The 72,089-nt window shown below is 29.1% G+C and overlaps 6 protein-coding genes across 13 annotated transcripts in view; 1 reads left to right on the forward strand and 5 right to left on the reverse strand.

The window, feature by feature from the left end:
• Positions 1-3,588: 3,588 nt before the first annotated feature.
• Positions 3,589-7,903, reverse strand: LOC135928395 (protein SREK1IP1-like). Its single transcript, XM_065464849.1, has 5 exons — positions 7,824-7,903; positions 7,720-7,785; positions 7,542-7,676; positions 7,348-7,495; positions 3,589-3,899 (listed from the first exon to the last, which is right to left on the reverse strand). The coding sequence occupies exons 1-5, from the start codon at positions 7,846-7,848 to the stop codon at positions 3,692-3,694; spliced, it is 582 nt and encodes a 193-aa protein (XP_065320921.1). The 5' UTR covers positions 7,849-7,903; the 3' UTR covers positions 3,589-3,691.
• A 689-nt stretch (positions 7,904-8,592) lies between these two features.
• On the forward strand, positions 8,593-15,424 carry LOC135927909 (eukaryotic translation initiation factor 4 gamma 3-like). Of its 6 annotated transcripts, none has more exons than XM_065464166.1 (4): positions 8,674-8,815; positions 12,825-12,934; positions 12,976-13,117; positions 13,858-15,424. In XM_065464166.1, exon 4 carries the CDS (start codon positions 13,897-13,899, stop codon positions 15,208-15,210), a length of 1,314 nt encoding a protein of 437 aa, XP_065320238.1. In that variant the 5' UTR covers positions 8,674-8,815; positions 12,825-12,934; positions 12,976-13,117; positions 13,858-13,896; the 3' UTR covers positions 15,211-15,424. The 6 variants fall into 6 exon arrangements, 5 of the variants coding, with proteins under 5 accessions (XP_065320237.1, XP_065320238.1, XP_065320239.1 ...); XM_065464168.1 differs by lacking the exon at positions 8,674-8,815 and adding an exon at positions 12,688-12,704; XM_065464167.1 differs by lacking the exon at positions 12,976-13,117.
• An 11,212-nt stretch (positions 15,425-26,636) lies between these two features.
• On the reverse strand, positions 26,637-27,911 carry LOC135928861 (uncharacterized). Its single transcript, XM_065465325.1, has one exon. The coding sequence runs from the start codon at positions 27,909-27,911 to the stop codon at positions 26,637-26,639; it is 1,275 nt and encodes a 424-aa protein (XP_065321397.1).
• Positions 27,912-30,035: 2,124 nt separating this feature from the next.
• On the reverse strand, positions 30,036-33,560 carry LOC135928430 (uncharacterized). Its single transcript, XM_065464889.1, has 7 exons — positions 33,542-33,560; positions 33,395-33,448; positions 32,924-32,989; positions 32,810-32,866; positions 32,613-32,680; positions 32,082-32,210; positions 30,036-30,937 (listed from the first exon to the last, which is right to left on the reverse strand). The coding sequence occupies exons 2-7, from the start codon at positions 33,443-33,445 to the stop codon at positions 30,052-30,054; spliced, it is 1,257 nt and encodes a 418-aa protein (XP_065320961.1). The 5' UTR covers positions 33,446-33,448; positions 33,542-33,560; the 3' UTR covers positions 30,036-30,051.
• Positions 33,561-34,565: 1,005 nt separating this feature from the next.
• On the reverse strand, positions 34,566-53,872 carry LOC135928862 (lysosomal alpha-mannosidase-like). Its single transcript, XM_065465326.1, has 20 exons — positions 53,782-53,872; positions 51,365-51,467; positions 50,824-50,997; positions 47,543-47,659; positions 47,009-47,188; positions 46,666-46,829; positions 46,343-46,531; positions 45,425-45,781; positions 45,060-45,233; positions 44,887-45,000; positions 42,856-42,972; positions 41,647-41,834; positions 39,743-39,875; positions 39,443-39,652; positions 38,859-39,064; positions 38,171-38,387; positions 36,634-36,802; positions 36,308-36,462; positions 35,991-36,152; positions 34,566-34,800 (listed from the first exon to the last, which is right to left on the reverse strand). Exons 1-20 carry the CDS (start codon positions 53,863-53,865, stop codon positions 34,723-34,725), a joined length of 3,291 nt encoding a protein of 1,096 aa, XP_065321398.1. The 5' UTR covers positions 53,866-53,872; the 3' UTR covers positions 34,566-34,722.
• Positions 53,873-56,972: 3,100 nt separating this feature from the next.
• The window catches only part of LOC135928050 (A disintegrin and metalloproteinase with thrombospondin motifs 3-like), an 18,797-nt gene continuing 3,680 nt past the window's right edge, over positions 56,973-72,089 (reverse strand). For all 3 annotated transcript variants that reach the window (XM_065464376.1, XM_065464377.1, XM_065464378.1), the window contains exons 3-17: positions 70,338-70,930; positions 68,627-68,918; positions 68,007-68,215; positions 65,634-65,717; positions 63,298-63,475; positions 62,403-62,637; positions 61,465-61,627; positions 60,429-60,533; positions 59,628-60,360; positions 59,399-59,562; positions 59,178-59,293; positions 58,649-58,712; positions 57,928-58,048; positions 57,540-57,682; positions 56,973-57,111 (exon numbers count right to left, since the gene is read on the reverse strand). In XM_065464376.1, coding sequence (XP_065320448.1) covers positions 57,076-57,111; positions 57,540-57,682; positions 57,928-58,048; positions 58,649-58,712; positions 59,178-59,293; positions 59,399-59,562; positions 59,628-60,360; positions 60,429-60,533; positions 61,465-61,627; positions 62,403-62,637; positions 63,298-63,475; positions 65,634-65,717; positions 68,007-68,215; positions 68,627-68,918; positions 70,338-70,930 — 3,236 coding nt within the window. In that variant the 3' untranslated portion in view covers positions 56,973-57,075. The remainder of the gene's footprint in view (positions 57,112-57,539; positions 57,683-57,927; positions 58,049-58,648; positions 58,713-59,177; positions 59,294-59,398; positions 59,563-59,627; positions 60,361-60,428; positions 60,534-61,464; positions 61,628-62,402; positions 62,638-63,297; positions 63,476-65,633; positions 65,718-68,006; positions 68,216-68,626; positions 68,919-70,337; positions 70,931-72,089) is intronic.

Raw genomic sequence — 72,089 nt, forward strand, 5'->3', positions numbered from 1 at the left:
AACCTTTTAATAAATTCTCGATAGCTCGTTGAAATATAGCTGGAGAAAACGATATACCAAAAGGTAGTCTTGTATATTTAAATAATCCTCTATGCGTATTGATTACAAGATATTTTTGAGACCCACACACAGCGTCTACATGACAGGATTTTCACTGGATGCAAACCCCCTTCAAAAACCTTTGCCTACCCCCCTAAAAAAAAACGCCGCCTTCGGCGACGGTGTCTCTTTCTCATTATTTTCACCTATTTATTTATTGATACTCTTTTCAAAGAATTTATAAAGGATAACGTAAATTAATCTATTTCTACTAACAACTATCTATTTTTTGTGAATATAAAGAATTTATTTTTTAGATAATAAATTCAATTAAAACCTCCATTATTTACAATGAATTAATTATTATGGCATTATGAGCTTGCTAAAATATCTAAACCTTTTAAATTACATTTAAAAGGATAGTTTATTTGGAAAACAATGTGTATGATTGTTTGCAATATATAGATTTGGTCGATGAATTGTATTATAATAATACTATAATAAAAGTATAATTTTTACAGCAATAAATTTTGTCCTATTTCATCTCAAAATTTAATAGATAACCACCCAAAAAATTTATCCTACCCCCATTAAAGCAGCTTACCCCCTACCCCCTCAAAAAAATAGGATGCAAACTGTTTCTACCCCCCCCCCCCGCTCATGTAGACGCTGCCCACACATTAATTTGAAATAGGCATCTGAGTCCAATATTGAAAATACCTATCCTTTTCCCAAACTGGTTAATAAATCTTGGATTCTTGGTATTGGGTATGAATCAATATTCATATTTTGATTTATAGTTCTTATAAAATCCCCGCAAATTAGTAATGTTTTATCTTTCTTTTGAACACTTACTATGGGTGATGCATAAAGTGAATGATTAATTTTTTCTATTACTCATATTTTTAGCAATCTGTTTAAATCTTTTTCAACTTTATCTTTTAATGTGTATGCATACGGGACTTGATTTAGAGAAAATTGGTTTCTCGTTTTTCATATATATTTGTCTTAAAATCTTACAAGCCGCCCAATTCTTTGGTAAATAAATGAGGAAATTCATTTTGTATATTAATGTTATTCAGGTATTTCAGTCATTTTGGGGAATTTAGTTATCCAGTTTCTTCATATGAGATTTTTGGTATATCCTTTTGTAATTATGAGAGGTAGTTCTAATGTTTGTCCTTTATATTGTACTTTTACTACAGTCTGACCTTATGTGGTATATGTTCCTGTATAGCTTTTAAGTTTAAGCATGTAATTTGTTGATTTAAGTTTATTTTCCCAATCTATTTCATTAATTATGCTTAATCTAATATTCTGATATCGCTGTTGTTTATTTTAACATCCACCCAAAATTCTGGAGTGTACTCGTTTGTTTTATTATTAATACAATTCCCTATTTCTTTTCTACAGACTCGAGCAATGTGCCCAATTTTGTTACATTTATAACAAGTGGCATTCTTGGAAAAACAATTTTCCCTTCTAGGGTTTTCCGCCGCAGGAGTGGCAAGGATTTGGTTTTTTGTAGCTCGTATTATAATTATTTTATGATATGGTGTTTATCATTATTATTTTATTTATATTATCATTATGTTCCTCTTCTAAACTGATCGATTTTAGTTTCATTATTTTGTATTAATTTTGAATTTTTTATAGCTGTTACTATTACAGTAGCTATATGAATAACTTTATTTATGTCTATATCATCTTCAGATAATAATCTTTGTAAAATTTTAGGATTTTTTATTCCGAATATAAATTTATCTCTTAATGCAGTATTTAAATATTCCCCAAATTCAGAAGTCGTTGCTAATTTTTGAAGATTTTGTATAAAGCCTATTAATTTTTCCTCATTTTTTTTGATTGTATTGATAAAAATTATATCTCTCTACTATTATATTAGGTTTAGGATGAAGATGTTTGATTAAAATGTTATGTATTTTTAATACCTCTTTATTTTCTGGACTATCTGGTGCCCATAAATTTACCAATATTTTATAAGTGTCACATCCTATTTTTGTTAATAACAGCGATTTTTCTTGTGATGATGTTACTTGGTTGTGTGTTTTTAAATTCTTTAAATAAGTCGTACCAATCTTTGTAACACAAGTTTGAATCCTTTAAACTTTTTATCGAATTTTTTATTTTCCAAAATCTCATTTTTTTCGTTATTCAAATTCATAATGATAATATAAATAATGAAAATAAACATTTTACAAAAAATACAAACCAAAAATTCAATACTTATCATTACTTATGTCTTTTAGACTATGCAAATGAGAGGAAAACGCTTGATATTTGTAGATTTTTCATACTTTGAGAGTTTAAGAGTAGGAGTTGTTCACTTTTTATTTTTCGCTCACAATTTTCCTAATTATTAACTTTTTCTTATATTATTTTACATTCTTTTTTAATTTTTTTACTTTTATTTTATAAGTATTTATAGTTAATGGTTATGAATAAAACTTTAAAATGTTTTATTAATTTTGTTTTTAATAATGCTAATTTGTTTCTTCCTTTATTTTAGATTCTCTCTGCTACTACTACTACTACAAATATATCACCCAGAAAAACGATAAATTTTTTAAATTATATCAAAAGGCTAAAAAAAAAATATCAATTGATTGACATTTTCATAATAAAATATATATTTTAATTTACATTATTTTATTTTGCAAGTTCGTAAAAGGCGATAATTATGTATCCAAATTTTGACTATGATTAATTGCTTTCTACCAATGCAGTATTTAGTCTGGTTTTGTTTAAACGGCTCAAATTCGAGCCGATTTTTTAAAAACGGCTAACTCAATCTTTTATCCAAAAGAAAGTAACGTAAGACTGAAGATATTGCTCGTAGAATGGCACAAAGACTATTAGCGAAATCTAAAGGCTTTGGCAATGAATTACCCGTTTTTAAAATTGGGCTCAAATCAAGCTATTTAAACAACAATATTTTAGTCATACCACTTGTTAGTGGAGTTAAACGGGCCATTTTAAGCCGATTTTTTAAAAACGGCTAACTCAATATTTTAGCCTGAAAAATATAGCATAAGCCTTGAGAATTCGCCTATTAGATATTCAAACCTTCGTTCCTTCTACAAACAAAATCTTCAGGCTTGCGTTAAATCATTCTGGATGAAATAGCGAGTTAGCCGAGCCGTTTAACAACACTACCCCTTGTTTGCTAATCGTTATCACTTTTTTAAGTCTTGTATTTATAGTTCAATATGATTATTTAAAAAAATTAATAAAACTTGATACATGCAACTTGTTAGATCAATTAAAAGAGAAATTTGGATATATTTTTAGGAACGTCCCGAGATCGTTTCGAGAAGATTTCGGAATACAGGTTCCGGTTCGGTTCCCTAAATTTACTCGAAGTTCTGTTCCCAGAACGTTCCATTCCATATCTCTCCTTATAATCCGTATTAAAAATTAACATAGTAACAGCTGATATCAGATGGAAATTTCATACAACCTTTTATTTATTTTTTTTAATAAATATTTATATATATTTATCGATTCATAATTATATACAAGGAATAAAGATTATAACTACAAACAATTTGTTTACACCATATCTTTATTTACAAATCACGTATAAAAATATAACCGACCGATATTTTGATATAATAAAAATTACGAAAGAACTTTAATGCTTCCTATGTTTTTTCCTCTTTGTTCTTGAACGCCTTTCGTCGCTACTGATGCCAGATCTATTTCGATATTTTGACGGAAACTTTTCGGTAGTCAAATTTCTCGACTTTTTACGCTTATGTTTACGAGTATGACTGTGACTTGGCTCCCTTTCGTTTTCGCTCGATGATGAGCTATGTTGTGTCTTTTTATATTTGGAGTTCCTAGAAGTGAGATATATATAAAAAATAAAATGAAATCAACTGAAACATTTTCAAAAATCAATCATATGTATTATAGTATATTATATTATGATTTTATTCAAACTACACTCTAACTAACATAACCATTAGTTAAAATTAGAATTTGATATTAAAAATTCATTTTTAATTAATGACATTTAAGTGTCATATTTGTGATAGGTTTCCAATTAAAAAAACAAGATTCGTGATTATGACTTTCCCTTTTTCCTCAAAATGCGCGGAATAATCCTTCAGGGATTCAACCCGAACCTAAACCGTCAAACCGGTACTAACCGCTATTATTTATCGATCCCAAACCGAACCTGAAAAGTAAAAAAATTTGTCGCCCAAACATGAACCGAACCTCTAAAATGCCCGTGAACAGGGGTTAAAGCCCCTCGATATTTTAACCCCTTTAACCCTTTAGGTTCCCTCATAAAATTAATATGTTGCAACACGATATTTAGTAATTTTTTTATTGATTCTAGTATAATATAATATAAAACACACAAAAAAAGTTTTTTAAATTCAAAATGGCGGCTCTCCCTGGTGGTTTCAAATTCATATCATTGACACCTTATGGAAACTTTCGAAACAGTCTCTATTTTTATTTAGACATAGTGGTACGTTGCATGATTTGCACGACCACCTTGTTCTTCTGGGATTTAACTTTGTACTACAGAAGGTACACCTTAGTGAGGTTCCTGCCTGAGGTTGATGAGCTGAGTTTTTTAGTCTAATTTCTGGAAGGATATAAGCTTTATTATTTTTTCTTTGCATTGATATATAATTATTATCATTATGAATATTATAATCCCTATTAACATTTTTACAGTATGCCAATTCGCTAGCAATTATTTGTCTTCGGAATTCTTTCGATGAGAGTTTATTATCTGTAAGAATATTGTATATTATGAATGAATTGATAATCGCCGCATCTATCAGCCAAAAAAATATTGGTAGTCACCATTTTCGCCACTTTCGCGAAATTTCATATAAAGACTTGAAATGGTCAACAGACCCCATATATTTATTATACATCTTTATCATTATTGGACATTTTACGTCAAATACTTCCCCTTTTTTAATTTTTTCTATTCACAGTATCCACTGATCTCGGATCAATATAATTGGGCATTATAAATACGTCACGATTATCTCGCCATTTAATTATACTTATATTATTTTTGTCACTTCTCCAGTCAAACTCACTTCTTTTTAATTTTGTTTCCATATTCTTTATGGGCAAGTATCTCCTATTTTTGTTTAGTGTTCCGGTAGCATATATACCTTTCTTTTTTAAATCGATCAATTTCAATTTGATAAGGTGTATCCGATTCATAATCATCACTATCAATTTGGTAACGTGTATCCGATTCATAATCATCTTCGGAATCAGTGGATGAGTTGTCTAACGAAGAACCTTCAGATGGAATGTCCAGATAATCATCCATATATATAACAAGCTAAAATTATTGCGAAATGAGTTGGCAAAATTTATCAATTATTTAAAAAAATAAATATTAAAAATATTGTTGTTAAGTGGCAGTGGTTAGTTTAATATACCACATTAAAGAGATCAAAATAATATATAAATATTATTTATTTGAGCAAAAATAAATATTAGAAAGATAGATAAAATAGTGAGGAATATATACATTTAAAAATATTTGATAAATATACTTACTTATAATTAAAATTGGAATTTTAAGAAAAATCACCGTAAAAAACGTATTTTGAAATAAAGGCGCGAAAAAAAAAATTAAAAAATAACTCCTCCACAAACATATGAAAAAGAATATCTTTTAATATATATTCGTGGTGGTTTCATTTTATATGATTAACTCCTTTAGAAGATATAAAGGTTAAAAGGTGGTTTTATATTTGCACTACCGCGACCGAAAGGGTTAAAGATTATTAATAATCAATTTTGACTAAAGGGGAGTATCAGTAATTATTGTTTTAGATACAATTTTCCATATCATTTGATGCTGTTAGCTTCTTAGGTTAACCTAAAGAAATGCTCTCAGCCCTTAAATTTGTTCGTCCTTCTTATAAATATGATTTGACAAAAATTAATTCTTATACGGCTCAACATTACTTTTTTAGAGAAAAGTGATGAAAATCCTTATTCCCCCCCAAATAATTCTAATGCGCTTAAACGAGAAAAGGTCGGAACCGGTCCAAACCGAAGATGAACCTCCCACGAAGGCCTCTGATGAAATATTAAGTTAATTTCGAATAACTCTACTCGTAAAGTAATGAAAAGTAATTTATTTCATTATGTGTGAAAAAGAACAATGTAACATTCGATTCGTATTTGAATAGGCCTACAACCCACCGGCTAGTGAGTTGGGTCAAGTAATTAGAATCAATTTTATGTTTTCTTTTCTACCTACAGGTTCGAGGTAGAAAAATTGTGTCTCTTGTTGTTCACTAACTCTGCAAAATATATTTAAAAAAAAGATTGTCTTGCTATCTATTTATTTCAAAAGCTAATGGATTAAAACATCAATCATTATTTATTCCAAAAAAGAGATATGTTACATTAAACTCTAAAAAGTGTAATTCATTTTTTTTAAATGAAATTTCGTAGAGTCAGCTTTTAGAAAAAGCATAGAAAATGCATAACTCCAGAGTAAAAGATCCTTAATAATTTATTTTTTGTCATCCATATGGACTTATATTGGATGCTCATAGTATTAAATTAGAGGCTAAATTCAAGTTATAACTAGCTTTAATTTGGGTAATCTTTAACTTAAAATATTGGTGCCAAATTGTATAGAATCGGTTTTGTAGTAATATCGGAAAATATTGGGTAGGTAAAAAATTTGTGTATATCAATACAAGCCTATTTATTAGTGAACAAAATCTCAAAAAATATTTTCTTCATATTTAAGGAAACAGTTTGGGTAAAGAACAAGATATTTTATAACATCTTTTGTCTGAAAAAACACTTTCTAGATCTATGCCAATCCACTTCAGTATTTCCAATGTAGCAAAAAATTTAAAAATAATATTTGGCCCAATTTCTCTTAAATAAACATTTTTTAATGTTTTTGCCTCTCTTTCAGCTTATATTAATCACTCCATTTACCCACTTTAACTTTAAAATTTTTATTAATTATAAAAACATATAATATATGTACTCCAATTTAAATTCAATGCCATCACACATAATATTTAAAATTAGCTACTATGAGGATAAAATCTTAACAAAATATCATACAAATCTTTCTTATCTTAAAATGTAAGAAATATTACTGCTTTTGGTGGGAAAAGTCATATTTATTTTAAAATATCTTAAGCCTGTTGAACTTTGAAATATTTATATAATAGCTTTTATTAATGTTTATAAATATATTTTTATTATTTTAACTAATATAATAATGATAAAATAAATTATTATCAATTAAAATTTTATTTAAACCTTTTATCTTTTTTTAATTTCTTCTTTAATCTCTTTTTCATTGAATGTTTAAGTCTTTTTAATATATCATCATTATCAATAATTGGATTACTTAATGGAAAAGCTGTTGCTTTAATCATTTTTTTCATTTCTTCAATTTTAATTTCATCTTTATTAGATAAATATTTCTAATAAATTTAATATAATAAAATCACCATCTCTCAATTTCACCAAAGGCGATATAAAATTAGAGACACCATCATCTGAAGATGTGCTACTAACATCAAGGATCATTTCTCTTTTAGGATCAAGTATTATATAATTTCTACATTGAAAAGGAAGATGCCCAACTATATCATATAAAGAAATAATATAATACATAAAATAGGGTACCAAATCCACATTTTTTGCAAGCAGCTCTAATATTTATGTCATTAGGATTTGTTTTCCCAGCAATTTCTAGTTTTATTATAATTAATCAAATTATATAAGCAAACCTTTTAAATTGAATGAATTTTGCATAATTTCTTTATGTGCATACTAATTATAAAATATTAAAAGATAGATTGATATTTATCAATCATTTAAAATCAGCTGTTAACTCAAATATAAAATCATCACTGTCAGTATTGGTGGCTAACAATATTGTTATCAGTATCTATTATTAAATATATTGTTACATATTAGTTATGTCATAAAAAAGATTACTTGAAATTAATTGGTAAGACATTTGTTTAAAATAGCTGCAAAAAAAACACTGCTGCTGATGAAGATAACAAGGTGAAATGCAAAATATATTCTTAATTGCCTTTTTCATTCATTCGATAAATTCAATCTTCAATTTTTATCTAATGTTTTAGATTATTAATTCTCAAATGCTAACAATATCATAAACATAAAAATTATTTATAAACCATCAGATTGATATAAAGATTCGGAAATTAGTAAAGACTAACAAATATCTTATTTTCAAATAAGGATAGAGATCTAAAAAGGCAAGATTTTCATTGTGATTAAATTTGTAAAATTAGAATATTAATGCCTAAAAAATTTGAATTTGGATGAATGTTTGATTAAACTATCTCAAATTATAGCTTTTAAAAACATAATTGATAAATATGTGTCCCTGTCATCTAATAAATATCACTTTTCTTAACTCGGCCTTTCATTATTCTGCTGATACTTACCAAAACCATAAGACCCACAAGAATTCTGAAATAGATAATGAGATACACAAGAAAAAATTGAAATGTATCAGGAGATACATAAAATAGATGTTAAAATGAATACCAAGACTGAGATGATCATTAGAAGAGTTGTGGTTATACTCGATAAAATAGGTCTCATCGATAATAGATTTATCTTTTCAAATTTCATAAATATGATAGAGTTTATCAACACATGTGAAAAGGTGGAGGGTACTGTCATATCTATTTATAATAGGGCAGTTATGAACACTCATGCAGATATTTATGTTATTCTCATTAAGGTATATTATATAAATAACAAATTTGTTTTCATATGTTTTATAAATAAATTTGCATAATATGATTATATGCATATAATTTAAAAAAATATATTAATTTACTACAAATTAAATTTTATAAAATCTTGTCAGATGAGGGGTCATTTGCGATTTCATTATGATAATCCATTGTATTCTACCTATATTTTAAATCAATATTGTATAAAGGAGGGCTATTAAGTTGATTTCTTCTCTATAAATTTTACAAAATATTATTAAGTCCACTATTAACAGGCCTGGCTGTGTTTAAATTTAGTTTTTCTCACTTCTTTTTTAATATAAAATTACATTTTTTCTAAAAAAAATTTGAATTATTTAAGGAAATTATTCACTTAGGCTTTTCTCTTCAATTTAGTTATATATTTTAAACATTCTTTTAGGGGGAGGGGTATGGTGGAAGGTGAACAGTAAAAAAAGTGAATAAATTTATTATAACTTTGTAATAAATTTTGTCAGTTTATTTTATATATAGTTTACAAATCAATATAAATATATCAATTAAGCATACACAATTAAAAAAATATATTTGATTAACAATTAATCCTATGAACCAATTGTCTTTAATTTTAAGGTTAATTGACTTTTTTACAGAAGGTACATAGAGAATTTTTTTTATTGACTTAAAATATTTACAATAAGCACTTTGGGGGGGGGAATGTCACTATTCCTGCACCTTTGATATATCTATAACCACAATTGGCATATCAAAGATATTTGATTTATTTTAACCATGAATTTTATTGAATATTTTTAGGTTACCTCTTTCATTTTTAAATTTTATAGTTCTTTACTTTTTATTAAAAAAAATAAAAAGAAATATTTCTTAAAATAATGAGTTATAGCTCGTCCTGTGCACTGACAAAACTATCGGTGCTCAGCATGATTTCCAAAAATCTTACAGCCAATGTTGCGCCGATTTTTAGCCGGCGTCAACAAAAGCAACATAAATTTCCGTAGTTATAAATTTTTATAACATTTTTTTTTTAAAATTCCTTACTAAATTTTTAAAAAAAAAATAATAAAATAATAAAAAACCTAAACTACAGATATCTCGGCATATTTTGTAATTTTCATTTGAAAATTCATTATAAATCCAAAAATCTATTTCGTGATTTTATAATTTATGATGTATAAAAATTATTTTATTTTAAATTTTTGGGACATAATGATGATCCCCTTGAATTTAATGTCAATCCAATGGTAGAAAAAAATAACTCTTTCACTGGGTGTGTAATATAGTTTCTTTTTCTATATTGATCTGTCCACATATTGAATTTAATTGAGCAAATTTTGACCCTGAGTTAATTTGTTCTTATATATGCACTTTCATTGACAAGTAAACATCATTAAGAGCAGTACGGCTTAGTGTTTGTCCTGTTTGTGGTAAATCAGAACTAGAATTGCTTGATATTTCTAAAATAAGTATTTTGAAAAATTGATAACAAAAAAAATCATAATAATCTTTAATTTATATTTAGACATCAAATCAGGGACAATTTATCAAATAAGAAATGAATTTGTTAAAAAATTATTCTTGGTTGTATGTAAAGATACCCATAAACAGAGATGATTAGATGAATATGCAATTATACAATATTATTTAAATCATTCATGTCTATGTGTAATCATATTGTTGCCACGGCTATAAAATTCAACTATTTTAAACTTCTAGCTAATGCTATTTCAATAGAACAAAAAAGACATAGGGGACCAATTTTTATATAAATTTAATACCTTAAAAAAAATTTTCATTCCTATATTATCAATTGATTGAAAAGGTGATAATAACACAAGTAATAACACATAGTTTCTTGCTAGAAGCCATTTTTTAATGAAGTTTTAGAATTTGTCTAGAATTTTGGTTTGGATATAAAATATTTTTTGCGATTTTGATGAAGTATCTTCTTTAATATTAATGACCAGAAGTCAAGTGTTTTAACAAATTCCCTTGTGCCAATGTTGATTGAAAAGTTTTGAATTTTTATAGCTAGAATATTATTTTACATAATTTAATTTTATAAATTTATTAAAGATTTTGGCTTAATTATGAGAAAATAATATTTTTTTGAAAAAAAGATATATATACTGCGAAAATGGCTTATTTGAATCATCATTGTATCGTCTATAACAAATAACCTTTATCTAAGCAACAATCACAGTAAAAATTTGTCAGAATTTATGGAAATTGTTTTATTATCTCTTTTCAAGCTTAGAAAACCAAAAATTATTTTATACACAAATGATTTTTTAATTTTATTGTTTACCATTATAGTACAAAAATTATTTATAGATTTATTAAGTGTAGATTGCATATCCATTTAAAAAAATATATATGTAAAATTATGGTAAATTTTGGAATTTCACATTTTTGATTGATTGAATTCTAAAATGATGTCAATATAATAAATTATGATTTTAAAATATGTAGATTTAATAAGAATTCATTAAAATCTTGATTGACATTTTAAAAAAAAATTACGACAGTGATGTTGAGGAATTATTAGAAGAAAAAAAAATAGGCATAAAATATGAAAAAAACTTCTCGTCGACGTGATTTTCATAAACGTCGGCGTTTTCGACGTATCCAATAAAATAAGCGGCCGGTCAACAGCCGACCGTTGCACAGGTCTAGTTATAGCTCCTATTGAATCTAAATACTTTTATTTATTGTTAAATCAATTATTGATATAATAATATTTATTTATCTATCCGAAATAAAAAGGAAAATAATTAATTTTTTTTTAAAAAATTAAAATGCCATTTTATCCTTATCGCATCAGAAATTTTACAATATCGGCCCGATCTGATCCGATAAAAATAAAAATATCGAGGAATCCTTGATCTATCATTATATATATTTGATTGATGATATTTGATTTGACACTTCTTTTTGTTAAATTTATATTCAAATATTTTTTTCCCAGTTATTCCTTGAAAAAATATTTAGTTATGAGGAGGAACATGGAATTGAACATTCCAGGAAATAAAACTTTGGAAAAATTATAAAAATTATATTGGAAGGGGAGCTGTGTGTGATTCTGGGAACATTCCAATATCAGGCTGGTTACAAAGCCTTCCAAAAAAAAAATGAAAATTTTAAATTTAATTTTATTGCACATTTTAATAAATAAAATATTTATAATGACTCAATCATTATTATTCGGTTTTTGTAACTTTCCAATTTACTTCGCATAACAATATTATTACTCACTTTAATAAAGAATTATTATACTTAATAATTGATTAAGATTTTTTTTATAAAAAACTTGTTTTAAATCAAATTTATATAAAATAATAGTTTTTGAGTGTCACCGACTTTTTATTGAGAGACGTTTTTCAAAAGTCAAATATTGATTTAGATGTTAATTATTACACCTAGACATATATATATATATATATTTCTTTCTTTCTTTCTTTCTTTCTTTCTTTCTTTCTTTCTTTCTTTCTTTCTTTCTTTCTTTCTTTCTTTCTTTCTTTCTTTCTTTCTTTCTTTCTTTCTTTCTTTCTTTCTTTCTTTCTTTCTTTCTTTCTTTCTTTCTTTCTTTCTTTCTAAGAGAAGAGAAGAGAAGATATATATATGTATATTCTAACAAGGTAACGACACTTTTGTATAATGTAATAATACCACCTTGCAAATGTAAATGATAATCATTTAGAAAGCGTCTTAATTAATGCTTAGATACTAGTGTTGTTGAACTACCCAATTTTTGTTCAACTACGAGATAGCGAAGCCATGTTTTTATTCAAAAATATGCGAATCAATCTTCAAGTTGAGACAAAACTTGTAGGCTTAATTGGATTTTCTTAGGCTAAAAGTCTGACCACAAGCCACAATAGAGATGGTCAATGTTAGGTAATTTAACAGCACTATTAGATACATCGTGACTGATCTTGTATTCTTATAAGGATAAAAAAAAATTGCGTTATTGATATAATAGAATAAGATAATATTAAATATTATATTTTTATGTAGGAACGCATTTTTGGGACTTTTCTAAACATGGAATTGAATGAGGAACGGAACATAATTTTCATGGCTGGAACAGAACAGAAACGCAAAAATGCTTTTGTTCCGAATCCCCGGTAAAATTGCAGAATATTATTTACGATACATAATTATAAAGGGTTTTTCACATTTATAGTAAAAATGCAGGCATGGTCTGACCAATGACATACAATGATACCTAAACTGACGATGCATTCATAATGCAGCATTCGAAAGCGTCGTTGAATGCAAATCAGCTGGACCCGCCATTTTGGTGACCCGTATACTAATTCTCATGTTAAAAACTACTATTTAAATTGATAAATTGCTTCCTTATTATCTCGATGATATCTGGCAACTCTTTAATAAAGCTCGCGTCAAGACTTAGAAATAAATTGGCCTCTCGTTTAAAATTATGGTTAGCCAAAATGGCCTTCCCAGCTGTTTTTCATTGATGTATAATGTCTAGGTTTTGTTATATGTCTAAGTAGCGATGGCGAATATTAAAAATTAACATATACGAAACGGAATTGAAAAAAAAGCTGATTAAAACTCGACTTTCATTAATAAAATAAAAATTAGACTCACAATAATATCAACTCTGTTAAATTATTTAAGGTCTCAATTAGTTCAGTCCACTTTAGCAATTTGTATAAGGATTCATACCGCGTTCGTGGTCAATAATAAAATTAATGTTAGTCGCCTCTAATCAGTTTGTTCGAAAAATTTGAACCGGGTTTCTAAAGGTTCAACTAAACCAATTATATGATTATTATATTGTATCAAAGCAGCTCTTAAATGACTTTTTTTATTTCATTTTTGATTTGAATCAAAATATTCACTATTTAAATTATGTTTTTTTTGCCATTTCATGGTTACCAACTAACGAGGTCATGGTTCGACTAGTGTAAGTCTTGTTTAAATCCATACATTTATTAGAGTTATTTTTTATAACAAAATCAAGCAGAATTCAGAATATTAAACCAAATTATATCTATTTTAATTAAATATTTTCTTAAAGTTTCTAGCTTATCGCTGCAATGTTCCAAATTGCAAACCAATGTCTATACTTCTAGATATGTGTCAGAAAGAGTTTTACCCCAGCGATGGAGAATTGAAATCAATCAAAGACTTGGAATGGAATAAAAAAATCTCTGATGCCAAAGATGAGACTGAACGGCGATTCCTGGAGAAAGATTACCAAGAATATCTGCGTAAGACTCGGGACCGTTTTCTGAATATTATCAAGTTTATTAGCGAGCTTTACAAACATGCCCTCATCAGTGACAAAATATTAAATGATTGCCTCAACAAACTTTCCAAGGATAAAACAACCTTATCCTATGAAGCTCTGTGCAACCTTATACGGTTTTCGGGTAAAGATTACACTGAAAGAAAAGTGGAGGAGGGGAACATAATAGACGAAATATTTTTTCGCTTGCTAGGAAATGATTTGCTTCCTCCCCAAATCCGTTCTATGATCAATGACCTTGTAGAGCTAAAAAATAATAACTGGGTGCCTCCTAAAGATAAAGAAGTTCTCGAGCGGTTTGAATGTAAAACAAGTGACAAGATAGTAGCCCCTGAAAATGAGGAACCTAAACCTCGATCCATTAACAAGATTCTTACAGTCATTAACCCGCCAGAGGACATCAAAATTGTAAACCACATACCTAGCCTCCAAACGCAATACATATCCACTGAACAATTCAAGCTGACCCCAAAATCTGGATGTAAATCAAATAAGGCACGCAAACCTAGAAAGAAAAAGCCTAATTCTACTCCTGATGGCTCCCTGATTGTCTCCGACGTTAATGCCTCCATCACGGCTTTGCCTACCTCTATGGATGCCAACACCACCCCCCAATCAAACATCTTGCATAGCACCCCGCTGAAGCTGCCATCAAACAGTCTACCAATTGCAGAATCAATGCTGAACACAGCCGTTGGCAATGAAAACAGCCATTCTAAATTTCACACGGGGAATGTTTTCTCAGTATCCGCACCCCGAACTCAAGCTCCTTTATACATCTCCAACTGCATTCCGTTAACCGAAACACTGGAAGAGAAAATTAAGCGCCTCAAGGACATGTTTGCTATCATAGAAAAGGATATTACTGATTCACGATGCCAAGCTTCCCAAAGAGATAGGAGCGAGGTAATGTTCTTAAAGAAGTTGGTATCCAAGATGACAATTGAACATGGTATCGATATAGTAGACATTGTAATAGCAAGAGTCCACATCATGGCCCTAGCCATCCATTTCAATTGGGCAACCGCTCTGGCACATGACACATCTTTTATCACGTGTGACCGTCCGGGCACCAATAGCAAAGTAGTGGTCGATTGGCCTTTTTGCGATACCCGTTACTAGGACTGCATTCTTCTACTTTTTTTTGGCTGATGCCATTCCGATTCGATCCTTGACAATCACAACTAGAACTGATTCTAATCGTCGACATTAGGATCCGTACTATACAGATTTTTTACATTTATTTTTTTAATATTTTATATTGTATTCATTATCATAAGGAAACATAAAATGATCATGCTAAAACAAAATTTATATAAATGTCCTATAGATTAGTCATGCGAATTCACTATATCTACTTTTTGTCAAAAATGGCTTTTTTAATATAAATCAATTTTTTTAGAATTATACTATTCTATCTACACACAAAAAAAAATTCGTAATCTATATAAAATTTAAATTTTATATAATTATAACTCTTTCCCTTTAATATTAATTTGTAATTTAGGTTTTATCGCATTTTTAAAATAAATACCGTATAAATTTAAGAAATGAAACTTTCCCTAACCCTGACCCTTGATATTTTGCATTTTTATAAATTAATCTTGTAGCTATACATAAAATAAATTTGAGAAAAGATGTAAAGAATGAGGTTAACATTACCCTAACCCTAAATTTTTTTCTTATAATTATTCTATTCTATCTACACACACACAAGAAAAAATTAGAGTAGCCAATTATAAGGTTAAATATCCTATTGAAAACAATTCTTCTTTCCCTTTAATATTAATTTGTAATTTAGGTTTTATCGCATTTTTAAAATAAATACCGTATAAATTTAAGAAATGAAACTTTCCCTAACCCTGACCCTTGATATTTTGCATTTTTATAAATTAATCTTGTAGCTATACATAAAATAAATTTGAGAAAAGATATGAAGATTGAGTTAACGTAACCCTAACCCTAAATTTTTTTCTTATAATTATACTATTCTATCTACACACAAAAAAAAATTCGAAATCTATATAAAATATAAAGTTAAATTGTAGCCAATTATAAGGTTAAATATCCTATTGAAAACAAGAGAAACTTAATTTTTTTTTAAATTGCCTCTCCCGAAAAATTTTTTTAAAAAAAGTGGAGATGGAATAATCTAATTCTCGGGCGACGATTTAAGCGATAAAAATCTAAGTTAAGTTACTTCTCTTCTGGGATGTTGTTCAGGATGGCAGAAAGGTTTGGATGTCTATTAATGAAATCTCGAAGCTGGCTTAAATTTTTTTGGAAAAATTATTTGATTAGTCATTTTTTAAAATGCAGTCGTTTAACAACACTAATGATATTAATTTGAAACAGTATATATATATATGCAATAAAAATATATCTTAATTAGGGCTATGCCGATCCACAATTTCTTCACCTATCCAATCCGATATTGATATTGATATAAAACCGGCCCGATAACCGATACCGATCCAAATTGATTTTATTTACCACCTAATCCTTAAATCAATGTCTTAAAAAAAAGAAAAAAATAACTTCACAAATGATTATTTTGTTTTTTTTTATCCTTAAAAATTTATTTATAATATGAGTTATGTTATATGGCTGAATGAAGTGTTGTTAAACGTCTCGATTTTTCCGATTTTTAAAACCACTAAACCAAGATTTTAGCCAAAAAATATTATCTCCTGAAAATTTTGATAATAGATGCCCACGCCGGCTTTGGGCAGAAATCTTCAAGCTTGGATAATCTTACTTTTTGGGTGAAATCTTGAGTTAGCCGTTTTAAAAATTGAAGGAATCTAGCTATTTTAACAACACTAGCTTAAGGTGACTCGTTGGACATTTTTAAATTCATTTTCTTGTTTCAGTTCTATTCCCATTCTAAACTAGGAAGGAAGTGAGAACAAGAATAGGAATTAGAAGTGTTTGGAGTGGACTGGGAAGAATTGAACTAAAATAGTTTGGTAAGACAAAAGATGAGTTGGAAGTAGGAGGATCAAGATATTGAGGAAGGCATAAGATGACGTAAATTAAGAACGATGAACTTTACAAATATTGATGCTCAGGAGAACGTCAAAAATGCAAAAGAAAAATCAGAGGGGATACTGGGTAAATCTGAAAAGCGCCATTAAACGGAGAAGGAGAAAATATAACAAAAAATAAATATCAAGTTTTTAGTTAATCTTTTTTAAAAACTTACATACAAGTTTAGAAAATCCTATTTTTATTCATATGAAAATAAAAGATATTTATTTAAATATTAATCCCAATTTTTTTAAGGAAAAAGAGTTATTTTATAATAAGCTGTTTCCTTTATCAGATTTGAATTTTTTTTAACCAGTTGTTATTTCTCTATAGTATAGTTTAATAATTCGAAATATTATTTATATATTATAGATTAGCGTAAGAAAGGATGTTGCTTACTTCATCATCTGATTCTGAATTAACGTTACCATGACCCATATATAATTAAAACTTTACAGTGATATCCTATATTCTTATCCTCACCAAATATAAAGTGTATCTAAAAAGTATAATATCTATTTCAAAATCTTCAAGGTCTAATTTAATATATTATATTTATTTTCATTTTTTTTAGATGATAATGGCTATTTAAAATATACAGCCCGACCTGGGTATCTTTAAAATTTTTAGGCACGGCCCTGGTGTATTTAAAAAAAAATTAAAATATGGCCTGACCCCTGTACCTGTATCAAAATATATTTTCTTATGAAAAGGATCATTTGAAGATTGGATCCATATCATGAGAAGATGCAAACATATTCAAAACTCTGTGGGTAACAATTCTTCAAGGAGGGCTTTGTGGCTTCCATTGTTAATAAAAAAAAACATTTAAGGAAAGATACATTCCCACAATCTAATAATTATTTGCATTTTATATGATTACTAGCTGATGTCCCACAAGAATGATAAGAAATTATTAGTATTCTCCTTAATTTGAAGATGGATAAATCAGAAATAAGCCTATAGGAAGTGTGAATCAGAAATTTACCTTATTTTGATGAATTTTTATTTCAAAATTATTAATCTATAATATGTTAATGAAGTGTATAAATACTTATTGCATTTAATATGAACAAATATTTGAAACATGTTTGAATTTTAATTGTATTAATTTCCTTATTTTTTGTTAATTATTATTATTATTTATGTACAATATAAAATTTTATCTTGCTGGATTCGGGTTTTGTATATTGTTATCATGGAAACAGATTTTGGATTTATTAAAAAATGAGTCTTTTAAAATTTGTTTCCAAGAAATTGAAAACCAATTATTATTGGAATAGCACCACATGTTCCATCAACAAGATACCATTTAGATGTAAGATAATGGATGAGATAACGAATACCAAGGTAAAATAAAAAAGGATGCGTGCCCTCTGTTGGATCTTTTCGTCAGAATCTATGTTATGACATGTAGGCTGAATAAAGAACTTTTAATGTTTATGTTTCTAGGAATTTTGAATAATCAGGAAATTTGGGATAATAACAATTTATGAAATGTTTACGAAATTTGCTATTGAAAACATTTTTAAAGTATATTTTGATAGTAGCCATGTTAGGATGAGAATTTTGGATATCATACAAATGCTTCTCTCTTAACACCAAATCCCAATTGATACGTATACATAATAAGTTAAGACCCTAGGTTTTGACCCGTGTCAATTATTTTTGCTAATAATCTTCTAAATAGCCCATTGCAATGGGGTGGATACCACCAGAGTGTTTGTGAGATAATCAGGTTTGCCCTCATAATGAATCTATGATGGCAGATCTTTTTTTAAAAGAGTATTTAAGAAGGTATTAAAAGCATTTAAATGATTCTTTGAAATGAGTGTAGATTTTATAGAGGGCAAAAACCATTGCGTTTGGATGTGGAAAATAGAATTGATAAATATCATAACTCACAAATCTATTTTTTTATTCCATATTTTCCATAATATTTTTGGCCTTTTCTAGAAATCTTGGAAGAATGGATCAGGATAATGTCTCATTTGATTATTCTGATCAGAGTTGTTAAAGTATCCAGATATAAAAATGTGATATTTGTATCTAGATAGATTTTTTTTAAAGTATCTGATTTGTATCTATATATTATTTTAGGTATCTGTATCTGTTTTAGATACTTTAAGATACATTTTGATATACTTTTGCTTTTTTATATTATAAATAAAAATAATTGATTGCAAAATTTATTTTATTTCATTATGAGCATATAACTTAAATATATATATATTAAAAAATATTAAGACCACTATAATAAAAAATTATATATTTATATGTAAACACTAATTAAATCGAATTAATCAATAAATCAGACAAATTTTGATATTAATTTTGTTTTTATTATATTGATTTTAAAAATTTTTAGATTAATATTGATGAAGTAGAAGAAATAATAATCAATGAAGCATTCTTCCATGGCTAATTTATAATTCATCCAATCGTCACATAAAGGTAAAATTTATCTCCATAAGAAGAAAATTCTGATTCCCCGTTATTCTTGACGGGTTATCAGCTGGTATTCACTAATAAAGGAATGTACATTAATTGCTTATATTTCCTTTTATCTCACGATAGCATGGTAGACAGTTTAAAATCCTTTAATTATATTTATATTAAAAAATAATTGTAATTACTTTTTAAATTTCGATAATATTAAATCCGCAAGTTGGCGCATTATTATTTTAAATTTATTATTTTTGTTTCAAGATATTTTATATGTCAATATTATTTACTTTTAAAAGGTAAGCTAGATTTTCATATTATTATCAATCAATCAAAAATATCGAACAAATTACCATATCAATGATCACATTTTAATGGTTAAAGAGTTAGATAGATTAATTTTTTAAAATTAATTTTTGCCTACTCGCTATCAATATTTTTTTCTAAATAGCACTTTCTTTTTTAATTGACATTACCATTTATATAGATTAAATTACAATATTACCATACAATAATATCACTCTAATAAATAACATGTCACTCAAAAAATTTTTATCGGAAATATTAATTTGTAATAAAAGATAATATTATACCTATAACATAAAAACGTATAGAGATTACCCATTAGGGGGAAAAATATAATGTTCACACTGTAATTTATTTTACGTAAATTAATTGTTTTATTTAATTTTGTCATATTGGATATTTAGTAGGATATGTTTATAGTTGTTTAGCACAAAAGGATAAGACAACCCTTACTACCAATATATTGAAATTTTTTTGAGAATATTCTTTAAGATAAGGGATATTGCGGTAATATTATAAATGGCGTTATATTTTATTTGTAAATGATATGTTGTGGTTTTGCGACAATTTAAAATAATGTGTAAAAAAGAGATTCGGTGAATTTAATATCAATAATTTATAAAATTAAAGATTGGAGAGGGTCGGAGGGGGATATGTGCATTAGTTTTAATTTTGATTTCGAAAGGAGAAACACTTCGATTTACTATTCTGAGATGTAATAATTTGGTATTAACGTGGATTAGTATCTGATGAGAATTTGTTGGCGGGTTTAACCTTTCGTGTATAACTTTTTCTACAAATTTAGTGAAATAATATTTTTAAAGATACAAAAAGATAAGATATAAGGACAAGGGAGGGGATTATAATGAGGTGTCGATTTGTAGGTATAGACATACACCCCATGTTGGTGGATGATATTGAAATAATTGTTTGAGTTAAGTTTATGGTTAAATGAATATCGAAGATATTGGAATAATTGTTGTGTTATATCATAAGTTTATCGTTAAAGAAATATAATTTGATTGCTCATATTTACATCAATGAGATTTCGTTAACAGATGTTCAAACCTTTTGTGCCATCTGCGAGAAAAATCTTCATGCTTGCATAATATTTGTATGTATAAAATTTTGAGTTTACCGTTTTTAAAAACAGGCTCAAAACGAGCCTTTGACAACACTAATATCACCGTATTTTTTAAAGGTAAATATACATGTAAAAATAAATTATCCTCTAAACCTGTATCTATATGTTTCATTAATTTATTAAATTGCTTTTTCTCTACAATGATCGCGCAGATCTTCAATCTTTTCTCCCAAAGATTTTATCGCGTAATGAAAAAACAAGTCCCCCCTTGCCAAAAATTCTAGTTACGATATTTTCCCTTTGTCCTTTCGAATCCCTTTTTATCCTCTAAAGAATAAGTTTGGATTCTTTTTCATATGATAGGTATACATAATATATGTGAAGAATCATTAAAATTCTTCCTTAACGATGCTATTAGGACCTAACTCCTCATCGCTGCTGAATATGAGATTTTTAGCATTTATTTATATTTTTTTTTTGAATACGCCCTCCAAGTGAGATAAGAAAATGTTAATAGTTTCATAATCAGAGCTGCCATGTAAAAAAGATAGGACCAAAGAATATAGGATGATCCGGTGAATATTTCGATATGAGCACTTGACTCTTGAAAACTGTTGTAGTCACAAACAAGGGACTTAAATTTATAGGTTTGATAATACTAGGAAAATCTTGAGAAAAAATATATTTGAAATTATCTACCATTAAGCTAGAATAGTCTATTTTTTTTCATTATTGGTTATGAATATTTTTTTGGTAATTCATTAATAAGGTCAAATTTTGCAAATTAACCAGAATCATTTTTATGGAATTCGTTAAATCGTATATAACGAATTTGTTTGATATCCCTGGGAGTATAATAATTTTCTTTGTTGTCTATTAAATCTTGGTACACTTTTGGAGGCTGATGCACCACCTTATCCTTAATGAGTCACATTATACTTACTGGGGTACGATATAAACTCCTAGGTAGTTTCTGTTACATGTGGAATCAACCCTGGATATGTTCCTATATATTTAACTATAAATATACGTTGAATAAGATGAACTAATCTGTTTAAAGATACTTATCTAAGAGAGCATATTCTTCTTTTATACGTTTCACAATTTTTCAATTTTGTGTAATAACGAATACCAAATCCTCAAGATTTGATTGCAGTTTTGCTGCAATAAATATTGGATTATATGTTTTATTGTGGACTTGCTAAATAAGCCATGCTTAATAACCAAAGGTCTGCTGCTAGATTGTTATTTATACTATAGTAATTTATTGTTAAAACTGTGGATGTACCAATGCACCCACCATAATCGTCGCTCTACATCAATTTTTAATCTTTATCTTTCAGAATCATATTGTCTTTATTACTTATAGTAAATATTACTTTGTTTTCAATACCCGTTGGTATTGATTCTAAAATATTTATGGGTTTCGATAACATACATACAATATCTGTTTCTTGAAACTGATGGATGAAAAAATAGAAGTTGCTGTTAACAATTGATGATAAAGTAGTAATAGTTGGAGAATAATTGTTAACTGAAGATAGGAATATGAATGGTGAATTATTAATAATAGATGGCGTCAAAACGAATGATAAATAAGCTATACTAGATGAGGAATTGATTAGAGGCTGAAAAATATGTGGAGAATTTTGTCTCCTGATTATGAAATAGGTGATTAATGACTAATACTAGACAGGGATTTGATTGAAGGTGAGATAGATGGAGAATCAATGTCAACTGAAATTGGAGATTCGAATAGCAAATCATCATTAATAGATAAAATAGTTGGTAAATAGCTAATAATAGGAGTCGATTGGAGGTGGAAAATAGGAATTATTCTCAACTAATGGAAATATGAATGGTGCACCCTCAATTCTAGGTGACAAATGACTAATAATATACGAAGGACTCGATGGTAATGATTTTAAGTAACAAGAAATGATTTGGTATAAAATTTGACAATTTATCAGATCAATTTAAACTCTACCACATATAAATTAAGTCAATTGAACAAATTCTTCTTACGGCCAGCCCATATACTGGTGTGGTAATGGCTCTATACATCCATGATTAGAAGGCGGGCAGTATGATCGAAATGCTTTTCCTAAAGCTGCACTTGAGACGTCATTTATACCCAACCATGCATCATTTAAAAATTGATTGCAATTAGTAGTCGATAATCGTTGATCACCTATTGGCTTTTTCTAATGTATAATTTTTCATCTAAATCATAATACTTTCTATTAATATTTATTTCTATTGCTGTCAGGAATCTCATGTAGAGATGTTCTTCCTAATGACCAAAAATCGACAGAGAGCTAGCAAAAAAGAGTCGGCATCTTCTAATAACTTTTCTAGGCAAATAATCTTCTAAAGGATGTCCATGAAATGAATTTAATAATCTCTGAGAAATAAGGTGATCCTCCCAAACTAAAAAATTATTATTACATAATAAGGTAATATAATGATAATGTAATAATAATAAGGCATAAATCACTTTACTACTGAATTAACTGAAGTATTTTTTTGCAATCTTCGCAATGAGGGGTTTGGTTTCATATCTATCTTTTCCAACATTGTCTTTTAAATTTAATTAATGAAATTATATCAATTTACTCATTTACTATGACACTGTTAGATCAATAGAGATATATAATATTAAAATTTTTATTTATTTATTTAAATAGTCACTGGTATATTATTTGTTGCATTTTTGCGTTACAAAAAAAATGCATTATGCAATTCGGAAACAAAAATAATGTTTTATTATAATTATCAAGTTATTATTTTGATCCCCGTCTATGTAAATGAGAAAAAAAACGCGCTATAATTGTAGATTTTTTTTTCATACTTTAAGAGTTTTAACAAGTGGGATGTAGAACTTTTTATTTTTCGCTTGGGAGACTATGTAAATGTTGATTAAAGGAAAAGGATATATAATGGAGAAATTATGATGCGAAAAATGATTATTTTTTTGTTAACTTAAGTTTTAATTTTTTTGTTAACTTAAATTTTAATTTTTTTACTTTTATTTTTCTTATATTAACTTTAATATATCTTTTATTTTGATTATGTTTGTCACTTTTTATTAAATTATATTTTATTATTATTTAATAAAGGATTCAACTATAATTTTAGTATATATTTCTTTTTATATTTAAATTTTGATTCCCAATCCAAAACTTTTGATTGTTACATTATTGAATATCATAATGACACAAAATAATTACATCGTAATATTAATAATATGCTTTACCGGCAAAGAATGACTTTGTTTTAAATATTATAAATAGCCCTCCACCATGCGTGTTATTGTAATTAATTTTTATTAAAATAAACCTTTTAAATGTTTTTAGAGAATAAATTCTTATTTAATAACTTTTCTAAATTCATTTAAACGCCAATTTGCGTATTTAATATTATCTAAATTTTATAATGTGATTATAATAATAATTTTTTAGTATAATTATAATTAAAGGATTTAAACTATTTAATTATGAGATAAAAGGAAATACAAAAATTAATGTACATCCCTTTATTGTTGAATGTAATAATTTAATATTTCTAAGTTATTTATATCATCAGAAACTGAATCTCACTCCAATTCATAGAAAACGTATCAAAAATTTAATTTTTTTTCTTACTTATATATATTGTATAATTGAATCCTTAACAAACATTATACTAAGCACAATTAAACTATATTAATTATATAATATTTGTAAAATCATTAAATCATTTTATTTCTTTTAAGTTAAAGTCAATTCACATTCTTCAATCTTAATTTTGCAAACATATTTGAGCATAATTATAATTTTTTTTCTATATTTTATATGTATCTATCATTTTTTCAAATAAAATTTATTGTACATTTTCAATTTCGTGTTCAAATATTCGTTTTAATGGTGTTAAAAAAAAATTTCTTAACCACCCTTCCAAAATTTTTTGTCTGTCCCCAGTCCTCCCCACTTAATGGATGAACCTATCGGGCCTGATATATTTATATACTCAAATTATATGTTATTGCCAAAATAATATAAGGTTTACTAGTATTTTGCGATAATTTTTTTTACCCCCCAAAAAAGTTTCAATTTCATTCATATTTTCTCATTGGAATTCGTTGATGTTAATTTATAAGACGGTTTTTTCAAATGAGTAAAAAGCTGGTCTTTTAAATTGTCTTGTAATATTATGTCAAGATCTACAGACGATGGAGAATAGGGACAGCTTATTCAAAATTAACAATATTTTATATCATATATACATTTATATATTTGCTTGAAATGTTATATTTCCTTAAAAAATTCCCATGGAACGGCTTTAAGTTATCATTTTTTTTAAAGGTGAAGAACATAGCATTATGTGTGGAATTGGGTTAAATCAAATAACGATAAAAGGAGAGAAAAATAAAACAAGTACTTTTTAAATATTTTTTTTGAACATTATCATTATAAAATAGAAATTCCATTCTTCGTTAGAGGGATTATAATATTTAATTCCCAGTTAATTCACATTATGCAGGAATATGCAAAGAGGTGAAAGAGTGAGGCATTGCCTGCGTGATTCACTTTTCCTTGGTAATTTGGATTTTCTATCAATTTTTTTGGCTAAATTATATTCCACATAATTAGAAACTTAATTTTAATAAGGGGTGTTTTAAAGTGCGGCATCATATTTTTTATACAAGATTTAATACAATCAACTAGCAGCCAATAAGGCAAGATAACGGTATTTTTTTTCTTTTTTGGTACTAGAAATGATTTTCAAAGACTCATTCGAGATGTGTCGTAATCAATTTTTAGTTATATAATGAATACAAATAGAGAATTCAATTCTGTATCAGAAAATTTCTACGAACCCTTTCCACGTGTAAAATTGCAATGGGAATGATGTTATATATGAGTTTGAACGGCCTCCGAGGTTACCATCATCCTATCATCCTAGCGCTGGCCAAGAAATCGTTATCATCTGACCCACGAGTTCAGCTGGCCTTTTTTGGTTTATTGGACAAGTATCCTATCACCCGGCTGTCCAAGCCTGTCGTTGACTAAGGTGGCATTTCTCAGCTCAGAAATTTATCGTATCATATGTCTAAAGCCATACACCATCGAAGAAAAACCCGAAATTTTTTAGCTCCTTCCCAGGATTGAACCTGGGACCTTCGGTTCTACAAGCCTTCATCAGACACCACTGCACCACCCCGGCGATAAAATGATGTTATACATATTTTGTCAAATTCTTCCTATTGTAACGGGCACATTGTAGAAATTTTTTGTTTTGTTTAGAATGTGATATATGGCGGAAAATCCATCCTTTTTGATTCCCAAAATCTTATTAATTTGGCTGGCTGCCATAATGAATAAAGGTTGGAATTTGATTCTATAAAATCTTAAATCAATTAGATAAACCGTTTTCCTCTTAGAAAAAAAAAAGGTTACCGCTTATATTTTTCGCAAATTTTTAAATTTAAGAACAATTACGAAATATTTTATTATATTAATAAATGAGCCAAAATTCGAAAATCAAATACTTATATACATTTTAACCAACAACATTTTACTGAAGATACAATTTTTGTAACTTCTTCTAAAAGTACTATAATCTTCAAAATAAAACATTTTATTTTTTTTTGATCTCATTTAACACGACATATTAATTTACAAAAATCATATGACGAATTAATTCAAACTCTCTCTAACACCCATAAAACGGACGTCATAGCCGTCTCCTCGTCGCAATTAAGCCCATTCGATAATTTACAACCGTCGAATTCGTCCAAAACTTTCCAATTAGCCGTTAGATGTTGCAACCGATCGTGACCGTAAATTCGATGAGCATTCCACACCAAACTTGACCTATTACGATTGAACGGAACGTTGAGGAATAAAAGAGATCCCGGATTCATCACGCACCAGATCTGAGCCATGGCCTCCAAGTCTCCGTACGGATTTAAGGAATCGCCGTATCTCCCGAGTCCCGAGTGCTCAATCGACGAAAACGATATCGCGAAATCGAACCCGGGTTGTGGCCTCCCTTTTTCCTTAACTTCCCCATACTCACGCGTCGTAAATTCCGACGGATGACGCGCTCCGTATAATGGTACGCCTATCGACCGTTTATACCAGATGTCGTACAGCTCGCGTTGCGTCAACGTTTCGATCTCGTCGAACAGAGAAATGGTTATCCGGTAATCGAACATGTACATTTTGAATGCTCCGTTCAATAACGCTAACGTCGAGATCCAAGGATCACTGCTGCCAAAATCGAGTCCCACTTTATCTCGCACGGCGTGAGAATATTTGGTCAAAGCCATTTGCAAGATGTCTTCCTCGATTACTCCGTACGTCGACATTCGAATTCTCAGCGCACGCGCCGTTATTCTAATGTGTATTTCCTTTTCCGTAATAGGCATCGGCCTCGTTTTGCCCATGTAATTGTCCAAATAATAATATATCTTCTTCTCCAGGGGCATCCGGCCAAACATGGTGAAATGGTCGTACATCTCGGCGGGGGGTAGTTTAGGTGGCGGCCATTCCTTTTTGTCCGCGGTGGTCAATTTTTTCATCATCAAAGGGCAATCAACATCCTTTTCCACGAAAGGCCAAAATTTTGCGGGACGCCCCGGAATATTTATATCGCAAACTTCGCCGCACACCCCTGGGTCGGTATAATTGACGCGTTCGTACTTGATTTTGGACCCATTTAAACGAATTGGAGTGCCATGTTCCAATCGATTTAGATCGTCAACGCCGAATGATTCATTACCGTGGTCCGCGTCGTGCAAGATTTTGAAGTTTTTTCTCGGTAAATTTGCCGGATTAACCGGAATATACACCGAATGTGATTCAAACCATTTGACTATTCCTACGAACGAGGTAACTGACAGAAAGATCAAAACGACGATTTTACACAAATGTTTACGGGAACGCGACAATTTGTTGGTCGAAAAAATAGGCATAATACGAGTTCAGTGAAATGATTTTTTTTAAGGAATACAATCATAAAAGTCATATAAAATTGCTACACAATGAATGAACCGATTATTATTCATATTGCCTACACCCTGTAAAAAAAAAAAAAATAATTTATTTTATTTTTTTTATGATTTTAAACAAAGGCAACCTATAACATATTATTCAATACAATATGACCTTAGAGTTCCACTAGATAAATAAAAATTTAAATTTTCAACTACAAAGGTTGAAAAACAAATTTCATTTGGCAGGGCACGCCATTTTTTTTTTGCTAAACGGATGGGTAACCCCAAGAAATTAACTATATATTATAATTTAATTTTCTAAGTTCATTCTAAATTAAAAAACATATTTTGATAAACATCCCTTTTCACTCCATATCTTTGTTTAAATAATAATTTGAATTTGACTTCTCCCCACCCCCCTTCCTCTACATCCCTTAAGTAAAATATTAGATAAGCCATTGTGATATAAATTTTTGGGGGGTAAAGGGAAAAAGAAGCAAACACTTCATATCAAAATCTACTACATTTCATTTCAAAATCCTTTATAATTGAAAAATCATAATTTCATAACCAAATTTATTAAGGAAGAAAGAATGAAAAAGGTCATATGACGAGGAACTTACAAAGAGATTACAAATTATGGTATAGAAGTTTATTAAATGAATTTTTAAAATGAATTAAAGTTATTTATAATAAAATGGCATTTTTCGAGGCAAATAAAAAATATATACATCATATAAAAGAAAATAGAAAAAGAAATGTGTATGTCCTAAATCTTTTTCTTTTTTATAAAAAAAAAAGAAATTCACAAAGTTTCAAAATTTTTTAAAATTTATATTTATATAATTTTTATAGAAATTGTTTTTTGGACACGTTTTTGATTTTTATATTCAAAAATAAGCTTATTTATTTTCAACTATATTAAGGTTTGTGATAGATTTGCGAATTTAATTTTATGATATTTTGGATGCAGCAGCCATTATATGAAAGGGAAAAAAAAATATTTTTAAAAAATGGAAGATAATCAAGAAAATAGTAAAGAAAGAAAGAAAATTTGCCTAGGGAATATATATTTTATTCTTCAAAATTTAACGAATAGAATATAAAATTTAGCTCAACATTTTACCCTTATAAAAATTAAAATCTCTTTTTTTTTAAAAAAAATCTTTTATAAGTTTCTATTATACAAAAATGTTTAAAAGTTTTTTATGTTTCCTAAAAAGATTGTAAACTATTACAATGTCATAAGCTTCTTTACACTTTCTCTTCTCTTCTCTTCTCTTCTCTCTCTTCTCTTCTCTCTCTTCTCTCTCTTCTTCTTTCTCTCTTTCTCTCTTCTTTCTCTTTCTTCTTCTTCTCTTCTCTTTCTTCTCTTCTCTTCTTCTTCTTCTTCTTCTTCTTCTTCTCTTCTCTTCATTCTTTCTTCTTCTCTGAAGTAGTATATTAAATTAAATTTACAAAAAAAAAAAATTTATAACCCAATTTCTTTAAAAAAAATTAAGTGTTAGCAAAATAAAACAAATAATTGCTTATGATAAACAAACTCGGGTTTGTGGCAAAACATTTTCCGACAAAATCTTTAAAAAAAAAACAAAATGAAAGCTACAATGAATGCCCCACCCACCTCCTGTAATGTTACTTATTCAAATAACAAAGTAAAACATTAAAAAATTATTTTGATGGTATTTATACATTTATATTTTCGACATTTTGTTCTTCCTTACCAGTGAGTGTTGTTTAAAACGGCTCGTTTTGAGCCAATTTTTAAAAGAGGGCTATCTCAATACTTCACTCCAGAAAAATATTACGCAGGCCTGAAGATTTGGCTCATAGAAGGAACACAGGTCTAGATATATTTTATCGAAATATCAAGGCTTAGGCTATATTTTTCTGGCCACTGAGCCCTTTAGCAACACTATATCCTTAGCCATCGGATTTTCTAATTATAACGAAAGGTTTTCTATTTTCATGATATTTAGGTGAACATATTATTATTATTAAAAAAAATGCATTTACACTCCTTACCAGTAGGAAGATAATTTTAAAATTGAGTTTCTTTCTAATTTTATTTCGCGTTCATTTTCTGACAAAATGTGTATCGATATAAACGTGTTAAATATTAGGTAGGGTTTAACATGGAGATATTGACGAAAGAAAAACTGTAACAACCAAAAGAAACAATTGAATAAAGGTCTCCAACGTTCCCACAAGAATAGAATAGTCTCATGCCCGCATTGTGTAACCCATCGAACACCCGTTTCACTCGGTTTAACGCCTTTATAGATTCAGAGAATACACCCCACACGTGAAACTCCAACAGCATTTGCCTGATATTTCTCAATTTAAAGTTCGAGGAACCGTTAGTGGTGTGAGTCTTACTTCCGTCAAAACTTGAGCCCAGATCGGAATTTTCCGGAACTGGAATGTTCAGCAAGCTCGCCAGTATATCCCACTCACCTCCCTCGATATCTAACTTAAGTATATCGATGACGGTATCACCATGGCCGAGCATTCTCGTTATATCTGTGAAAGGCAAAGATTTCCACCAAATTGAATCGCCATTTTGATATATCATCCGCCGCGTCTCGTTGGTTTCTATGGGCTCTATCACGTACCTGTCCTTGTAAGAAGCGGTTTTGAAATTAAATTTTTTTTTCTCGCTATCAAATATCCCCCTTCCAAGATCAGTTCCCATCGACTTTGATGGGCGTATCCACGCCTTTTTGATCCTAAACCTGCCGGGTTTCCGTATAACTCCGTAATAATCATCTACGTCGATCATCTTTGAAAGGTGTCCATCTTGCCTCAAATCCGCCGTCAAACGCTTCGAGATCAGTTTAATCTTCTTCGCTACTGGAGGATCATTTTCCTGCCTTATCCCGACGTCGTGAAATACATTGGACGGAAAACGGACGAAACTCTTTAAGCCAATGGTAGGATCAAAGGAATGTATTTGGCAGCCGTGCAATATTAAGGCGTTTTCGAATGTCCAATCTTGCCCTATTCTGAAATGGAAGAAATATTTTTTATAAAATAAAACTAATTTAAATATTCATATATATATCTGTATGTCGTAACGATATCAAATTAAGGGGGTAATTCGGAGTCTCTCCATTTTAAATCATTTACCGGGAGCGATATTTTAAATTGCAAAATCTAAATCGAAAAATGTATTCCGGCGTTTAGAGTAGACCGGGGCTAGATGGAACGGATTTTGTGGCAAAGTTTATAAAACTTAGATTCAATGACCTAAATTCGGATACTGTTTTCTAAACTGTAGTCTAAGGATTTAACAACACTAGTTCCTTGTTTTTATTTAGCCCCGGTTCTCATAAACTTCTAATGTCAAAACTAAGATTAAATTTACAAGTATACAATTTCCAAATTTCTTTCAGGAAATTGAGAGATTCTAAATTATCGATCCCGATGGCATTATTAAAATCAGACTTATTGTTAAAGCATCTAGATACTAAAATGTTGTATCTGTATATAGAAACACTTCCACAAAAAGTATCGGCATCTCTATTAAAAATAATTTTTTTTATAGAGAAATCTGTATACCTATTTTAGATTATATTTTTGATTTTAAATTCAGTTGATTGAATATTACGTGAACCAGGCAAATTTTATTTTTTGCGCAATGAATGATGAATAACATGGTCAATAACTCTAGCGAAGATAAAGATAGAGAAAGAATATAAAAGAATATAAAACGCAGCCATCAGCAGAGAGTTCAAATACTTGCATTTCCTTAACCAAATCTCAAAATCCTAGTTTTGTTAAAAATATAATCTCCCAAAATAGAGCCAATAAATCTTTGATGATAAAATGTTTTGCCATGTCTTCCCCCAAAAAAATGCCCCAAATATTTTCTTGCTACATTGTAAATCGTATGACGGTTAAATAGATAACAATTGAATAATAACATTGCTTCAAAATGTATCGGAGCATAGAGATACATTTTTCGGGGGGGGGGGGATACTATATTGGGTATAGCTAGATATATTCTAGACAATCAAATCTGCTTAAATCAATTGGGTAGACGAGGGCAGGGCCATATGGCAAATGGAGTAAAAGGCTACTAGCAGTTTATAATATTTATTTTTTTTAGATACGAATCTCTCAAATTCAATGTAGGCGCATTGTTACCCGAAAGAATATACTAGACAAGGGGACTTTAATAGGTAGGACTCATCTTGACACGTTTTCCAGCCACCGTCTCCAAGGGCACCCATATAAACCATCCTTTGACAATCGTATTCAAAAGCGCGACTTTTCCTATATCATTTTTATAAAAAAAAAATTAATAATTTAGGGGAAAGAATGAAAGAAAAAAAAATTTATCATTAATTGTGTATAACAACATCTTGACCAAGAAAAGCATTATAGACTTGGTATGCAACAGATCAAATGATTCAAAATTTATGTTTTTCCCTGGATCGAAGAATGCCTATTTTCCACCAGAAATCTTAAGGCAAGCCGCGCTTGCTATTAATAGTAATTCAACAAAAATATGCTGAAAAATGGCAGGGATGGAAAACGTTAGACAAACGGACAAAGACCGGACCTGTTAGGCATCTGATTTATATAATTGGTATCCTTTTTTTAGGTCCGACCGGTTTTAGCGACGTTATTCGCCGTTATAAAAGTTATTATAATTATATACATATTTATGTTAACCTTTGAAGGTAAATGGCCAATTCTTGTTGTATCGCTGTTAATTTTTTATAATTCTTGTAAGATATTTCCTGGCAAATTTTGATGATCATATACATATATAAAAATATTTATTTGTGAAATATATATTTAAGAGATTAGTAGAATAATTATTATAAGAAGTAAAGTAGTAAAATCCAAAAAATAGAATAAAAACAAACTTGAGCCACGCTTTGAATCTCCCCGCAGATCAATCTCATTTCATGGTCATTGATTGGCTATAAAAATATTAAATGTGTCAAAATAAATTGAGTGACATTTTTAGTTTCTTCTACCTTAATATCAAGGGGCAATGTGGAACCGCACGTTCTTATCACGTTTGTCGTTTCGAAATTGACCTCCTATACAAAAAAAATTTGAAAAAATATGTATCAAGATGGAACGCAAAAAAATATAGCGTTTTGTAATCTTATAATAACGCTTAGGACGCTTTATTTTTTTTTAACAATAATTTTTCCATTTTATATTTAACGGGGTATATTATAACCCTAAATATCCTAAAATGAATAAGAATTTTGTGAGCCTTTCAAAAGCGTGCTAGCTCGTTTCTATTGTGTAAGTAAGACTTCAGTAAGAACCCTGACCACTTTACAAAAATAGTTCATTCCTACTGGATAAATGTTCAAAGAAAGTGTAATATTTCGGTTTATGAATAATCATAAAAATGTCTTTTATTAAAAATTCCTAGAAATCCCTGGAAACCTAGGTTATTTTTAACAATATAAGAAAGTAATGCATTTATATACTTGGTAAATTCGTGAATACCTACTACATCTCTCATATATATCCTTTTCCATAATCTTTTAATAATATAATATTTTTTTTACATATAGATGAACATTTTTTAAAAATAGTCCCAATATTATATAAAAAGAATATTAATAATCAGAGACCTGCAGACCTGGTCAACCCAAATCAAACCGACCGGGTCGGGCCGGGTCGGGAAAAATATTTGAAAAAAATCCGGGCCGGGCCGTCCAGATGGTAGTACTTCTTCGGGTCTGTGATAGTAATAATAATGATACTAAAAAAAATTTTTACTATTAAAGAATGATTGAAAAATCGGTTTAATATTTTCCGCTTTTAAAAAAATATTCCGCATTTGGAGGATCTCGCCGTTTGTCTTGACATCCGCGTGACGCGTACTTCGATGATCATTATAATCAAATTTGAATTTGAACTTGAAACGTTTTCGTGAATGTTGATTCAGATTCAGGTAAAACATGCTAAAAATACTCAAAAAGATGGCGAAACATATGATTTGTATTATCCGTTTATGGGTAATCATATGATTATTTTTTTTTTATATAAATATTTCATTTTAAATTTATATTTTAAAAATTATAATTTTGTAATTTTAATATAAAATATAAAAATATTATATTTTTATATTTATATTTAAAATATAGGGAACAAAACCACCAACATTGTTTAATAAAATTGTGAATCAGTGACTAAACTTTGTTTTATATTAAGGTTAAAAAGTTTAATGCTATATTTTTGAAAAAAAGGAGAAAATAATAAATAGAAAATAGAGAAAATAATAAATAGAAAATATAGAAAAAATAAATATAAAATAGGAATAAATAAATATAAAATAAGGAAAGAAATAAATATAAAATTTATTAAATCGAAAGAAGATGGTATATCTATAGGCGATCGCTTTACTCCATCTTTTATTGAATAAAAACATAAATTTTTAAAAACAAGTGTTGGACACACACAACGACCTTATAAAAAATTTGGGTCGTAAACGCGATAACTCTCACAGCTTAAATCATTTTATTACTCCTAAACAAAAATAATATAGATATATATATGATTTTATATATAGTATATAAAGTAATATTGTATTTTTTTTTGTGTGTGTATAAAATTCGAATATAAATAATTAGTAATTATAATTATAGCATTATAATTGATCTAATTTATAAAAAACGAAACATTTAATAAGAATGTTTTAATGTCCAAGGGGTAAAGGGTGATATAGGAGGTGGAAGAGTTTGTTCGTCGCTCAGGTTTGTCAACATCATCATGAAAACGACTCTTGTTCACGGTTGGCCATTCAAACTTTTTAACGTCGTTCAATTTTTCGTTGGCACCCAAGCGTCGTTTCTATCAATGATTCCACAGTAAATGTCGAGAATATACGCTTATTCGAATGTTTAAAAAGAAAAAAATGTATGTTTGAGCCTAGTTCCATATACTATCAAATGAACTTATAACAAATTATATTCGTATCAGAGATATGCAAAAGTAGATCCGGTCCGTATCCGCCCCGAATCCGGGTCCGGCCGGAACGGACCTTGGAAATTTTAATAAAAAAAATTGATTTTATTTATAGAAACTAGACGCCCACGTAACATATATATCTTTCATTTTAGAGCATAAATAATGAAAGTTTATTTCTCTTATTTAAAAAAAATTTGGGTCGGACCAAGCTTGAAAAATTATGCCCGATGCAGATCACTAATTTGAATAGCTTACAAAAACTATTTTATATTCCTATAATAAATTTTGCGAAAAAAATCATTTCAAAAACTTGTTAAAAATATCGGTTTCCCAAAAGTAACTGAAAAGGGTCTTTAACAAATTTAATAAGAAATTTTTATTTAAATTATTTATATAGTAGAAGTTAAAATTCTTCGACCCATATTAATTCTGTAGTTTTTTATAAACAATACTTCTTTAAAATTTATAAAATTTCTTTGTAAAAAGTTTAGTGTATTTTTTTTAAAAAACAGCTAACTCATTAGAGAAGAGAAGAGAAGAGAAGAGAAGAGACATTCAGAAAAATATTACCCAAGCCTGAAGATTAGGCTCATTAGAAGGAACAAAAGGTCTAGACATTATATCGTCGAAATCTTGAGACTTAGGCAACATTTTTCTGGCTTAAAATATTAAGTTGGCCGTTTTTGGAAATCGGCTCAAAACGAGGCTGTTTAGCAACACTAAGTATAAAAGTGCTTTAAAATAAAGGATTATTATTATTGTTCAAAATAATTTTTGAATTTGCTTTAAAGATAAAGCTAGCGTTGTTAAATTACCTAAACTTTGACGATCTCTACTGTGGCGTTAAATTTTTAGCCTAAAAATTTTAATTTAAGCCTCTAGTCTCAACTTGAAGATTGATTCGAATAATTTTGGATAAAAACAATAGCTACGCTCTTTTATAGTTGACTAAAGTTAGGTCGTTTAGCAACACTAGATAAAGCAAAAAGTTATAGAGTTTTACCTATTTAACCCCATTGACCATAGAACCCCGGTCATTCTATTTACTTAAATATTAAAAAAATTTCTTAAGTTTTAGCAAATTAATATATATATTTTTTTGTTGAAAACTTTGAGATCTATAGTAACCGGTTTTGATAATTGAGGATGTTCTCCTGGCGAATAGATGTGCTCTAACCTCAGAAGAATACGCTTCTCGCCCCATTGATAAAGGCTCAATAAATGAAGGTTTGCCGGTAATTCCTTGATTAGGAATGATCTCGGTGTCTTCAACTGTTATAAAATAAATTATTAAAATGATCCATAGAAAAATAAAGGTTTAAAAAAATTAACGAATTTTAAATGGGGAGAAAATACAATATACTAAAAATTTAGAAAATTTTATTATTAATTAATTTTTTTCCTTAAATTAAATTCAAAAAAAAAACTTTAGAATTATTATAGCTATTTCGTTTGTCGTTGTCGGGTGTGAGAAACATTATTTGAGGCGACAAATAAACTGTTTGAGCCAACTTCGTCATCAGTTTATTGCAGCGAACCCTCGTATCAAAGACCAACAAATGTTTTCCCCTAGCGATTAAACCTGTTTATAAACATTCATAGAATAACGCTAAAATACAAATTTTCAGGATGCGAAACTGGCATTATTATTTTTTTTTAAATATGTGCCATGGCTGATAACATTCAAATATTCCCGGGGTAAAAAGGGATACTCTTTAAAATTATGTAATGTGTAGATAAATGTGACAGCAACCTTGACCATCAGAACCGGTCTCGTTGAGCACTTCATCGACACCCAAGCCCGCGTCGCTGACCATTCTTCTGTGCACCATCAATTCGATACTCCCCTCCTTTAGGGAAGTGCCTCCTTGGGACCTATCATTGACTATTCCCAATTGTCTTTTGCGTTTCGTATCCTTCTTCTAGGTGGCAAAAATAATAAGTTATCTTCACTATATTCCTCATATCGAAAAAAAAGTTCTTCCCCTAATAAGGGCTAAAATGGAATATTATATCGCATATTTGTGAATGATAGTTCTTTCTTTCTTTCTTTCTTTCTTCTTCTTTCTTTCTTCTTCTTTCTTTCTTTCTTTCTTTCTTTCTTTCTTTCTTTCTTTCTTTCTTTCTTTCTTTCTTTCTTTCTTTCTTTCTTTCTTTCTTTCTTTCTTTCTTTCTTTCTTTCTTTCTTTCTTTCTTTCTTTCTTTCTTTCTTTCTTTCTTTCTTTCTTTCTTTCTTTCTTTCTTTCCTTCTTCCTTCCTTCCTTCCTTCCTTCCTTCCTTCCTTCCTTCCTTCCTTCCTTCCTTCCTTCCTTCCTTCCTTCCTTCCTTCCTTCCTTCCTTTCTTTCTTTCCTTCGTTCTTTCCTTCCTTCCTTCCTTCCTTCCTTCCTTCCTTCCTTCCTTCCTTCCTTCCTTCCTTCCTTCCTTCCTTCCTTCCTTCCTTCCTTCCTTCCTTCCTTCCTTCCTTCCTTCCTTCCTTCCTTCCTTCCTTCCTTCCTTCCTTCCTTCCTTCCTTCCTTCCTTCCTTCCTTCCTTCCTTCCTTCCTTCCTTCCTTCCTTCCTTCCTTCCTTCCTTCCTTCTTCGAAAATTTTAGATCTATTTAAAATATTATTTTAAAAAAAACTAAAATAAACTTATAAAATGGGGAAAATATTTTTTTTTTAACAATCTAATGAAAACCCCTAATTTACCTTAACAATCATACCATAATTATCTTAAGAAATATACTAGCAAAAGTTTGAAAAGAAAAGTTATCACAAATTTTTTGAACAAAAATGTTTGAAAGATATTGGAAATGTTCATTTATCACAATTATTTTATAATTTGTTTAATTTTGTTCAAATTTAGTTTATTAAAAAAGTTTTTTATTTTTTTAAGCAAATTAATTTTAAATTTAAATTTAATTTTTGTAAAGTTGTTTTTTAAAAATTTCGTTAATGAAGAATACAGGGAAAAGAACAAAAAGCTACACATGGTCTTTCCCTATCTAGAAAAGGCCTTCGATAGAATACCAAGAAAACTTATCTGGTGGGCGCTAAGCTAGACAAAAGGTTCCCCCCAAAAAATATATAAGATTAATACAGGATATATATGGGCCATACAACAATGGTCCGTAGCACAACAGGTACTTTAGCCGGCTTCACAATAGCTGAAGGAGTTCATCAAGGGTCGGCTCTCAGCCCACTTCTCTACATTACATTTACGTTTTTTTTTATTATATTGTAAATTCTTTTAATCTCGTTTTTTTTTTAAACAATCCCCTAATGATACTCATAAAAAAAAGCAAAAAACTTTTTCATCTTTGATAAAAATCTTTGAATTCACGGGATAGTACTGCTTAGGTATGAAGTTATAAGGATCCATCTTCCCCATATTGGCCTGATCAAAATTTAGCAAGTCATAATCGAAAGTGGTAATGTTTTCGATATTGGCTACGGAACGCGGCATCATAAATCTTGCGTTGGAATCCGTGTAAAACTTGTTGAATTTTGTAAACCGACCTAACCTTCTTCAATAAAAACAAAGTTTTGTAGAATAAATATAGTCGTATAATATCAAAAGAAAAAAGGAGGAAGTGAGGAAGGAAGGAAGGAAGGAAGGGAAGCTCATATTATCTTAATTATTTTTTTTTCTTCCTCCTATTCCTGTCTAGTTTTATTCTCGTAAATATATTTTTATTATAGTAGTTAAACAAAAATATTAGATCGAATTCTATCATTACAACCAATGATAAATGTATATAAAATATACAGTGGTGTGATTTATTTTTTATTTTTAACCGATTAATTTTAAGAGCAATTATTTCTCAAATCATTTAGCTGAAGTTTTAAACAAGTTAAAAAAAAAATTGTTAATAATTAACGTAAGATTAGGAATGTTATAATTTAAATGAGAAACTACAATTTTTTGCGCATCCTATTTATGTTCTAACGATGAGCCAAAGTAAAGTTTTAGAAATGAGTTTCCATTTACAATTTACTTATTAGAACTACTGCGTACCCTCCTGTAGACAGAGGACGCGATGTCGGAATCAATTCTCATAACAATATCTTTGGATATCTTATCGTGTATGGGGATGGAGCCCACGGTCCACGCCATATCCAAATAATTAGCATTTTTGTAGAGAGTTATATCTTGATAAAGCCAAGGGGAAAATATTTGTCTGGCTTGGTCAAATAGAGTTCCCTAGAATTTTAATTACAAAAATATCTTATTTTTTTTTTAAATAAAATTATTGCGATTCTTAGTTATATATATATATATATATAGGAAAAAAAAATGCTTATAATCCAGGCAATATAAGCGAAATAATATCTTTTAAAATATTGTCCCGAAATTTAATTGGATAAGGAATTATTTTGCACATGCGCTGGAATACATTTCAGACTAACCAAGATGATTTAAAGTTGTAAAATAGCAAAATAAATTTGATTTTAAAGATTTGATTTTGAAATGTATTTCCTTCTTATATAATTTGGACCATCTTATCGTTTAACTTTTGACTTATACTTTTAACTTACACATCTAAAATTACAAGGAATTGATGAGGTATATATGTGATACTTTAATTATTTTTAATTGAATTCCATTGCTAAATGAAGAAATATTGTTAGCTTCCAAAGCGTTAGATCTGAAGAGATAAGCATCTGAACTTTTGGCAGAGGATTGACCGTACCAATAAAATGATTGATTTAGTCGAACTTCTATGTCGGAAACTTTGTTGGTCAATAATGCCATTTGCTTGGTGTCAGGATCGAAGACTAACTTCAAAAAACTAATTTTCCCCGTTAATTATGAAAAAAAACTTTTTTTATATATAATATATTCGAGTTTTTAAAATTTTTGAATAAAAACTGTGAAAACCTTGTTTTCCATAAATAAATTATCCTTTTTAAACGTATCAGGAATGTCTTTATTTGGGCTATCTGTAATATGATTGGTAGATGAAGGGGTTAGATAATTCGAGATGATTTGATTGGTTATTTCGTTGTCCCGTCTAAATAATTTATAAATTAAAAAAAATTTGAATCAAATATAAATAAATTTTGGAAAGTTGGCGCAGCGCATCACTATAAGGAAACGATACAAAAATAACTTTTTTTGGGGTAGAACAAAATGCGCAAAGTATTTTCACATGTCGAACCGGGAAAACATCATACTATTTGAATGAGCCCACCCAGACCTCTATTAGACACTTTTAATAAACACTGAGGCCTGCAGAGAGGTACCATTTGCAAACAAAAAATTGGTCCGGTTCGGCCCGGCCCGGATTTAATATTTTCATGGTCGGCCCGGCCCGACATGGCCCGGGACCGGGATCGGGCTTGGGGCTGCAGGTCTCTGTTTTAAATATAGCACTTTCTCTTGTATACAATTTAATTTCCTGTCTTATCCCCGCCCCCCCTATCCTCAGTCTCTTGCTATGTAATGTTTTTCTCAGTTGCAGAAATTTTCATTCAAAAAAGAAAAGAAAAGAAAAGAAAAGAAAAGAGAAGGACCAAAAGAAGGAAAAGTATCGATCAAGAAAGGTAAAGTTACAAAGTCTTAAGAAAAGTGATTCCGACCAAAAAAGGAAAAGGTCAGATCAGAAAAGAAAAATTTTTACGCTCAAAAAATGAATATGCCAAATTCCAAAAAGAAAAAAATCGTTATTTATTATATTTTCTTTAGTGTTGTGTATTTTTTTTAAAAACAGGCCTATTAAGATTTCTACCAAGAGAAGAGAAGAGAAGAGAAGAGAAGAGAAGAGAAGAGAAGAGAAGAGAAGAGAAGAGAAGAGACCCTGGAGATTTTGTATATTTTTCTTATTTTCTTCATTTATTTTGTCCCAGTTTTTATTAATTTTATTTAAATAATTTCTTAAGTTTTCCTGTCATATTTTCTTTAATTCTCTCCTTTTTTTTGTCATTTGTTATCATTCTTTTTTTTTTCTCATCTTTTAAATTTATTTTCTTCTTATCCTTTTATTTTTTTATTCTCACTTTTTTTTTTTTGCAATCAATTTTTTTTTTTTTTTTTGAATTTGTAAATAAATTTTAAAGTGATAAAAGAAAGATTATCGGTAAAATAAAAAAAAAAATTATTTAAAAAAAAAAACAAAAAAAACAAAAACAAAAACGGCGCGATAAAAATTTGGCTTTTCGTGAGTGAGAGCGGATAGTTGGCGTGTGCGGGTATAGAAATATAATATGATTCGTCAATGGGCTCGATTTTTTTTATTAGTGCAGGCGTGAAGGCGGATAGCGGATAGCGAATAGAAATCCCCCCCCCCCTTGTGGAACCAACTTAGAGAAAATTGAGAAAAGGATGACAAAAGGTAAAATATTTTATTAATGAATGACATGAAACGAAACAAAAAAAAATCGATTTTTTTAAATAGGAATTTTTTTCCTTTTCTTGCTAAAGTTTTTTTTTTTTTTTTTGGTCCGTATTAGAAAAATTTCTTTCTTTTTTTTTTGATCTGTACATTTGACACGATAGAGAGGCACGGATTAAAATATATAAAAAATTACTTAAACTCAAATGTTGACATATAATATACTCAACCTCTAAACTGATAATTCTAGACATTTTAAAATTTTGAAAGCGGAAGCGGAAGCGGGGTATATAAATCAGATGATGACGCGCCATCTTGGTTTTTCCAATACAGGACTGGATTTTATAGGTATAATATAAATTGGCGCCTGTCACCGACTAATTTGTATTGTTTCTTACCCATTTATAAAATTGTTTAAAAACTAATCATATGCCCCGAATATATGATTTACTGGAAGAAAGGGTGAACGATGTGTGAACTGACAGGAGTCATAATTTTTGAAAGAACTGAATATCTAACTGTACCTAGGGCCGGAACTTGGGCTAAAAATGTTAAAGAGATGTTGCACTGTGGGATCATTCTATTCTCACCCGAATACCGTTCTGGTACGCGGATAACGGAAGACGGCACCGTCGAAATCTGCTCTCATATTATTTTCCCGCCAAAATTTAAAAAAAAGATTTAAAAATAAAATTATATTATATATTTACTATTTTTTATAAATATTTTATATAATACCATATATTCGTCAAAGTTTAGCTTTACACAAAAATGTTTTTTTTTAGAGAAGGGTTTTAATAAAAATATAATTATAAAAGAATGAAAATATAGAAGTAGATAATGACAGCAATTACTAAACTAGACCAATGATTCTTTAAATTAAAAATATTAAAAAGCATATACATTTATATTAATTTCCGCCAATTGACATTTAAACAAAATGTTATCGATGATGTCTAACTAAATGGCATTGACTGACTTCAGTATTATCAACTTATGATTCAAACAATGACAACAATTACTAAACTAGACTAATGATTCTTTAAATTAAAAATATTAAAAAGAGTATACATATACTATATTAATGTAGGCCATTGGCATTTAAACAAAAAATATATTTACGATCATGTCTATACTATAGTCAATGACATTGATTGACTTAAGCGTAATCAACTTATGATGTAGATAATGACAGCAATTATTAAACTAGACTATTGATTCTTTAAATTAAAAATATTAAAAAGCATGTACATATACCATATTAATGTCCGCCATTGGCATTTAAACAAAAATGTTTTTTTTCGATGATATCTATACTATAGACAATGGCATTGATTGACTTCAGCGTAATCAACTTATGATGTAGATAATGACAGCAATTACTAAATTAGGCCAATGATTCTTTAAATTAAAAATATTAAAAAGCTTGTACATATACTATATAAATGTCCATCATTGGGCATTTAAAACCAAATGTTTTTCGATGACGTCTAACTGTCAATGACAATGAATGACTTGAGAGTATTAGTTGCCAGAGAGTTAAACAATTCTCTTCAAGAAGTGATCAAAGATTATTGACCGAATATTTTTTGACAAACAGAACTTTTGATCAAATTTTATTGAAAATATTTTTGAAAATAAAATAAATAAGATTAGATACCTGAAAATCGATAGGCGACTCAAGAACGTCACGAACTTGTATATGTATACTTCTGATAGGTAAGTTCACGTAGAATTCAACATCCCATGCCAATGGATTGAATAGCAATACATCATACTTGTATATTTTTTATAAAAAAAGTAAATTTTATTTAATTGCTAAGGAAAATTTAAATATATAAAGACGCGATTATCGATTATTTTGATTGGTTAAAAAAAATTTTTTTAAAATGTTTTTATATATTTATGTCCATTTTTGTTTAATAGCTAATCGACGATCATTTTTTAATTTTATAATATTAAACTCTGGTAGCAAACGGACTTCTTGTAATCTTGCGTCAATTTTCCGTTGAACCCTTAGCAGGGCGGGCGCATAGATTTTTCCGCGGCGATGCAAAAAAATAGTTAATACTTATCGTATAATTATTACGAGTTTCTTAAGCTCTTATTATTATTTATAATCGCTGTTGTTAAAAACTCGATTTGAACCGAATTTTAAAAACCGTTAACTCATTATTTTAGCCGGAAAAAATATTTTCCAAGTCCTCAAGATTTCACCCGATGTCCAAACCTTTGTGCCCATCTAATAAACAAAAATCTTCGGGCTAGCGGAATATTCTCTCTAGACAAAATATTGATTTTGGTTATTTTTTAAAAAAATCATCTCAAATCAAAGCCGTTTTAAATAACACAATTTAGTTTTAAAATAAATCAGGTTGCACCATGCAGCAGCCCTTGGTCAGCTGAAACCCTGGCTCTCCTACATTTTGAGATATCGCTGATTAATGACAAGTTTTTTTAGGCCTGATTTCAAATATAAACTAATATTTTTCGAGTTAAAAATCGTTTTAATGTTTTATATTTATTGTTAAAATTGTGTATTTTTACATTTATATATTATATAACTTTATATAATATAGATTAGTAGTAGATTATATATTTAAATTATATATATATATATATATATATATATTTATCACAATATTATATGAATGATATGCGTGTAAAACATCAAGAGATGGACAATTAACTATGGATTAGAGATATAACAGTGATCATATGAAAACCAACTCCCTTAATTTTTTTAAGGATTGATTTTATTATTTGTCAGCATAGTTGTACAAGTTTAAAATTTATTTTGTTATATTATATATGATTTGAATTGATAAATTAAAAAATATATATTGGAAATTGTAGTTGTTTTATTCATTGATAAGAATAAATTTCTATGATTTTATTTGCTGTTCACACCTAATTTTTTTTTTTATAAGGATTAAAAAAAAAATGTAGTTTTTTTAATTTTGGTTTATAATTTGTTTTACTATTAGATATAATAATTTTTTTTTGAACAAAAAACATGTCGAGGGTATAATTAAATTTGTATATGAATTTATTTTGTATAGAGATATAACACATCATTTAATATGTGTGTTTTTGATAACTTCTAGAAGACACTTTTAAAAATTTTTTCCACATGGTTAGCGAAGGTTTTAAATAATCAGAAAACAAATCAAAAATCAAAAGTATGTGAGGAATAGTGTTGCTAACCGGCTCTAACTCGATATTTTATCCAGGAAAAAAATGTTCACACAAGCCCTGATGATTTTTCTCGTGATGGCACAGAGGGTTTGGACATCTATTACGCCGAAATCACTAGACTAAGCGCTATATTATTCATGCTAAAATTTGATGTACCAATGATAAAGAAAGAAAGAAAGAAAGAAAGAAAGAAAGAAAGAAAGAAAGAAAGAAAGAAAGAAAGAAAGAAAGAAAGAAAGAAAGAAAGAAAGAAAGAAAGAAAGAAAGAAAGAAAGAAAGAAAGAAAGAAAGAAAGAAAGAAAGAAAGAAAGAAAGAAAGAAAAAAAGAAAGAAAGAAAGATATTTAAAAAAAATTAATTACTAATAACTATTATGAATACCAACGGGGAGGGTTTAAATTTTTTTTATTAATTAATTATTATTATATCGTTTAAAAACGCGACAACTTATTTAATTTAAAAAAAAAATGATGTGATAATAAAAATTTTCTGACCTCGGTATTAGTTTGAGTGAAGCGGCATACGCTAATATTGAGAAGAGGGCAAAAGTGAATGACTTGCTTCGGTTTAATCACTAATAATCTCCTAAATGCTTCTTCAATAACCGACTATACAAATAAAAATACACTCGATGAAAAATCCAGGTATAATAAGCAGGATTAGAAACCTGGCATGCCAATTGTCCTTGGCGGAGTCTCTTAATATAATCGTACGTGACTGCTTGTTTGGCAGTTCCGGTGATGGCGTCGTGGTGCTGGGCTAAAGCTTGAGACCTTTCGAAATTGGTCACATCTTCCTGGTAGATATTCAAGCTTGATAATGCTTGAACCTGCTTGCAAATCTAAATTAGAAATAAGTTCATTTTTTAAGCGCCTAGATATATATATTTAACAATGTAATGCTAAGGGATTTTCAAATTAAACCGAACCAGACTTTGGAACCCTGGAAACCGGGTCGAATTTAAAAACCGTAACCGAACCCGGGTTACCTTTTTCGTGCAAGTTTTAAACTTTGGTATATATACTAAATTACCTGCAAAAATCGACTGGTATCCCTGATCATTCCCTTAAACGTAGGCCTACTAGCGTAATAACCAGTCCACACGTTTATTTTATAATTCACGAGCGGGAAGAAGTCCGTACTTTCTCGAACCGCGGGCCAATATTTCCCATATTTCCCGCCAAATAAGACCTCGTCTATATAATCTTGGGAATATTTGTTATGTTCCCATTCGTCATTATTGTCCGTATAAGATTTGAGGTTTGTTGGTTTTGAAGGTTGATCTCGCTGGTCGCCTATGCCGATTTTCGCGTTGCGCAGGGCGTACATATAACAACCGGGGGTGGAATACATGACGTTGAATCTGATGTCCGAATCGTTTAAACTCCTCTGATTATTTCCGGAAATGAAAAAAAAAAGTATATATAAATTCACAATATTCTCGATAATACTCTTCTTCTTTTTTTTTTTTGAAGTGACATTTCGCACGCTAATTGTGATTTTTTTTTTAAACTTAATTTTAAAATTATTTCCAACTTGCATAAACCCCGCGTTCATGGTTACCGCCAGCCTTTGAAGTATATGATACAAAATGAATGTTAAAATTATTATCATACTTCTCCGCGTCTCGCTAACTGTGAACGGCAGTGTCGGTGTCACTGAGATTTAATTTAAAAGAAATAAAACATTATGACTGCCCTTATTAGTTTTACCTTCTAAACAGAGAGATATGATCAGCTGTATATATATATGCGTATATGCAACTTCCTCTAAACAAAATGGAAAGAAACCAATAGAATGTCCTTAAGTTCAAAAATTTTAGTAAGACCAGTCTAAATAGAAAAAATAACTTTTAAAAATAAAACAAACCAGGACACAATCTATGAGTTTTAAAAGAGTCATTATCTGACTATTAAATATACACGGCCCAAAGGGTAAATCTATATATACTTGTAGATTGACATATTTGATAAGCTTGTCGAGATTGGTGTACCAATTTTGTGCCGCTTGGTAAGTGAAGTCGTTCCCCATCGTTACTATAACATGGTTGGTATCGTAACACTTGGCCTGGGATAGCATCATATCCAAAAAAGCTTTCAATTTTTGTGGAACATTGTAACCCGTCATATGGATGTCATCCTGTCATGATCAAATATATAAATCCTGATTTATCATATGATTTTTTGTTTTTATCGTGAGAGGGAAGGGAGGCAAATATCTTGATTTTAAAATGATAATAAAATTATTTTTAAAAATAATAAATAAGTCAAAACTTGTATTGGATCGTCTTGGCATAAAATATCGAAACAAAAGCCCATTGGGGGTTGATAGATATTGGGTAAAATGGACACAAAGATGTTACTATCCTTTGAATGACGCGTGTCAATCGAACGAGTTAGAAAATGATGATGATGATCATCATCATATATTTTCGAGACTTAAAATTTATAACATTTAAAAAAATAAAGTGATAGTAATAGTAATATACTATATTATAATGACACTAACTGATAGCCCATCAAGAATGACGGGAAATCAGAATTTTCTCATTTTTTCGATGATGGATGAATAATAAATTTCACCTTTATTTGATAATATGAATCAGGAAAAATTTACAATCTGGAAGAGGGCTCCACAAAAATTCCAGTTGCCTTTGAATCAATTTGACGTATTTGACGTCATCGGAGACGCGTCCAAAAAAGGTAGCGCTGAAACCAAATTTAGCTAATAAATCAGCATAAGCAGCCGATTGGCCAAATACATCTACTTGCCACCCTATTTCCGGTATTGCGCATTCTAAATTTACGTCATCATAATTAATTAATTGTAATATAATTAGCATTTTGTTATAACAAAAATCAGATTCGTAATAGATTAGATTTATGGATAAAAATTTATTCATTTTACGCCCCCTATCAGGTGAAAAGTTTTCAGAGTTTTATTTAGTCATCTACAAATATTTATTAAAAAAATTTCATAAGGGTAATTTCTAAAATCTACCGAGATCAGCTGATCTGTTTTCAACAATATACTTCAAAATAATTTTAAAGAAATGGTCAGTCTAGGTAAATATATTAATATTCATTGAATAGAAGCATATGATTTAAATTCGAACAAATTCATCTTTTTAAAAAAAATATATATATCTACCTCCGAAAGTATCTCGATACATTTTCAATCCTAACGTCATTTGATTAATGATATCATTATAGTGCGTGCACGCTTCATCATTCATGACCCATCCTCCTAACAATATTTCTAATTGACCTATCAACATAATAAGAAATTAAATAATTATCTTAATTATATTATATCTATTCCTTATTAAAGTATGTTCCAGTATCTTTTTTTCAAAATATTCAAAAAGTTTTCAAAACTTTCAGAAATTTTTAAAATTTTTAAAGATTTATATTTTGGACATGTTTTTATTTTTAATATGTTAAAAAAAGGCATATTTCTTCTTTTTCGACAAAGTTTCAAAAGTTCGCGAATCCAGTTTTTTTTTTGGATATATTTGGACTCAGCCTTAAATAAAAATAGGGAAGAAGTTCTTAGTAAAAATTAAGGAACTTATGACATTTATACTGATAAAATATTAAACCGGACTTTCAAAAATGCTTATAGTATAGAAAATAATTCATTCGTATTCTTAGGAATAGAAAAACCATTATTTGATTCGATTCGTACAGTGTTTTTAAAAGGTATCCAGTGGTAACAGAGCAGTCTATCATATAATTGACCATTTATTTAATTTAAATTTGTTCCAATTTGATCTGTCATAATTACTGCATTTCTTGATAAAGTAAGTTGAATGGAGAATAATCTCGCTACAGTCATGATTACCATAAATAGAGCCAATTCATGTAAGCCTGAAGATTTTGCTCATAGTTGGTAGAAGGTTTTGGACTCCTGTAACCAATTTTTTTCTAGTATACATTCATTTTTTCCTGTGCCATCAAATGTTGGCTAGCTGAGTGTCATGAGAGGATTTGTCAGGAATAAATTTAAAAATAAGTTAGTATTTTAAAAATAAAATGAATATTAAATTTTATCAAATATTGTCCAAGTCTACTCTTGCTTGATATCCTTCTTACGGTTGCTGACATTCTTGGCCTGCTGTTCCTCATCAAATCATTCTTCCTTCTAAAAAACTCATTTAACATTCCACATATCTTTTAGTTCCGCAACTCCTTTTTAAAATTTTTCTTACCTTATTTTGGCATTTAAAGAAAGGGAATAATAGATCTAACCAAAAGGTATCTTGAACCTAAAATTCATTGAAACTGATTGATTCCGCCTACCCAAAAATGGTGGTTTAGGATTAAATCACGCATCGATACTCTCACTGCCTTCATTTTGAGCAGTCCACTCATTATCAATATCACTCCTCAAAATAACTTTTCCTTAGAAGATGTCATTTTTTATGTAATACCTGTGTCGCTTTGAAGACGTCCCATCGCCTGAGTCCTACAGGCAGAAGGATAGAGATTGACAAGTTTTAGTATGCGGCGTTAAATTTCTATAATCTAGCATACCACTAGACAATTCTTTAATAAATGAATCCGGACACTCATTTTTAGAGGTTAGCCTTTCCACAAATCTTCAGCTACAACTCACCAACAATAAGCTAGCCCACGGCGCTTAATAAACCTATTTTAACTGCGCGATAACCCTTTTTATCATCAGCTCTGGCAGCACTCTCCTCATAGATAGCAAGAGAGAGTTTACACTGCGGATTAAGTTAAGGCCGAATCCACAGAACAAGTAATTTATAATCCATCAATCCTCAAAATCTGTTAAAATCCTCGATACTTGAACTATTATTATTTTCAGCTCCGCTGGTAAGTAGCCTTGATAGAATCATCATAATCCCTTGGAGAATAGGTTAATTTCTTGTTTGAGATCATTCCTGCACCGATCCATTGGTAGCATTCAGCGTACTTTACTCAAGCAAAAAAAAAAAGAAAAGCTTTAAAAATTACCTGATGGTTGATATTTTTGTTTTAATAAATAATTAAAAATAATATAGAATTTGTGGAAATAAATTTTTTTTTCAAAAAAAAATAATAAAAATTTAACAAAAGATGTTGAAATAAATATATATGTTAGCGTCAATGTGTTATTTTCGGCAATGTACACTTTGCCTGGTTATTCACCCTGCCTACCACCGTAACACATTGACCTAAAAAAATCAGGCAATGTGTACATTGCCGAAAATAACACATTGACGCTAACATATATATAACTTATAAAATAATTTTTAAATATTTGCGAATAATTTGGCATAAATAAATGAACATATTTTTGAATTACACGGATTGTGCTGTTATTCGGCTCTATTTAAGCGGGATTTTAGAATAATCCTACGCATGATCATAGATGACACAGAGGTATTGGACATCTACTATAACATTTTTTTTTCCGGCTATAATAACGAAGTCTGCCGTTTTAAAAAAAAATGATTCCTATCCAATCGAGCCGACACGCGAATAATTTTGTTATTTATATTCGTTAACGGATCGAATCGAATCACAATTTGTTTTTTTTATTAGGCATAATATAAATTATGTCATGTCATATTACCAATCTTAAAATTATAACATTCCATCTGAAAATAAAATTTTGGGCATGATATAAAATTAGGTAAATTATGGCATGTCATTATATTTATAATAAAATAATAATTATACATATATAAAACCAATCTTAAAATTATAACATTCCATCTGAAAATAAAATTTTGGGCATGATATAAAATTAGGTAAATTATGGCATTATATTTATAATAAAATAATAATTATACATATATAAAACCAATCTTAAAATTATAACATTCCATCTGAAAATAAAATTTTGGGCATGATATAAATTATGTCATGTCATTATATTTAATTATTAAATAGTAATAATAATAATATATTTTTTTTTTCACCAATCTTAAAATTATAACATTCCATCTGAAAATAAAATATGATTTATTCAAAATTCAATTTTTGTTAGTTTCTTTTATATTACAATAAAGGTTATTAATTCGAAAAAAAATTTTTTTTTTATATTTATTTTATTTATACTTTATACCAATATTTTATTATAGTATTATAGTATTACATTATTAATTAATTAATATATTGAACAAAGATATTACTCCTTTGTGCCAAATATTAAAAATAAAATTTTATGAAAATTATATTGCACGATGGAAATGAAAAATCCATGTTAACCTTATTAAAATATTTTGGCACAACAATCAAATGAAGATTTGTTGTTTTTTTTTAAAAAAAAACTAATTTGATATTTTATAAAACCATCATAAAAAAAAATCGAATAATATTAAATGCGCCATCTATTGAACGGATAATTATATAAACGTTAAAATTTTAGTTGGTAGGAAGCTAAAATAAACATCAAACCAAGGAATGTAAAAATGTTACCATTATCAATTAATCGTTGCATTCGACGCTTCTGATTCGGGTGCGCGACTATCCAGCGATAAATGAAGGCTCCTTCGGCGTACGAAAATTTCCGGTCCGGATTTTCCTCCAGATTTTGCAGAACGGAATCTATGATGGTCTCGACACCTCCAGCCAAAGTGATATTTTTGTTACCTCGGAAATTTCAAAAAAAGAATAAAATTTCATACTGATTTTTTTTAATTCGGTGTGGGTGAAATTTTCTTAGATCTTCGTTTAAAAACTGTGCATCTAGAAATAATATTTAGTGTAAGGGCTATCCAAGATTCGCTACAAGACTAAGTAAAGATTTAAGATTTTTTAAAAAAATATAAGCATATGACCGGTCATCCAGCCGTATATGCTTATAGCAACGTTAATTAAACCGTGGGTGGGGGAAAGGGAGATAATTAATGCGCCATTTTTGTTAGTCCAAGATTTAAAATTCTTCGAAGGAAAACGATACCTAGAATATCACTTTGTAAGTAATCGTAAAAATTATTTAAAGTTCAATTTTTTTTACTTCCCACATAATATTCGTCCACGTTTTTAAGCCAGCCGGGATCGTTGTGAGTGTGGGGTATAATATGTACATTTATCATGCCGGGTTTACCTTTATCGCATTTCTAAGAATTTTTTAAAAAATAAATGATATAAATCTTTGTTATGTCGAACTAGTTTTGAGTCTATCTTCTAGAAAACGGCTCTAACTCAATATATTATCCAGAAAAAATGTTTACGCTGGTCCTGAAGATTTTGCACCTAAAAGGAACAAAGGTTTAGATAATATATTATCGAAGGCTTAGAAGCAATATATTTATTTTTGGCTAAAATATAGAATCATCCGATAGCTCAAAACTGTCGTATTTTGATGTATATTGATATTTTTTATTGTGTAATGCCAATCAACCGACGTAAACAAGGTTGATTGGATAATAATTAAATTTAGATAACACGTGATCGGATTGCATTTTTTTAAAAAATGGAATTCAAGAGAAATCATTATTAAATATTCTAATGATTTTTTAAATCAATTTTTTGTTTTGAATTAAAAAAAGAATTTTTATTTCGATAAAATTTATATAACACTAGAGACTAATAAAATTTTTGGTTCGTTATCTTATCGTCTCTATAAAGGATTTTGTGAACATCATCTGTGCAGAATAAGAATAACTGGCAGATTTGATAAGTAAGGGTTTTTAAAAGAACGAGCTGTTTAACAACACAATCAACATAATAAAGATAATTTAAAACTTATTGTTCCTATTATAAATATTATTAGAATATGTCGTATTGATGGTATACGGAATCCATTGGGTCTCGTAATCTTTTCAATTTTATAACCAGTTATTTGAAGGCTATTTGAAAATTTTGAAAAGTGCGATTTGACCGAAAATGTATTATCAGTATGTGTAGAGTATAACTACAACAACAAATTTCTGACAATTATCTGCACGCAACCTTCATACATATTTTTCAAATTATAATAAGACATCTATGTTAACTCCCTGAAATGTGCTTATTTTTTCAAATTCAAATCATTTTTTGAGCTCGTTTTTTTTTTAAAGATTTAAAAATTCTGATTTTAACCCGAAATTTACGCCGTCATGTTTTTGAATACCCTACCCTATAAATTTCAGGCAATCTTTCCGTAAACCTTTAAAACTTAACATAAATTATATTTAAATTTTCCATATATATTTTTTTAATATAAATAAATAAATGACTCAAAGGTTACCAGAAAAATTAATTGTCTACAATTCATGAGATGGGTATTTCCTAAAACAAACATGATAGAATATAATTCCGGTAAAATCAGATTTTTAAATTATTTTTTTAAATGCTAAAAATTACACATTCCCGGGAAAAAAAGATATACAATGACGCCAACATCTATAATAAAAAATGAATAAAAAAATTAAGTGCATTTTCTCGAAAATTCTTGGAAAAATTGACTGAAACTCAGTGCAGGATAACATGCTGGAATATATTTCCGGAAAAATAAATATAAATTTTTTTTTGTGTCTAATATTCCAATTAAAGAAAGACAGATATATATTTAATAAATATATAAAATAAATATTATTTTAACTCTAGGATGGGGCTTGTTAAAATAAATATTTAAAATATCATACATATTTTTTATAAATATATTTTAAAAAAAAAATTAATTTGGTAATAATGTTTATTTTCCGTTGAATGTGTAATTTTTGCAATTTTAAATCATTTTTTTTTTAAAAAAAATTTAGAAATTCTGATTTTATCGGAAATATATTCTATCATGTTTGGATGAACTATCTTATGAATTGTAAACTTTGAGTCATTTATTTATTTATATATATTAGAAAAAAAATATATGAGAAATTTTATATAATAAATTATATTAAGAGCTTAAAAGTTCTTGGAAAGATTGTTTGAAATTTATAGGATAGGTATTCCAAAACATGACGGCATACATATCGGGTTAAGATCAGAATTTTTAAATTTTTTTAAAAACGCGCTGAAAAAATGATTTAAATTGGAAAAAAACAACACATTTTTGGAATAAAAAAACGCATTGACGCTAACATAGATACTTGGAACCCAATTGGTTCTGAAAAAAAAATTTACGTATATAAACTGGTGTGGAAAAGAGGGTAAGTGATGTTAGTTAAATGGCCTCAATTCAATATTATAGCTAGATAAATATTTGTCTACGCCTAGATATTTTCGCTGATAGATGTCCAAAAAACCTTTGTGCCCATCGGATGAACTTAATCTTTCTTAGATACAACATCGAATTTCTAATTTAAAAAAAAATTTAGCTCAAATCTCAGCTGTTTAACACAAACAAGCAGAATGATAATAACCAAACCAAACAAAACAAAACAAAACAAAGAAAGAAAGAAAGAAAGAAAGAAAGAAAGAAAGAAAGAAAGAAAGATAATTTTTTACTTTTACCTCTTCGTAAGAACATTTAGAATTGGAATAAACGATTCCGATAAATAGATAAATACATGTTAAAATATGTAAATAAATTTTCATAATCAAAAAATGAAAAATATTTTTTTAGTATTTTTTATGGTTTTTTTTAAAAAAATAAAGAAAAAGAATAAAAGTTTCAAAATACAAAGAATAAAAGATCGGTTTGACATTCATAAAATTTAGATAATAACACAAATTTAAATACAAATAATATATTTATATTTAAATAGAATCAATCTTTATGATTTTATATATATTTATAAAAAGTTATATATGTTAAAAAAAATATTATAATTAACCTTATTAAAATTATATTGAATTAGAGCTTACTACTTGAGTGTCGTTAAAAGACATTTTTAAAAAAGGGCTAAACTCAATATTATCACCTAGAAAAAATATTGCGCACGCCTGAAGATTTTTCTAACAGTAGAAAAACAAAGGTCTAGACATATTTTACCAAATTTTCTGGCAAAAATATTGAGGTTAACGGTTTTTAAAAAATTGACTCAAAATGCGCCGTTTATCAATACTACTTACTACAAAGTGGGCGGAAAACCGGGCTAGAAATATATTCCGGGCCTGTTAGCCCCTGTGCAAGAGGGAGGGTCTATCTTGCCCCATCCGCCCTCCTCATAGCAAAATTTTTTTTAGAAAAAATTTTGAAGGTTTTATGAATTGTTTGAAATTGCAAGGTAATCTATTTTCGAATAGAAATAGGATATATATTCTATTACAAAAAATATCAAAATTTATAAGATATCTTTTCCTTTGGTTGTTGTATTTATTTTTCTTTAAAAAAATAGCATAGAATTTTGCTAAATACAATTATTTTTCGGGACTTCCTTGTGTGCTACAAGAGGAAAAAAAAGGCATACCCAAATTAAAGAGCTTTCTACAAAAAGCTATTACAACATTTTTGGATCTAGAAAGAGCATATTTTGATTGCGTCTCTTGGAGAAATATCCGAATGGCCTGAACCAGATATTTCATAAGCTGATACATTTTGATTTTGAACAACTTAGAAAAAAAACTAAGAGATAAATATCGAAGAAAAAATTTAATCAGATTTATGGGATTATGGGATTATTTATGAGATTCACAAACTATTGACTTGCACCTAGGCAAACATGAACTCATTTAAGAATCATACTATTTAAAATAAACATTTTTATTCCACTTTTGGGATACGTTTTTTGATTCAAATGAAACGATTTGTGATTTCATCAAGTGGTTTCTATTCAATTTACAAAATATCAATTATACTTAGAAATAAATCCCTCTTTACGATAATATATTAAATATTAATAATTGAAATTTAAATATATACTAAACTTAAAATAATATCTGAAGGCCATAATCCTGAATGACAAATTATTAATTTTAGAATTTATAATCTTTGGTGTAGGAAATATTCATTCATTATTAATCCACCCCAAATAAAACGCCAATGAGAGCCTTTACATTGTCTTCATTGCGGTGCGGAGAATGAAAACTTCTCTCAGAAGCTTAGAAGACAACAGCAAATCGATTGAATTTTGACTAGCTTGTATATACAAATTAACTAACAATATAGATTTAAAACCTAATTTATAAATATTGAACAAATTGGCGCAATCGCAGTGGAAGATTAATTTTCTATTTAGGGCTATGGCCTAAATTTCGAAAATTAAATTCGGAAACTTTCTTCGAAACTTTAACTAAAGCCATTTTTTTTAAATATAAAAATAGAAACGTGTCCTAATAATTCTAACAAATGTTATAGAGAAGAGTAGAGAAGAGAAGAGAAGAGAAGAGTAGAGAAGAGAAGAGAAGAGAAAAAGAGAAGAGAATTTTAAAAACTTCATAAAATTATTTTTTATATTGCGAATATTAAAACCAGATTCAGGACACGGGCCTTATGAAAGATATTTTGATCAATTATTTTTCAAAATCATCATATGTTTTTAATTTCTCTATATTTTATTGTGATTTATAATTACGGATTAGATAGTACTATCTACTATTTTTAACGATGTTTTATATTAGCTATTATAAATAGGTTATCCTTTCAAATATTTCATTATTTGTGAACGAAATTATCATTTTTCTATATGGTTTGTTTCTAATAAATTTTATAGGATGATTCTAATAAATTTTAAATATTTAAAAAATAAAATCTATTCTACCCACGCCCCCACTTAGGAAATTTTTGGCAGCTACGCACCTGCGCTAGCTTGTTGCTGTTAAAAAATCTTCACGGTCGGTTCTAACAAAATGCAAGGAGCTGATATGCCGTTCAAAAAAAATTAGATTCTTAAAATTTCGAAAACTTTAACGAAAATAAATAGAATAAGCAATTTTTAAATATAAAAATAAAAAATTTTAATAAAATTTGATATATTTTCAAAATCTTTAACACAATTTCTTTTAAAAATATTTTGAATTTTTTTTTAGAAAAAATTTGGGACATAGCCTAAATAAGTATAAAAATGAAAAGTATAGCAATTAGGCTTGGGTGCTGGTAGTATGTTGGGAACGATATGAATAGATGTGAACGAATTTGATATTATTGAAATTTTAATATTTATTTGTTAGCATGCAAATAATATTATATGTGTATTTTAATTTACTTTTCTTAATTAATAAATTATCCTAGATGTCTTTACAGGACCTCTAAAAGAAAGTATATTTTGTTTTTTCAAAATATATGACAGAAAGAAATTAAAGAAAAAGAAAGAAAGAAAGAAAGAAAGAAAGAAAGAAAGAAAGAAAGAAAGAAAGAAAGAAAGAAAGAAAGAAAGAAAGAAAGAAAGAAAGAAAGAAAGAAAGAAAGAAAGAAAGAAAGAAAGAAAGAAAGAAAGAAAGAAAGAAAGAAAGAAAGAAAGAAAGAAAGAAATAAAGAAAGAAAGAAAAGAAAAGAAAGAAAGCGGTTTCAAGGATGCTAGATTTAGTTTCAAAACTCTAAGAATAATATATAAAAAATTTTATCATCTTGATTTATACAAAGCAAATATTTACTTTATTATAATACTATATATATTTTATACCGTTGGTGTATATTTGTTATCGTATATAAATAGTACATATAAATAATATACAAAGATATTTATTACATATTTACAAATATGCATACATGTATGATAAATTATTATTTATGAAGGAACATTGATTGTTATTCTTTATTATGCCACGTATAATAACTCCAAGCTTCATCGTATTTTTTTTCAGTTTTTTTTAAAATCCTCTAAAAAAAACTTTAAAAAAACTTTAAAAAACAAATCATCATACGAATTATGTCGCGAAAGGTTTCCCATTTTTTTTGAACTCCTGTAAATTTAAAAAAAAATCAAAAAAATCATATTTAGAAAGAGGAAAAAAATTAATTTACATTTGATTTAAATCTAAAAAAACCTATGTCTAAAACCTGTTTTTAAAAAAAAAAAGAACATAATAATCTTCGCAAGCAAAATACCATTATCTAAATACCGTGTTTAGCAACGTTAAACGGCTAACTCAATATATTAGCCAGAAAAATATAGTCGAAATCACAAAATTTAGCTAATAGATGTTTCAAAAACGTAGTGTCATCTATAACATAAAATCTTAAGGTTTGCGTAATATTTTTTTTCCGGATCAAATATTGAGTTATCCGTTTTTTAAAAAACCGGCTGAAATCGAGTCGTTTAACAACACTAACCGTGTTAAATACCAAAAGTTTTAAAAAAAACATATGCTATATAATTATAAAATATTACCACACAAGTACGCCGAAGACAAAACATCGATTTGCCTGTCTCGTACTTTCGGCGGCAATTTGTTCCGTCTGGGAAATATAAACTAGACGGGGATATCATTCCTCCACTCCTGGTTCGACACCATATAGCGCACCTAAGTCTATCTAATTTTATTGTTTATAATATATATATAAATATTTTTTTTAAGGAAGGGTGTATATGGTCCTGATTAAGAACATTGTTTTCTAAAGATATCTGATCAATTGTGTGAAATTTCAAAACAATTAAGTATTTAAGTCGTTTTTTTTAATAAATAAAAAACACACATTTCTCAACCGATTTGGGGGTAAAGAGATAAAATCCATCGAATAGAAATTACGAGTTTTTTTTTGTTTTTTATTATTATTACGATTTATGTGTGAAAACTGCAAGCCCTCTCCAGTTAAAAATGCATACGTGGGGAGCTTGGAGATCAAGTGACACAAATTCGAAGCGTATTCCCTGGGAGTCTTCTTGCGATTGAGACAAACCTTCGAGTTTATTTAGATTGAAATATTTATTATAATTATTCTACTTAATATCAGAGCTCTTTCAGACAACCACTCCCCCCCCCCCCTTTCCCTTAAGCAAATAATTCTGCAACCTGATGTGGTGACTAAAATATAAACATATTTAGTTATAAAACGATGTACACAAAAACTATGTGACCCTCTGAAGGCCCCCATTCACGAAATTTTAATGACTCCAGTGAAGGGTACTCCAGTGTGTTTAGAGAACTTACTCTGATAATACTTTTATCGAACACGATTGGCCAATAGTTATAGAATCATACGATAAATGAATATGTCGAGTGCATGCATCATTTATTTTTCCATTATGACACGCACATGATGGTCCATTTAATTATCAGAGACCTGCAGATTTGCACGGACCGTTCGAGGGCCGGGCTAGGCTATGCTTAGAGCCGGGCTAGGCCGTGCTTAGAGCCAGGTCTGCACGTTCTCCGATAATTATAATGACAACTTTAAAAAAATAAAATTAAAATTACTCTTTTATTCGCTATATCATTAATTTATCGTTTAAATTGTAAAATGTAGTTTTCTAATAAATTAAATTTAAAAAAAAAAAACCTTTTTTTCGCATATCTGATAGAGCAAATTTCCGCCTTTGCAAATTTTCCCGCCGTTAATTGGGCTTTGCGTTTTTGGGGGGTTATAAAGCGTAACAAAAAAATAAATAAAATTATATAAATATTGCAAATTTTCCTGAAAAATTACTTATATAAAACAAAGCCAATTAACTCAAAGGTAATTTCTCCGTGTTTTGACCATATTGGAACATATCTTATTTATATAATGATAAGCATAAATAAGTGTTGTAACTCGGTATTCTATTCAGAAAAATGTTTTCCCAAGCCAGAAGACATTTTTCTCATAGATAATGGCACAAAGGCTTGAACATCTGTTAGCTAAACCTCCAGGGGTTTTAGGCTAATGTTTGTTTTTCTGGGCTAAAATATTGAGTTGGCCATTTTTCTTAAAAAGGAGGGGGTGGGCTTAAATCGAACTGTTTTAACAACACTGAGGCATAATATATACTTTAAATTTCGAATTATATACACTGCAATATTTGTTCAAAACAAGAAATATTTTATTTTACGATGGGTTATCGCAAGCCCGTTTGAAGGTCTTCAGGTTTACGCTGTTAACTATGCACTCCGTATTTTCGCAGCTTTTTTCCAGTTTAAATGGACCCCAAGCACCGTCAATCGCCTCCTTTTATAAAAAAAGAAGGTTAAATATTGCCAGATCTAAAATTGACAGATTAAAACGAGAATTTATAACTTATAAATTTATCAATTTTATTGGGGTTTTTCTAACCAATAGAAGACATTCTCCCCCGACACAATATTTTCGCGCGTTCGATCCATTATCCAATGAGGATGTCCCATTTTGGCACAGTGTGCCATCGGGTAAAGTGTAACTTTCGATTTGGTCATTTGTCGTGTTGTAGCAATGATACGTGCAAGGCGAAATTTTAAAGACTAAAAAAAAAATTCGAAGATTTGATATATAAATATTAAATTTTTGTTTTTTGCTAAAGTCTAACCTTTTTGATCATCGTATAATATATCTTCAGCGTTTTTGGCGCCATCCGAATTAGCGTTTCTCGCGCGTGAGGCAGACCCTTTAAGCGTGTTCGCGTTTCGAATATCGTCTATATCGTTACCGATGCTCCAAATATTTTTGAATTTATCTTTGTTGCCCAGTTTTGTCACGTAAGATCGGTAATAATCGTTGTAATTATTGGGTTTAGAAAATTTGACGACACCCTCCCTGTCCTCCGACGTCAATTTAAATTTGATCATCCCGCCTTTGTACAGGAAAGGGGTGTACGAAATACCGTTGACTTCGTAATCGTTGAAGTAGTATCCTTTAAGTGGAATTTCCGATGTCAGATTCCTGACAAGACAACTCTCTTGAATGTACTCCTCCAAATCGTATTTGGCGGTCTGGTTAAGACGCAAACACATGTTGTCGGGCGTTTCATCATCGGTATGGACTGAGCTAGGATTCAAAATCATTGAGGTAGTAGAGTTGGTGACATTGTGTCCGATTTTGATTTGACATTTTTCGAAGGCAAATTCCATGCCGCGACAATATTTACCCTCATTTTGAGGTACAGGGTTAGAACAGTTCCGTTTCCAACGTCTCAACCCGACATAGTGAGTAGATTTCATGCACGACGATTCCGATGTGCACTCCCCTTTGATCCAATGGTTCCAGCCTCCATTTATCAACGCGTTTCCGGAATAATTAAGACAATCCCCACCTCTGCACCACTGATTTATTTATTATTTTTTATAAAAAAAAATGTTTTAAATATGATAGACGCAAATATAATTTATACTTTATTTTGCCCGCAAAAGGTGCCTTCCAAGGCTGGATGTATCAATAGTTCAACAACGATATAGGTGCCATGTGGTGGAGTGCATCTGACTAACTGGCAAACAGTCTAGAATAAAGTAATAAGTATTGTTGTATCTGTCGATACATGTAAAATGGATTTTTCGAAAATAAAAGGATAGATAACATTTACTATTCTTTGTTTTAGATCTCACGTGTTGTTATTCAGACGAAATAAAAGGAGAATTATTCTTTTGGGAAACGTATTTTAGAAAGTATATATATTTTTTATATAGTATATATACTTATTTTGTATTTTTATAGTTTAGGGTTTAGGAAAAGTATATATATATATATATATGTCATATTGGGATTCGGTATCCGTGGGGATTCGGAATCTCTTGATTTTAAATCCTTTACCGAGAGCGATTTAAAAAAAATTTAAAGTCCGATTTAACCGGAAATGTGTTCTAGCATGGGTAGAGTAACCAAACTGTAAATTTCAAACAATATAGCCACGAACTTTTAGAACTACTTCTAATTTATATTAATTTTTATATTATATGGATTATTTTTCATAATAAATTTAAAAAAATACAAAAAAATGTCTATCGCTGAAATTGGCTGAAATTTATAGTGTATTAATACTCTGCACCATGCTGGAATACAATTCCTGTAAAATCAGATATTTTTTAAAATCCAAAAAATCGCACTTAGCAAATGATTTAAAATTGAGTGATTCCGAATCCCCATACGTCACATATATATATATACACAAATAATATATCATAATGAAAGCCTATTTTACAGTAAAAACGGTAAGATTAAACTAATTTTAAGTAACTTGATCGTATAATTACCTCATTTTCTATATATTTTTAAAAAAAATGATACTTAGATATTATTCTCTGAAGTTTATGATTATACAAAAGGAAAAATATTTACGAAAAGGGGCATTATCTAAAGAGAAGACAAAACGAGGGGTCCCCGAACTGTTTTATCACGAATATGGCCAAATAAAATATAATTTTTACGAAAACCTCCAGTGGGTATCTAGGATCGGATAGCCATTTTGACCCCTTACCGTAAGCCGCCTCGCATTGCTCGTCTACCGTTACTCTCTGGCCGGGGTACACGTGTTTTTCCGGATCTCTAATGTGATTTTCGTAATTGGTAACTTCGTCGTCTAGGCATCGGAAATGACTGTTGTTGTAGTGTTAACATACATTTTAGAAAAACAATAATGCGTTTTAATTTCAAAAATAATCTATTTTAACAAAAAGTGCAATTTTTTTACACGCACGCCATTTTCATTTTCAAAAACAACGAAAGCGTTGTTCAGAAAAAAAAAACGATACGCTATACGCCGCTGCTTAATAGCACCACAAAATTATATAATGTTGAAGAATAGGGCAAGAAGGGGTAATAATTCACAGTCGACATTAGTGATCTGCATCGGGCCTAATTACTCAAACCCGGCACAACCCGAACCCGGACCCGAACCCGGTCCGACCCGAACCCGATTTTTTAAAAAAACAGATCTCTAGTCGACATTGTTTATCTCTTTTTTTCCCCTTATTCACACTGTGTTCGCGAGATTTCTTAATGTAAAATTTTTCCCTAAAATTTTTGATTCTGGGAAGAAATTTAACGAAGTTACTTAGTGTTGTTAAAAGGCTCTGAGCAAAATTTTTAGGGGTTACATGATGTAATTTTGGTTATAATCTTAATGGAGAAGTCTCTTTAAAATCAAAGAGAATCGGACTTTTTAACAAGGCTAAAGCTACTTAATATTTGAGATAATGAGAAGGGAAAAAAAATATCGCTTTTAAGTAATATCAATTCCTAAACATGTTTGGAGTTCTATAGGCCAGCCATAGATTAGCCCTCCTATTGAGCATAGTTTCTCTTCCAATGCACAAAGCCTAATCAAAATATGCCATAATTTTCAAAATGGAATGAAATATGATCCGTATACTCGATAAATTTTTGGATCCTCAACTTGGAACAAGATGACCAGGTGGATATTCCCGGAGCCAATCTAGATGCCATAATATATTTCCAATCCTCGCAATCGTTGTCTTTCCCATCGTGTTCCAGTCCTAACGTGTGACCCAATTCATGAGTTATGGTGAAAACGGGTTTATAACCCTTACCTTCTGATATGGTAACCGAGTATTTGGAGTCGCACATTGAACCCACATAAGCGTATCCTTGTATTTCATTGTTATGCATTAGAAAAACCATTTTGTCATATATATATATATATTATGCTAACAGGGATTTCTGCTTAGGGTGTTCTTAACTTTTGTGCCTAATCCTGAATTCTAATTGCTAATATGGTATTTTTTCAATAAAGTCATGTCAGGATAATCCTTTATTTTTTGGTAGGTGGTCGGTCTAATTTTTAATAAGTCAAGAAATAATTTTATGATAATCTTTATTCTTCGATTATGGAAGAGAAAATGCAAAATGTTCAAACAGCTATGGCGCGGTCACACAACTATATTTATAAATTTGTTTAAAAATTCCCGAAACATACAGGAGATGTTCAGGAATTCCAGAAAATACTCTGACCCTAAGAAAACAAATAATAATCGCTCCAGCTATAAAAGTTAAACTCAGAATTTACTAAATAGATCACTTTTTAAAAGGTTTCTAAAAATGAGGCAAAAAAAGAAGAAATTTTTTTTTATCTAAAATTAGCCAAATATTTTTTTTAAAGGCCTTTCCAAAAAAACTTTCGGAGAGTTAGCTTGAACCCCCCCCCCCCCCCGTGCGCTATTTAATAGAAGCAAATAGAAACGCGCATGCGCATGCCCTAATTTAATTAAACGTTTATAAAAATCATCTTTTTTTTTAAACGCCCTAACCTAATATGGCTTTCGCGATTGTCACTTTATTCGTGGCTCCCAATCGTTTAGCCAGAGCGTAAACGTCCAATCCCGTCATCAAAATGGCGACATCCCAAACTTTGGGCTTATTCAGTCGTTGTTGAAAATTCCCGAAGGCTTCTAGCAAATGGGTGACCCGTTCGTGCATCAACTCGGGCTGCGCATTCGGAATTAATATTATTTAAGTTTTTTTTTTAAAGTGGTTTGTTTATATTTTATTTACTCTAAATTATATTGAATGCGAATAAGAAAGAAAAGAAAGAAAGAAAGAAAGAAAGAAAGAAAGAAAAATTGGAAAAATATTATTTCACAGCATCCTAATTGCAAAATTTTTCATTTTATCGCAAGCATTCTTATAACCAACCTATCAATTTATTATACAATTTCTTTTTAATCTTAAATATAAATAATCTAGTATTTAGCAAAATGTGAACCTTTTATGATTTGCGTTCATTTTGTTAAATTGTGTTATTAGAGAAAAAATATTTGTATTTTGAATCTTTTAATACCATACTATTTACCATAATTATAAATAAATGTTTATAGAGTTGGACCGGCATGTAAGGGATTTTAAACTAACGGGTGGGGCTGGATGGGCGGGTTAAATTTTTTTTAAAACATTGGGTGGGCAGGCATATGGTCCGAAACCCCGCACAGTGCAGACCTCAAGTTGTAACTAACTTTAAATATTTTCTTTTGCATCGTAAACTGAAGGAAAAAATAATACAAAGTTAATTAATATCTTTATAAAATCATTTTTAAAATCTTGTTTTTTTGTTTGTTTGGATTTTTATGGTTTCTTGGTTTGTTTTTTTAAAAAAAAAATGTTTTATTGTTTTAAATATTTTCTTTACATCCTTTTTCTTAAATATTATTAAATTTCCGGTTAATAAAGGAATCAATAAGACCTCAAAAAATCTTGGTCAAGATATCTGGACGAACTAAAATAATTAAAATATTCAAAAATTGCCGGCCTTGAAAGATTATATATTTTTTTGAAATTTGTTTCAGAAAATTATTTGCAAACTATTACGACAAAAATTATTTATAAATGACCAATGACATATAATTAATACCTTAGAATGACGATGTATCCATTAAAAGGTGTACGTCAATGAAAACAGCTGGGGACGCCATTTTAATTATACTCGTAATATTATTTTAAAAAAAATTATTTATAAATGACCAATGACATATAATTCATACCTTAGAGTGACGATGTATCCATTAAAAAGTGTACGTCAATGAAAACAGCTGGGGACGCCATTTTAATTACCCGTATCATTATTTAAAAAAATTATTTACAAATGACCAATGACATATAATTAATACCTTATAGAAGGACGATGTATCCATTAAAAAGGTCTACGCCAATGAAAACAGCTGGGGACGCCATTTTAATTATACTCGTATCATTATTTTAAAAAAATTATATTTAAATGACCAATGACATATAATTCATACCTTAGAGTGACGATGTATCCATTAAAAAGTGTACGTCAATGAAAACAGCTGGGGACGCCATTTTAATTACCCGTATCATTATTTAAAAAAATTATTTACAAATGACCAATGACATATAATTAATACCTTATAGAAGGACGATGTATCCATTAAAAAGGTGTACGCCAATGAAAACAGCTGGGGACGCCATTTTAATTATACTCGTATCATTATTTAAAAAAAATTATTTATAAATGACCAATGACATATAATTCATACCTTAGAATGATGATGTATCCATTAAAAAGTGTACGTCAATGAAAACAGCTGGGGACGCCATTTTAATTACCCGTATCATTATTTAAAAAAATTATTTACAAATGACCAATGACATATAATTAATACCTTATAGAAGGACGATGTATCCATTAAAAAGGTGTACGCCAATGAAAACAGCTGAGGACGCCATTTTAATTATACTCGTATCATTATTAAAAAAAAAATAATTTATAAATGACCAGTGACATATAATTCATACCTTAGAATGACGATGTATCCATTAAAAAGTGAACGTCAATGAAAACAGCTGGGGACGCCATTTTAATTATACTCGTATCATTATTTAAAAAAAATTATTTATAAATGACCAATGACATATAATTCATGTATCCATTAAAAAGGTGTACGTCAATGAAAACAGCTGGGGACGCCATTTTAATTATACCCGTATCATTATTTTAAAAAAATTATTTAAATTATTACCATAGAATGACGATGTATCCATTAAAAAGTGTGAAAACAGCTGTGGACGCCATTTTAATTACCCGTAAAAAAATATTTTTTTTATTTGTATTTCATTAATATATTATTACCCTTTTTTCTTTCATTATTTCGAAATGGGATAACACCAAATTGATCGAAATGCCGAGTGATTTGTGATTGTATAAAAGTTGAACCTGAAAATGATAAATTATATATGATGTATAAAATGCGTATGTCGTATAGGGAATTCGGAAACTCTGGATTTTAAATCCTTTACCGAGGGGCCATTTAAAAAAAATTTTAAATACGATTTAACCGGAAATGCATTGTAGCATGTGTAGAGTATTTGCTCCTATAAATTTCAGCCAATTTCAGCTAAAGACATTTTAGTATTTTTTTTTTTAAAATTTATGAAAAATCTATTCTAAAGTTCGTGGCAAAATTGGCTGAAATATGTAGGGTAAATACTCTACACATGCTTAGAATCTATTTCCGGTTAAATTGGATTTTGAAATTTTTTAAATGGCCCTCGGTAAGGGATTTAAGATCAAGGAATTCCGAATCCCCACGAATAATCAATATTTTGATATTGAATTAGATTTAAAAGCGAAAAATAGTAATGATGACAATTTTATTAGTATAACATATATGCGTTTATGATTGTTAGGAAATAAATGTGATTGTAAAATGACGAATTAGATTAGAGTCTCGGGGTCAGGGTTAGCTTCTCTGCTGTAAGAGTTGAGGGCGCTTAAGATGCTGAACTCAAATGTTTAGAGACATATTCAAATTTAATTTCTTAAGATTTGTATGTATTTATACATAAGATAATAAAATGATAAATTAACCTTCTTATAACTAAGGGTATTTTTTTAAAAAATTTCTTAAATTAGTGTCAATGTTAATAATTCGATTAAATATAGGACTCAAGTCTGGATAATGATCTTATATATAGCAACACATACACATATACCATATATTGAGCTACTAATAATTAATTTTATTTTATTTTACCAGATCTGAATGAGGGTTAATTAAGATTTAAGGATGAAACGGATAAAACAAACAAATAATTAATTTCAAAAATAAAATTACATATATAATAAATGATATAATATTTGATTGTGTTTCTTATTATCAATATTATTTTTTGCTATATTTACCTTATAATATTTCGATGAAATCAAATCAATCATAATATTAATTTATAAATTTAAAAAAAAAAAAAAACTATAAAATATATTAGTTCTCTTTTCAAATTACACACGAAGTTTGTATTGATCATGTTAACCCCGGACCTTCATGGCAATAAAATAATTTTTTTTTGTTTATATTAACAAACTTTAAATCAATATATTTTTTTTTAAACAATCTGCGGTGAAATTCTATTAAAAAAAATATTTTTTTCGTAAGATATATATAAAAAATTTCTTTTAAGTAATAAATTTAGGTTATGAGATACCTTTTTATCGCTATTTTTTTTAATATATCATCTTTTTTTAACCTAATTAAAAATATATATGTTAATCTATATAATATTTAAAAAATATATTGTTTGTGTTTTATATATAAAAGTAAAAAAAAGAAGGAAAAAAAAATTTTCTAATGTCATTCCATTCGTGATAACGATCAGTTTTTTACAAGGTTAGAAAGAGGTGGGAATCAAAAGAGACTCAGCGTTTTTTAAACGGTTCGGTTTAAACCGATTTTCTAAAAACCGCTAATAACTCAATATTTTAGGCCTACCCTCATGATTTCGCTAATCAGATGAGCAAACCTTCGTGGAACCAATCAACGAGGAAAATCTTCAGAATTGTCATAATGTTCTTCATGTTAAAAAATAAATTGATATCGAGTTATAGCCGAAATAAATTAATATCGAGTTATAGCCGAAATAAATTAATATCGAGTTATAGCCGTTTTTAATTATCGGCTCAAATAGAACCGCTTAACAACACTGAACCGAATTATTCGGCTTGGTCATTAATTAGTATGCTCATCAAAAAATTTAAAAATAAATAATTGAGCCATCTATTCAAAAAAAAATAGATGGAAAACACCATTTAACAGCTGATCGAGATTTTAGATTTTCTGAAAAGAGAAATTTATCATTCTCAATTAAAAAAAAAAGAATTTTTAAAAATCGCTCAGCTGTTAATTAGTTTTTTTTTTGTTGAATACCGCTATGAATGTAGCCTAAAAAAAATATTTTGGGTTGGAAAAAAAAAAGAAAGAAGCCCTTTGGCTTAAGACTCTACCAGATAATTTAAAAGATTTTTTGCGCAATAACCGCAAGTAGAGAGCATTCCATTCTATAAATAAAAATATGGTTTACTGTTTATCCTCTTTTTTTTAAACTTTCATTCGGCCTATAGCTGTAATCTATCTTTGACTAAGTTTCTTCAGAAATAGTTTAGAGCCTAACGATGGATGAAAGTTTAAAAAAAATGGACAGTTCTGGATAAGCCCCAACCTGAATTTACCGCGTTAAATATGGTGAGAATGTAATGCAATATATCTTCGTCCCTGGTAAACCCTTTCTCCTGCAGTTGTTGGTAGAGAAAGGAATCCACGAATATGGCGGTTTTGATAGTGAAGGTCTTTCTGGGGATTAATTGAGCGTTAAAATGGCTCTCGCCTATCTTATATTCCTCGATTTCGTTCATGTCCATTTGAAAATTACCGTTAGAATCTTATTATTGTTTATTTTATTATTTTAGAAAATGATTAGTTTCACAAACTTTCCCAGTTTTCCCCGTGGATGAATATTCTAAAATTAAATTTTTTTTAAAAAATAATAACGACTTCCTAGAGTGAAATCAATATATCTATGGATTATCATATTTTGTTATTCAGTAGCTTATTTTATTTTAAGTGTGTCACTTTTTCAAAAAAAATCATGGTTAGCTCTTTAAACATAATTTCCAGAATTGAGCCTCTGAAAGTCGGCCTAAACTCCAGCCCGGGCCTGAAGTCGAATTCAGACCTAGGTCTTGATTTGGGTCTATAAAAATATTTAGGGTCGAGTTGAGCTTTTTTCTGAAAAGGTTAAACTATTTTTAAAAAAAATAACCAAATTTTTAGAAGGGATTCAAAGGTTAACCTCGATCCAGCCCTACTCCGCACAAATGAGACACTTTTTGGGTGATGTTAGACGTAATCCTGTTGTAATTGTGTTCATTCCTGAAGAAAATGCTCCCTTTATTGACTCCTCTCTTACGGTGGTTAGGGTCAAAATCGTCGTTGTATTTGATGGGATTCAACGTGTGCTTAGATTCCAGCATACCGAAAATATGCGATAGATCCCGTGGTCGTTGATAGCTATCACCATCTTGCGGATTATTATTAATCGGCTTAAATTCGAAATTTCCGGAAGAAGATTGCAGGATGCCTTCCTTAAAAGCAAAAATTTAAGATTTGGCCAAGTTTTTTTTAAAAATATATTAACGTCAATGTATTTTTTCCCGGCAATGTGTTATGAGCGCGTTTTATAAAAATTTCAAAATCTGATTTAACCGGAAATGTATATGCCGTCGTGGTTGCAATAATGTAATTGACATAATTTTTATCCATTGAACTTTAGAAAACTTTAAATATAATTTATATATCAAATTTTTCGATATATTTTATTTTTAAAATATAAATTATAAAATGACTCAAGGGTTAGCAGCAAAATTGTCTACAAATTCATAAGATAGATTATTCCAAACATGGCGGCTTACAATTTCAGTGAAAGAAAGAAAGAAAGATAGAAAGAAAGAAAGAAAGAAAGAAAGAAAGAAAGAAAGAAAGAAAGAAAGAAAGAAAGAAAGAAAGAAAGAAAGAAAGAAAGAAAGAAAGAAAGAAAGAAAGAAAGAAAGAAAGAAAGAAAGAAAGAAAGAAAGAAAGAAAGTTTAAAAAAAAGAAAGAAATAAAGTTTAAAAAAAACTCTCTCATAAAAATGATTTAAAGTTGTAAAAAACACATTGATTAATTTTTATAAATAATAAAATAATTGATATTTAAAATATTCAATTTTAAAATATTCGGCCCGGCATGACCCAACTAAAAAAAGTCTTTTTAGGACCCAGCTTGAGTGCTGTTCCTTATTTTGCCATTAACGACATAAAAAGTGTCTCTAGGATGAAATACTTAAAATTTTAAGTCTCTTAAATGACGGGAATGGACAATAAGTTTTTTAAACCATTTTTTAAAAACATATTTTTCTTTGAGCAGAGATTAATGACAGATCCTATGCCTATTTCTATACTTAGCAAGATTTTTGTTTTCCTTAGCAAATTTGAGTTTTCTGTGTCAAAAATATTTTCTAAAGCGCATAACTTGGTTGATCATTAATAGATACGTTTCTTTTAAATCTAATCCTGATGAAGCTTTATTAAATAAAATTTATTGTTACTTTTGTTGGCGTATATAATTTTCGTATTTATTTCTCTATTTGCCAAGTAATGAAAAATGCTACAACAATGACATTGACTTAGTATTTAAAACCCCCAAAAAATGGATTCAAACTACATTCCGATTCGATCTTTATATTTTGGTCAACGGTGTGACTCGTTCTTTATTAGGTTTAAGGTTAACCGGATAAACCGCTTCCAATGTATAATTTTGTATGGTATAACTTATAAATGTTTTAAAAAAATATTATTATATTTTGTTTCGATATAAAATGAAAAATGTTTTTACGTGATAATTATGTTTAAGCCCCTTGAGTTCGACATTACTAGTATCCTTTGCCCCTTTAAAAAGGACATTAATCCCATATTATATGGCACTTGACCCCACTAAATAATGTTTAATTTAAGCTATTAACTTACCAATCCATGGCATATGGATATAGCGGTCAATCCTTTGATTCCATGCTCCTTCCTATTGGTCGAATTATCGTGCGACAAAAGGTAGCCTTGATAAAAGCAGTCTCGCAAAGGCGTCCTGATCATGAAAACAGAATCATTGTGTCTCCGAACGAAATAGGTGAAAAATGATGAATTATCCTCTTTGGATTCATTGTTTTTCATTGTGCCATTAATGACTCCTCCCGTTTTATGGGTAGGCTTGTAGAGTTTAGAATTTTTATGGAGCCTGAGGGTGTAAGAGGTTGGCTTTTTGCCATTTTTATAATCTCCACTGAATATATTATTTACGTCGATATCTAAATCGATCCTGGAGGGAAAATTTCTGTTTTCGATATTTCTATTCGCTGTCTCCGAGGTTTTCGAAGTTTCACGTGGAACGTCTTCGAAGTCTTCCGAAGATATATCTTCAAAAAATCGCCCATTAAAATCGTCGTCAATCATCATTGACTCCTCACCAAAACTGTCGCTGAAAAATGTCACTTTAGGTACGAAAGCGTATTTGTCTTTTAAGAGTGGCATCTCTCGTGTTCCCGCACCCGACCTTATGTCCATGGCTATTTATTTATTTTTTTGTTAAAATAAAAATGTATCAATATAGTTTGTTAAACCGTGAGTCGGTCGAAAAACAGCTGGATTGGAATGGCATATAACCAGGAATTCGGATTAAATACAGTTAAAACCACCTGAAAAAAAGCAAATCGAACCTATATACTTTGCTTGAACATATCATTTCTTTTTAAAGTTCATTTATTGAGTCACTATAATTTTCTTAAAGGGAGTTACCAATGGTTATGTTTATTTCTATTTTTCTAGTGGCGTTATATTAACTTTTTTTTTAAAATAAGAGGGCAGCTGACTAAAATAAGAAAAGAAAATGAAAATGAAAATTCTAGTTAGAATAAATGTTGCAGTAAGGACAATAAATCCACGTCTTAGAAGAATCTCTAAATTTTTTTCTGGAACCTACCAAAGTTTTTAGTATGATTAGAGGCCCTCTGCGCTGCGATCTTAACCACGCTACTGTATATTTTCTTCTTATTTTAATTTTTTTTAAATTTATTAGTATAGGGGAAACCGGGGCATGTTTAGTCCTGCTATCCTAATTTAAGCTATTAATTTATAAGGCTGGAAAATTTAAACCCCATTAAATACAATTATTGTCGTACAATGATTGGCTTATAAATGATTTGAAAAATTATTTAGTTTTTTATTTATTTTTTAAAAAATACGCCATGTGCACCAAGCGTATATCTTTCATTCCCTGGACTAACGGTCATCAGCTGACCTGGTACTCTACTTTGTGTCTAAGTCTAACTACTCATTTACTGCCATCGAAAAGGGCAGAAGGCCTCACCAACACTGTGTTTATACCAATTGTTATCAATATGTTCGGAAGTTAAGGCCCTCAAATTTCATCAAAACCATGGGGGGGGGAAATGGGATAGTTCACAGAAGACCCCAGTGAAAGATTTTACCTTCATCTGCAGATTTTCAGACGCCCAACTTTTTTAAGCGTTCACTCTTCTCTAGGATTATTATAAAAAAAATATATATTTACATCTTAATTTCTTTTTAAATGTTTTTTTCCTAGTGTTGTTAAACGGCTAACTCAATATTTTATCCAGAAAGTGTATTATGCAAGAAGCCCTAAAGATTTAGATCATAGGTGGCACATAGGAATTGAACATCTATTTGGCGAAATCTCGACGTTTA

The sequence above is a fragment of the Gordionus sp. m RMFG-2023 genome, chromosome 4, assembly GCF_954871325.1.
Source record: "Gordionus sp. m RMFG-2023 chromosome 4, tfGorSpeb1-WG-v2, whole genome shotgun sequence".
Taxonomy (NCBI): Eukaryota; Metazoa; Nematomorpha; class Gordioida; order Chordodea; family Parachordodidae; genus Gordionus; species Gordionus sp. m RMFG-2023.

Coding starts and splice junctions, on each gene's coding strand:
- LOC135928430 (XM_065464889.1), bottom strand. CDS start 33,445: ATGGAAAAGGATATATATGAGAGATGTAGTAGGTATTCACGAATTTAC. Junction 32,990..33,394: donor GGTATTCACGAATTTACCAA/GTATATAAATGC, acceptor TTTTTTGTATAG/GAGGTCAATTTCGAAACGAC. Junction 32,211..32,612: donor TTGGCCATTTACCTTCAAAG/GTTAACATAAAT, acceptor AAAATGATATAG/GAAAAGTCGCGCTTTTGAAT.
- LOC135928861 (XM_065465325.1), bottom strand. CDS start 27,911: ATGCCTATTTTTTCGACCAACAAATTGTCGCGTTCCCGTAAACATTTG.
- LOC135928395 (XM_065464849.1), bottom strand. CDS start 7,848: ATGCAAAATTCATTCAATTTAAAAG. Junction 7,786..7,823: donor AAATTCATTCAATTTAAAAG/GTTTGCTTATAT, acceptor TAATAAAACTAG/AAATTGCTGGGAAAACAAAT. Junction 3,900..7,347: donor AAATTAAAAAAAGATAAAAG/GTTTAAATAAAA, acceptor TCTCACTTCTAG/GAACTCCAAATATAAAAAGA.
- LOC135927909 (XM_065464165.1), top strand. CDS start 8,609: ATGAATACCAAGACTGAGATGATCATTAGAAGAGTTGTGGTTATACTC. Junction 8,816..13,857: donor TTTATGTTATTCTCATTAAG/GTATATTATATA, acceptor ATTTTCTTAAAG/TTTCTAGCTTATCGCTGCAA.
- LOC135928862 (XM_065465326.1), bottom strand. CDS start 53,865: ATGAAAATTTATTTACATATTTTAACATGTATTTATCTATTTATCGGA. Junction 36,463..36,633: donor GACCGGTTCTGATGGTCAAG/GTTGCTGTCACA, acceptor GTTTATAAACAG/GTTTAATCGCTAGGGGAAAA. Junction 34,801..35,990: donor CGGTTACTATAGATCTCAAA/GTTTTCAACAAA, acceptor CATTCGAATAAG/CGTATATTCTCGACATTTAC.